The sequence below is a fragment of the Cannabis sativa genome, chromosome 7, assembly GCF_029168945.1.
Source record: "Cannabis sativa cultivar Pink pepper isolate KNU-18-1 chromosome 7, ASM2916894v1, whole genome shotgun sequence".
NCBI classification, from domain to species: domain Eukaryota; kingdom Viridiplantae; phylum Streptophyta; class Magnoliopsida; order Rosales; family Cannabaceae; genus Cannabis; species Cannabis sativa.
Genome location: NC_083607.1, coordinates 220,671 through 282,655, shown reverse-complemented (window position 1 = coordinate 282,655; position 61,985 = coordinate 220,671). Strand labels below are relative to the sequence as shown.

Below are 61,985 nucleotides of genomic sequence, written 5' to 3'. Positions count from 1 at the left end.
AGTTTCCTATTTTATAAGTGTTAATCTCAACTTGTGTATTTTTGTAAAAAGATTAAATGTACATTTTGAACTTGTCTCATGGTTCAAAATATGGAGTAACTATCATCAAAGTGGAATGAGCTCACAAAGTCCAAATAAATTGATATTCATTATTGGGCCTTTGTTTCAATATTGGAAAAAAAAAACAAAACAAAAAAAATGAAAAGAAAGCTACAAATGGGCCTTGTGATTGAATTTGCATTTCATCATATATATATATATATATATATATATAATGCTCTGTTTAATCAAGAAACGGTTACTGCTATTTTAAAAGGGGGTCATCCCTCTGGTCAAGGTAGGGATAGGTGGGTTTGGACTCTGGAACGGAATGGCAAGTTCTCCTGCAAGTCCGCTTACCTAACCCAGGCTTTGGAGAGAGCGCCTCCGTGTGAGGTTGCTCCTTCTCTCTGGAACAAACTCTGGAATAGTAAGGTTCTTGAGAGACATAAGATGCTTTGGTGGTGTAATTTGTCCAAAGCCCTTCCTATTCGGGCTGAGATTAATAAAAGATTCTCTATTGACGATTCTAGTTGTCCTCTATGTGGGAGGGGGGAAGAAACTTTTGAACACTTATTCCTCTCTTGTGAGGTGGCTTTCCACCTTTGGCGATCTTCCCCCTGGGGTATTTATTTAGTCTGTAATACTGGTATTCAACCTTGGGATTGGGTAAAATTTATTTGGGACCTCAAGCATAAGGGGGTAAATGCGGATGATGTTTTTCTCTATGCTTTGATCATTGTTGACACCATCTGGAGGATACGTAATGATAAGGTTCACAATAATAGTCCAGTTGATGTTAGCAGATGTATTGATTCTATTTGTCACTCTTTTGAAGATATGCATGCTACCATTTTTCCTCCTCCCAGTCCCTCCCCGTTGCTGGACTGGAGGCCCCCCCCACCGGAGTGGATCAAGCTTAATTGTGATATCAAAGTGGGGCTGGATAGCATGTGTTCGGCTGTGGTGGCCAGGGATCATCTTGGCAGGGTTCTTCGGATTACAACGACCAGGCTAGACTTCGTTGATGCGTTGTGTGGCGAAGCGGCGGCTTGCTGCTTGGCGGTTGAAACAGCTTTGGATCTTAAGGCTAATTTTATTATTGTGGAGAATGATTCGAGTGTGGTGATCAATGCTCTTACTGGGAAGGAGTCTCAATGGGCGCTTGAGAACTACATCTCCTTTTGTAATAGATCTTCTCCTTTATTTTCTAGTTGTGTTTTTTCTTATGTTAGCCGAACCTGTAATTTTGCGGCCCATAACGCGGCCAAGTGGGCGTTCACCCACAAGACATTTGGTGTTATTCCGGTTTCCTCAATACCGGTCGACCTATTATGTAATGACCGCGCGGTCTAACTGTTTTCATCATTAATATATATATTGCTTCGCTTTTCTTCAAAAAAAAAAAAAAAAGACTTGGAGAAGCAGCGTAGGTGAAAAAATTGAGAAGCAGGAGGCGGTGGAGTCCTGACGCCGAAGATAGTGAAGAAATGAAGAAAAAGAAAAAGAAGAAAAAAAGAAAAAGAGAGAGAGTTTTTTATTTAGGGTTTAATTTAGCATTTTAATTTCAAGATTGATAAAAATTAAAAGGAAGAAGAAGAGAAATTTGGAAGAGGAACTTGGAGTATTGTGACAAGCTCCAAATGAGTTTTTATTTCTATCTCTCTTTTCTTTTAAACTTTGTAATTTTTGCACAATCCATTATGAGTTAATTTTTCTTTTGCTATAATTATTTTATTGACTTGAATTGTGATTTGATATTTTATTGCTATATTTTAGTGAATTGATTTTGTTCATTCAAGCGTGTTTATTGGGCAATTGCTTACTTTTGCTTGATCGTCATTAGTAGGTACTAGCTAATCTTAATTTTGGAAAAAATAGGATTAGTGGAATTGCTTGAATGATGCATGAATATCAACTTGGAAAAGTGTGATTTGTAAATGGCATAGGAATATGTTATTTACCTTGTATGACTTGAAGGAATTATGCTTAAATTGATATTCTTAAAATTAATTAGGCATAGGAATATGTTAATTAATTAGACAATCAAACCATAAATACTTTGGAAAAATGATTATGACATTTTAAATTCCTAGTTGACATCATCAATTTACAACAATACTCATTTGCACCATTATATCGACTTTGTATTTTTAGGCCAATTTAATAATTCTAGCTTGTTTTCTTCATAATTTGTGTTGTTAATTTTTTTTACTTATTCTCATCACTTTATTTTATTTTGTTGAAACTAATTTATGAGTAATTAGTTTTATAAATTAATTTTCAATTTTCAATCCCTGTGGAGACGATACTCGATTTGTCACTTTATTATTTGTTACGATTGCGTGCAAACCAGTTATAATTAAAATAGAACCGGTTCTATAACAGTGTTATAATGAATAAAAACAAATAACACGAAAGAACTCAAACTGGTTATAACTAAAATAGAATCGGTTATATAACATAATGAATACAAACAAGTAACACGCAATAACTCAAACCGATTACAATTAAAAACAAAGAAAAAATCAGTTCCTAGAACACTGAAATATAAATTAAAGACAAACTAGTTTCATAATAAAATACTTCATAACACATAATACCTCATAAAACCGGTTATAATTTTTTTATAAAAAAAAGTAGGGATCAAATGTCTAGGATATAATAAAAATAGAACCGGTTCTATAACATAATGAATAAAAATAAATAACACAAAATAACTCAAACCGGTTATAATTAAAATATAACCGGTTTGACTTTTCTGGCGACGTTGACTTTTTCGTTGACTTTCCGGTGATTTTTTCGACAACTTTTTCGACGAATTTCCGGCGACCGTGATTTTTTCGACAAAACTTATTATTATTTTACAAATATGAGATTTCTACTTTTTTTTTACAAAAATATGACATAAAAAAACCCATATAAATATAAAAAAAAATAAAAAAAATCCATAACCCAATAGTGTTATTTATTTATGCGATAAAAAAATAAGAAAAAATTACGTACAAAGACGAAATTTTAAAATAAATATCATAATTACCGTTAATTATTTAAATGTATAATAGAGCGTTAGTTTTTTAATTTATATTGGACACGTGCATACATATGCAATCTGCATATTATTCTTTTTTTTTTTTTTGAAAGACAATTTGTATATTATTCTATTTTGCTTTAGATTTTAATTATATTGTTTTGCTTTTTTTTTCTCTGTCTTCTAATTATATATACCGGTTAGTTTTTTATTTTCTTAAACAATATATCTATTCATATATTTTTTTTTTATCTTGTATATTTTCAAGCTACAACATTTTTTATTATTATTTTAATAACAATATTCTTTTTAAAATTTTTTGGTCTTGCTATTTTTTTTTTTAAAAAAAAATGTTTGGATTAATTTTATTATTTTTGTTTTTTTTTTCTGAAAGCAATTATTTTTGTTATTTATTGTCTATCTTATAATTTGAAAAGTCTTTTCCAACTACACCAATAATTATTTGAATTTAAAAATTATATTATTGTGAGATACTAAGATGATCATTTTAACAATAGCTAAAGAGTGTTGTTGAAGATGAGGATGATTTTGATTCAGAATGTGATGAAGCACCTATTGTGTTGCCAAAAAAATTAAAGGTTAGTATATTGTTTCTATATTCTGAATAGTGTATTATTTGATTCTTGTTAATATGGATGCACATTTATATGTTTGTTATTTTTTTGTATACAGAGTTGTTTAGTATACTAAGTTGTTCACATTTTGTTTGTGTGTTGTTTAGAGATCTATGTGTAACTTTTTTAGTAAATATTTTGTATGTTAGTGTACTTTTTCGGTTTTTTTTGTTGTTAGTGTAGGTTGTTTAATAGTGTATTTTTTAGTAGTTTTTTTTGTTTACCGAGTTCTATAATTTACTGAGTAGTTTATTTTTTTGGTATATTTTCTTGTTATTCAAATGTTACAGTTTATTGTACAGTTTCTTAATGTATGGTATATATATTTAGTTTTTTTGTTTTTAATGTGTTTATGATTTAGTAGTCTTCCTTTCTATTTACTTGTGTTTTGCTTAGTTTTTTTTTGTGGACACCAACTGTTTGGAAATTTGTTTCTGAGAGTGCCCGTAAAGAAATTTTTGGTTTACTGAGTAGTTTATTTTTTAGGTATATTTTTTTGTTATTCAAATGTTATAATTTACTGTACAGTTTCTTAATGAATGGTATATATATATATATATTTAGTTTTTAGATTTTTTAGTGTGTTTTTTTGTTTTTAATGTGTTTGTGATTAATTTATGATTTAGTAGTTTTTTTTGCTTTAATTTTTGTTGCTATACTATTTAGTTTACTGGTTGGTTGCTCTTTGTTGATGTTATGGTGAATATTTGCTAGTGGATTTATCTATAATTAAGTATTTTTGATTTGATTAAGGTCATATTTCTCAGTAGAAAGTTTAGTCAATTAATTGTTTTGTATATCTTTCTTGAGAAAAGGATTTTGTTCTACTGAGTTTAATGCATGAAGAAATGAAGAAATATAAACCAGTATTCAATACTATAATTACTGTTGTCATCTTATTATATGGTTATGTGTATGTTTGTGTTTATATGCTTTTAGAATTAAAATTCAAGAGAAAATGAAGAGAATAGATTATTAGGATTAAAATTCCTCATCTTATGATTTTTAGGATCCCATAAAGCTGTTTTTTATATTTTTAGATGTGTATAAGGTTAAGAATTCTCTCGAACTAACATAGTAATTTTGGTTTACTTATTAGTTTCTTTTTAAATGATAGTTTTCTTGTATTACTGATGTATTACTTTTTATTTTTAAATTCATTATTTCAGTATATAGTTTACTTGTTAGTTTCTTTTTAAATGTTTTATGTTTGTTTCTAAATTTTCTTACAGGTTTGGGATTTTTACTTGAAACCAGATGATAGATTTTGTGGAAAAATCATATACTGGTTTAATGTGGGTGTTATTGCAGAAATCAAGGGTAGATTGACTACTAAGCAACTTACTATGTTTCAAGAATCCTGTTTTGGGCATTTTCTAGATCTTGAGGAGTGCAACATGCAATCTCAAGTTATACACACTGCTTTGTGTAGGGAGGTTCATCAGGCAAATGTTAAGGAAATTTGGTTTGATTTTGGTAATTCTAGGACTCGATTTGGGTTAGGTGAATTTGTTGATCGAAGCTTTTGTCAAGCTTTAATGGTGTTTTGTTTTTGCAGGTTCGAAAGTTGCAGAGCTTCAATGGTGTTTTGAATTTTTGAAGGTTTCTTTTTGATTTTTTTTTTGTTCTCAAATGGTTTTATACGGTTTGGCAGTACGATACGCACGGGTTGATCCAATTTTTTATGGTTCGGTAGGAATTTTTTTCCTAAATTTCGGTAGGGATATACGTATATATGGTATTTTTGTTTTTTTCGGTAAGTGTAAGATTAATATGTTAATTTGGTATATTAGTAAAAATTGCCCAAAAAATAAACATATTTATGAAAATTTCCCTTTCCTTAAGGACTTCCACCACAACAATTCGGGCTGGGCCTAAAAAATAAGGAGGGCCAATGGCCTAACGTAACAAAACAAAACGAAATAATGAAAGAAAAACCCTAGTAATCTTTAACACACTAGTGTTGTTTGGAGTTTGAGTAGTACTATACTATTACTTTACTCAAAATCAAAACACAACACTCTGTACTCTGTAGTAGTAGCAGTAGCAGTAGCAGTAGTACCTAAGTACCATTTCCACCATTAACCTTAACTCTCCACCTCAAATCAATAATATTCTCTTTGTTTTTTTAGCTCAAACCTCAAACCTCAAACCTCAAAGCCTTTTCTGTTATATTTACACTCAGAGAAGAGATAAGAGATAGATAGAGAATGAGCCATTGTACAATGAATCACTGCAATTATGTCTCTTCAAAATCATCGACCCTTTTCTCCTCTTCCCTCTATTCCTCTAAAGCCAACACCTTTCGATTGTTGTTTGGCTCCACTAAGCTCCCAGGACCAAGAAAGGCCTCTTCTTCTACTGCTGCTTTGAAGCTTCGTCCATGGGGTCCGATTACTCAATTTGCTCGACTGGAGAACAAGACTCAAAGAGTCAACTTGGTGAGGAGTGAGAAGGTGGCAACGGAGGCGCCACCTTCCAAAGTTGGGAAAAGAACGGACTTGAAGAAGATTTTGATATTGGGGGCTGGACCCATTGTGATTGGGCAAGCTTGTGAGTTCGATTACTCGGGTACTCAAGCTTGTAAGGCTTTAAAGGAAGAGGGTTACGAAGTGATTTTGATTAATTCAAATCCGGCTACCATTATGACTGATCCTGACCTTGCTGACCGGACTTACATTACTCCGATGACTCCGGAATTGGTGGAACAAGTTCTTGAAAAGGAGAGACCTGATGCATTGTTGCCCACTATGGGTGGCCAAACAGCTCTGAACTTGGCTGTGGCTTTAGCTGAGAGTGGTGCTCTTGAAAAATATGGGGTTGAGTTAATTGGAGCTAAGCTTGAAGCCATTAAGAAAGCTGAGGATAGGGAGTTGTTTAAGGAGGCAATGAAGAACATTGGCATAAAGACTCCACCTTCAGGGATTGCAACAACTCTTGATGATTGCTTTGAAATTGCTAATGAGATTGGTGAGTTTCCTTTGATCATTAGGCCTGCTTTTACATTGGGTGGTACTGGTGGTGGGATTGCTTACAATAGAGAGGAATTTGAGACTATTTGTAAGGCAGGGCTTAATGCTAGTTTGACTACTCAAGTTTTGGTTGAGAAATCTTTGTTGGGTTGGAAGGAATATGAGCTTGAGGTTATGAGAGACTTGGCTGACAATGTGGTTATCATTTGTTCTATTGAGAATATTGATCCAATGGGAGTTCATACTGGGGATTCTATTACTGTTGCTCCAGCTCAAACTTTGACTGATAAGGAGTACCAGAGGTTGAGAGACTACTCCGTAGCGATAATTCGGGAAATTGGAGTTGAATGTGGTGGTTCTAATGTGCAGTTTGCTGTTAATCCAATCGATGGCGAGGTGATGGTGATTGAGATGAACCCGCGAGTGTCTCGCTCTTCAGCTTTGGCTTCTAAGGCTACTGGTTTTCCTATTGCTAAGATGGCTGCTAAGTTATCAGTTGGTTATTCATTGGATCAAATTCCAAATGACATTACAAGGAAGACACCTGCCAGTTTTGAGCCTTCCATAGATTATGTGGTGACAAAGGCAAGTATAGTTTCTTCTTATTTTTATACATATGTGTGTGCTGTATGTACATTTTTTAATTCACATTTACTCAAATATTCAAACTCTTTTGCTGAACTAATTTTCACTTTGCTGCTAAGGTAAACAGTTTCAACTTTCAATAGGGTCTATTTGGTTGTGGTACTTTGTGGATGATAAATGTAATTATATAATGTATATATGTTTGTTCTAAATATTGAGGGTGCTTAGTGCTCTTCTGTTGAGACAACAGCAGATATTGAAATAGGTTTATGTGTAAATTGGGTATTGACTGAAACTTGTATTGTCCTGGTGCTGCAGTTGCTACTTTATTAAATTTAAATGCCTTGTGTTTTGTCTATGACAATGATTGCCTTTTTCGTTTTATAGTAGAGTGGCATAATTAAACTTGTAAGTTTGTAGGGGATGGTGATAGGTAGTTCTTATTTTTAAGTTAGACTGTTTAGTGCTGGGGTTAACCTCATTTTTTGCATTGAAACTTTGAGCAAAATTTCATTTTGTTAATGCTTTTTAAGAGAAAACAAATTCTCTGCTTTGAATGTCTGTCTAACTCTCTCTCTCTCTCTCTCTATATATATATATATATGTATATATCAGAGGTTAAAATTATTGTTGGTAATAGAGTCACTCACACATTTATTTATTTGTTGTTCAATGATATGCACAAATCTGTTTTTCTTCTTTTTTTTTTCAAGAGTAAAGGAGGTTTACCACTTCTCTAAGGCTTTTATCTTGTTTTTCTTCTTATTATCAAGTAATGTTTTCTTCTTTTTTTCAGTTGTATTTATTAATTCTTTTTAAAGCCTTCGGCGGTTCAACTTTAGTTAGCGCCCATGGTTTTAGTAGTTTTCAAAGGTGGCAATATGATTTAACATCGAATAATAAATATAGAAGAAAACACAAACAAATAACTGAATCTGATGATTTAGTTGATGTCGTGGTACTCTGGAATAGATCATAGCTTTTGATGTCTCGTAAGAAAATTGCGCATTTGTTTATAAGCTATGTGCTGTGTCTTATCAATAATTTAACAAAAAAATATGTTTTTATCAAATACCATAAATGTCAGGTTTATTTTGATTTTCATGGGCATCTATCAAATTTGAATTGGTATTTTCTGCATGGTGGGACTGAAATTGTCAATATACATATTGTTATTCTTTCTTTTACTTATTTTTCTCCAATGTTCATCATGCAGATCCCTCGATTTGCATTTGAAAAGTTTCCTGGTTCACAGCCAATACTGACGACACAAATGAAATCTGTTGGTGAATCAATGGCACTAGGCCGAACATTCCAAGAATCCTTCCAGAAAGCAGTGAGGTCTTTGGAATGTGGTCACTCTGGATGGGGCTGTGGTAAGATAAAGGAACTTGATTGGGACTTGGACCAGTTGAAGTATAGCTTACGTGTTCCTAACCCAGATCGAATTCATGCTGTATATGCTGCCATGAAGAAGGGAATGAAGATAGATGACATTCATGAACTGAGTTACATTGACAAATGGTTCCTCACCCAGCTTAAGGAGCTGGTAGATGTAGAACAGTTCCTTTTGGCTCGAAGCTTGTCAGATCTAACGCAAGATGATTTCTATGAAGTGAAAAGAAGAGGTTTCAGTGATAAACAGATTGCTTTTGCCACCAAGTCGACTGAGACAGAAGTACGACAAACTAGGCTATCTCTAGGTGTTGCTCCAGCATACAAGCGTGTGGATACTTGTGCTGCTGAGTTTGAGGCTGATACTCCTTACATGTATTCTTCATATGATTTTGAGTGTGAATCATCTCCCACCCAAAGCAAGAAGGTTTTGATTCTTGGTGGTGGACCGAATCGAATTGGTCAGGGGATTGAATTTGACTATTGCTGTTGCCACACATCCTTTGCTCTTCAGGTTTGTGCTCTTTTTTCGATTATGTTTGTTTATTCCTTATGATTTTTGGTTCTATCTGATTTTGTAAATGTTTTGCTTGTTCTTTCATCCTTTTCAGAAAGCAGGTTATGAGACAATTATGATGAATTCAAATCCCGAAACAGTATCTACAGATTATGACACGAGTGATCGTCTGTATTTTGAACCACTGACTGTTGAAGATGTGCTAAACATTATTGATTTGGAACGTCCCGATGGCATCATTGTGCAGTTTGGGGGTCAAACACCCCTAAAGCTGGCTCTACCAATTCAGAAGTACCTAGATGAGCATAAGCTTAAATGTGCTAGTGGTGATGGGAATGTACGCATTTGGGGTACCACACCGGATTCAATAGATGCAGCAGAGGACAGAGAAAGGTTTAATGCAATTCTCAAGGAATTAAAAGTTGAACAGCCGAAAGGAGGAATTGCCAAAAGCGAAGCTGATGCTCTTGCTATTGCAGCGGAGATTGGGTATCCAGTTGTTGTCCGTCCTTCATATGTTTTGGGTGGTCGGGCTATGGAAATTGTCTATAATGACGAAAAACTTGCGACCTACCTTGAAAATGCTGTAAAGGTTGACCCCGAACTTCCCGTGCTTATTGACAAGTATTTGTCAGATGCCATTGAGATTGATGTTGATGCACTTGCTGACTCTTATGGAAATGTTGTCATTGGCGGAATAATGGAGCACATTGAGCAGGCTGGGGTTCATTCTGGTGACTCCGCATGCTCACTTCCGACAAAAACCATCCCATCTTCTTGCTTGGAGACAATCAGGACATGGACTATACAATTGGCTAAGAGACTTAATGTGTGTGGCCTCATGAACTGTCAATATGCCATTACAGTGTCTGGAGATGTGTTCTTACTTGAGGCGAATCCTCGTGCTTCTCGTACAGTTCCTTTTGTGTCCAAGGCGATTGGACATCCGTTGGCTAAATATGCTTCACTTGTTATGTCTGGAAAGTCTCTTTACGACTTAAATTTCACTGAAGAGGTAATCCCTGCTCACATGTCGGTAAAGGAAGCCGTTCTTCCATTCGAGAAGTTTCAAGGTTGTGATGTATTACTAGGGCCCGAGATGCGTAGCACTGGTGAGGTGATGGGTATTGATTACGAGTTTCCCATTGCATTTGCCAAGGCTCAAATTGCAGCTGGACAGAAGCCACCGCTATCTGGCACAGTTTTCCTGAGCTTAAATGACTTGACCAAACCTCATCTTGAAAAGATTGCAAAGGCCTTCCAAGGGCTTGGATTTAAGATTGTTTCAACTTCAGGAACAGCTCATGTCCTTGAATTATCAGGCATCCCAGTGGAACGAGTTCTGAAGTTGCACGAGGGTCGACCACATGCTGGCGATATGGTATCCAATGGGCAAATCCAGTTAATGGTGATCACAAGCTCAGGTGATGCACTAGATCAGATCGATGGACGACAGCTGAGGAGAATGGCTCTAGCTTACAAGGTTCCCGTAATAACAACCATCGCTGGAGCTTTGGCAACTGCAGAGGCGATCAAGAGCTTGAAGACCAACACCATTAAGATGATTGCTCTTCAGGACTTCTTCAATGTCGAGTCCAAAACTCCCAACACTAGTAGTAAGACCTTCTCTACTGTACAGACACAGAGTGCCCAGTACTAGTAGTAACACCTTCCTACATTGGTTTGGTTAAAAAGACATTTACTTTATTTTGTTGTCTGAATCTTTTCTTTTAGTGACTAAGTGAATGGTTTTCATCTTCATTGTATAATCAGTTAATCACTTTTGAGTTGAATCTCATCTATTCTGTATTGGGTCTTTGTTCTTAATTCTTACATTTCCCTTAATAGATAAAATAAAAAAGTATTTTAAGTAGCAATTATGCTCTAATAATTTGTTTTAGGATAATGTCAAGTCTAACCAAAAGACCATCTATATATATATATATATAATTCTCCTGATGACATGGCATGTTGAATTATTATGCTCTAATAATTTGTTTTAGGTATGAAGTCTTGTTGAATTATATTTAGTACGAAACCATATTATTTTTGTCATTTTACATGTTGGTTAGAGATGGCCTAAGATGACCACTAATGAAACTTCTAAAGCTTATTTAGAAGTAATCATACCACTATCAGAAGTAGGATCACTTTCTTTTTCTTACTCATCATCTTCTTCTTCTTTGGAGCCCTCTGGAATTTCCACCTTGCTATTTTTGATTTGAAGCAGATATGAAGATCATCATGACATGGATTAGTCTTTATATCGTGTTTTGGTATACTTGGAAGATTGTTAGTTCAGACTAAGCAACACCAAATTTATTCATTACATATATATAATTTCATTTCAACAAATGATATATTCAGAATATATATTTTTTTTTCAGACTAGCTGTTGGAATAATATCTTATAGAATCAGCTGCTTAAAGAGAAGTTGTTGAATAGTTTTATCTTTGTCTAATTGTTTTTTTAGTATTGGTATGCAAAATTGGCATGTACCCAATGAATATGAAATGATGATCTTCAAATAAGGCCATTCTTTTAATATAAATATATTATGCATGTTGAATCTTTCGACTACCTAATAAAGTGTACAACTTCCATCAGTCCATGTTACATGTTATTGTAGAATTTCTTGTACTTTTGCTGTGGTTGAAGTCTATTCTTTAACAGAAACAATGTTTCTTGACAAAACAAGAACCGAAATCTTGTTTTATGAAACTACATTGTGCTCTCCATTTATATTAAAAGTAAATGCTAAACATAGATTGATGAATAAATACTATTTTGAATCCTCTATTTTACAAAAAGTACTAATCAGATATTTTATTTGTTAAATGGACAAATAAAACTGTGTATTTTCAAAATAGTACAAAATTGAGCTCAGGGTGTTATTTTGTATAATTTTGAAAAACACAATGTCTTGATAGGTAATGTTTTCAAAATACAGGATTCAAAATTCTATTTACCCTAAATATATTGATAGATTTCATAGACAATAGATTTTGGATATTGGAAACACAATGCTTTTGTATGAATATTGTTTGTTTTTTAGAAATCGTGAAAATGTTAACACTTTGTGCCAAAAATTTCATTAATGTTGATGCTCAGATTAACATAGTAGCATTCATTCCTTGTGTTATTCTAATTAAAAGTTTTGTAATCTTTGTTGAAGCTAAGCAAAATCTAAACTACATCTTCTGAATCTATGCAAGATGCTATTAGGTGTTGAAATATGCAAGCATGAGAATAGTATTCAAAAGTTTGGTTTTTTACCGGCTAAATCATCATTAATGTTTTCTTGTTTGGTCTCAAACATCATTAACATATCTTGCTAACATAGTCAAGATACTAGGTCTTATAAAATTTGGATGATCATTTTGAAGATCTTCCTTTTTCTGGATAATCTTCATTTCACAATAAGTATGACCAAGAATTAAGAAAAGTTACCAACTTTAAATTAAACTAAATCTTCCCCTTTTTGTGCAAATTGTCAAAAGTTTATCCTTTAACAATTGCTCAAATCATGTTTGTGGCCATGTGCTTCCTTTTGTTTTTGCTAAGTTAGAATTCTAGGATGTAGATCAGTCAAATTCGAATATTCACTTTGGTTTCTGAGGAATTATACAAAAAAGACTATTTTTCTTTCAAAACTTATAAATTTGATTCCTATGTTTTACATTGTTTCTTAGCATTCATCACGCCAATATTCAATGTCTTGATTCTTTTCACGACTCTCAACTTTACCTTATCTTGACCAAAACAGAAGATAATTTTGGTCGGGTAATTAATTTTCTGCTTATTGGGAACTTGGTGATTTACTCTTACCATAAAATTCAAATATTAATGCAAAAGTATAAATAAACACCATTAGATAATGTTCATGCTATTAACTAAATGGCATTATAAATAAACACCATCAAATATGTGTTCATGCTGCCCACTACTTATTCACAATCCACCTATTAATGATTGGTATAGATGAGAAACACTTCAATTGGCGTTTCCATTTGCTGGTCAAGACAAAATAATTTTATTATTATTTTTGCAATTTTTCTTGGGTTCTTTTCAAATCAAAATGATATATGTTGTTGAATGACAAAACCACACATCAAAGCAGTGATTGAAGGTGAATGGTGATCAAAACCCCATTGTCTCGATATTCAACTCTGAAAAAGTTATACAACAAAATAAAAGTATATCTATACATAAGTATATTCGGTATTATCTCAAAGCAATGGCAAAGTTGAAATTCACTTTGGAAACTGATTATTTTATTAGACTTTATGAAGTAAAAAGTATTAGTTATACTCATTTTATGCCTAGATTAAGTCATGAGATAAGAGGAACTTAGATCCAAAAAAAAAAAAAAAAAAAGGAAAAGATAGAGAAGAGCAGTTCAATAGTTTGGTACTGCTAAATATTGTAAGTAGCAAGATTCCTCACTCATGTGAAGGTTTCATTTTCACTGTAGCAGCAATCAAATTCAGCTTTTCCTATTGTTTTATTCTAATTGAACTCATATTTCCCCATGTATTTGTTCCCTTCCTTGTCTTCTCTCATTATCACAAAAATGGTATAGGAATATATTCCATGGTTGTCCTTCAAAATTATGCAGGAGATAAAAAAAAAAAAAATAAGAATAAGAACATTTAGAAACTACATAGACAACCTTATTCCATTACTACTGCTACTACAAGGATATTAAAATATTTATCTTGTGGAATGTTTTAGAACTATTTTTGGTAGAAAAAAAGTTTATATTTTTTTCTTGTGATAAAATGAACTGAAGCACATGTTGTCTTTTCGGTAGGCATAATGAGGATAGTAAAGTAGGTTTGAAAGCAAAACAATGATAATGGACTAGGGAGACCTAACCACCAAGTGAGTGGTCTAATAAAAAGTATTTACTCCCAAGCAGTTTTTGAAATTGGAGGTCATGGATTTGAATCGTAATGACTCTTTAGAAGTCTTAAATGAGTAATGTGACGAATCCAATTTCATAGCTACTTTTGTAGGATTAGCTGGTGATTGAAGTATAAGGATTTTTAACACCCAATTCAGTGAGGCAGCTTGTTAATAACGACTCATTTCTGATTTTGTTATGTGGGTAACTTTTTTTTTTTCTTTTTCTCTCTTAACAGGTAATTGTACACTCAATTGGTTTGAGCCGGTCTTATTGGGGCACATGTCAACCTATGGGAAGTCAGACTCTGACGTGTCAATATCTTGGAAGAGTTCATAAATAAAGTAATATATGTTGTGATAATAAAATTAGTGGATATGATGTGGTCCAAATCCTAAAACAAAAAGAGTGAGTTGAATATCTTGAGGCTCCACGCTAATCATATTGTCCAATCACCCATTCCAACAATGTACTTATCCCTTAAAAAAAATAAAAACAAGAACAAAAATTAGTTATAATTAAAAAATAGAAAAAAACCACCTTCCCCCAAGTGCATGAATGACCCATTCTTTTCTTACTACCACTAATCATGTTGAGGAAAGATGAGGCAAAAAGTAGGCTATAAAGTAGAGGGTGGCTTGAGTGAAAGTGATGAGATAAATAAGGGTGAGACAAGATTTAGTACATGTTTTTGTTTTTTCAGTAGAAGTTGATTGTGGTTGATCATCTCAATTCTTAAGTCAACACTTGCCTTCCTTGCTTGCCTTATTTCAAAGAAACAGAGATGCTGTTTTTTTGGCATAGTTGAGCCTGAGAGTGATGATCAAGAATCAACATCATATCTTCATTCATATATGAGGTATTGGCCACATGAAAAGTTGACTCCTAAATTTTTAAGGTCGATAAGATTCTGATCTTGCATTTTCCCTACAATTATGTTGGTTTCAGTATTTAACAACTTCCTAAGGATCCCTTAAAATAAATAAAGAAAGCTTACTAAGTTGAAGCTTCAATTCTTGTTGTCGTTTCAGCAGAGTTGTGTTGAGTAAAAGTTTAGTAAGCTTGATATGCAATGAACTTTGTTTTCTTAGTGAAAAAAGTTATCACTTAGAGTTTGCCTTAAGTTAAAGAGAGTAACAAAGTAAAGGGGTTGGAGAAGAACTGCTATTACAATGAGTTTTCATTAGTCTATAAATGGTATGAGTTGACAAGTTCAATACATTTACAATTACTAACTCTATTGTTATAACTTAAACATATCTCTAATAATGAGTTAATTTCCAGAAGAAAAACACAGTAGTGACTTTGTTAATTGTTTCTCCTTTACATTTTGACACTGAACATTTGGTATGACAAATCACAAATGGTCTCAAAAGAAGGCATAACAAATAGAAATCCCTTCAATTACCCCTTAAAAGATCAGGTCTGCTAAATTGTCCCAAAAAAGAATGCATAAAGAAAGAGAATGGATAATGACTTTTGTTTTCCCCTTAATTAATGACACTATGCTTCTTCCTTTTTTACCCTAGCCCACATTTTAGAACACTAGGTCTGCAAGCAAATGGTCCCAGAAGAATGAAATAATATTAAAAGTTACTGTGTCGTTTGTATTGTCACATATAATTAATAAGCAAGGGGATGAATTGATGAAAAGTCTGAAAGAAGTAGGCAATCACTGTCAGAATTAAATAAGCTTTTCTAGTTTATTTCTCATTTAAATAAAACTAAAAAAGAGTATTTCCCTCCTGCTTTGACTTCCAACCATATTCACTAGCAGATTAAAAAAATAATAAATAACAAAATAAAAATATAAGGGAATTTCCCTTTGTGTTTGACAGATAGTCAATGTGTATTCATAAAAAGGTCATTTGAAATACCCTAAACAAAATCTTCTAAAAATTATACTCTCCCATAATCATATTTATTTACACACACACACACATACACCCAAACCAAACCCAATAGTTTGCAAAACTCCAAATAAACTCTTCCTTCACTCTGGTGTGGTGTGGTGTGGCTTTCCCATTTCTATTAAGGCAACCCAGACCCTTCACTTTTTCCCCACCTTTGAAAGCTATATTTATTTGGACCTTCCTTAGTAGGGGCTGTACACAAAGAACCTTGGGAACTAAAACCAAGCACCTTCTCTCCCTCTCTCTGAAAAAACTACAGCTTTTTTGCTGATATACCTTCAAGCTGCAACAAAAAACAATATTCTTCTCTCTGTTTTTTTTTATTTATTAATTTTTAAAAAGAGACCTTTTCTTATCTTCCTCTTTCATGGAAGAGACAGAGGACTCTAATGGTAACAAGAAATACAAAGACAAAGCGAGAAGCTTAAAGGGTAGAAGAACCAGCCCTCAAAATAGTCATCAGTATCAGTATCAATATCAGTATCATCAGTACCAGTACCAGTATCAACAACAGCTACTTCAGTACTCAAATCAGTTTGGAATCTGTAACCAAAACCAATACAATACTCATAGATACTACCCAGCTCTTCTTCCTCTACCACCTCCAATACCGATACCTTTGCAACTGGCTTTAACACCACAAAATAGCTCAAATTCAATTTCATATATCTAACTTTTTTCCCACATAGTGATTCGATTCAATTTCGTGTTTTGGACGATTCTATAGTGCACCCACTAAAAAAAGTGTATAAATTTTTTAGTAACTTTTTTTTATAATCATATATAAATAACTTATTTCACACTTATATAAAATAAGAAAAATTATGCGTGTAACGTGTTGTTTGAACTTTATTTATTTTTAACATATTAAATTTTTTTAAATTTGATGTGATGTCTTAAATAACAACAAAAGAATCAAATTAAAAAAATTCACTTATATACCCGTACATATAGAAGTATATCAAAGGGTTGGATTATAGAATTTTCTTAAATTTTTTTTCTTTAAAAAATAAAAGTTGTAGAGAAGCCCATTTATGAAGGTCTTTACTCTCATAAGTCAAGTCAACACATCCAACGGTGCTGAATGCACCAACTCATCAACCTTAGATAAGTAAATTACGGATATACCCTCAACATCGCTTGCTTGTTCCAATTTCATCCCTCTTTTTATATTCTTCTCCAGCTGAACAAAATATACCTCTCATATCCTCGCCTGCAAACGCTTTATTATTTCTCTTCTTTATTTTTTTTCTTCAACAATTACAAATTCATCAATTATATATATATATACATATATTCTAGCTCACGACCAGTGTCGCTCTCGAAATCTCTGGTTCCAAATAGGTAAATTTCACACAAATACTCAAGCAGTCTTGCAATTTCATAGCTCTTCCCAGTTTGATTTCAAATACACAGTTTTTATTGGGTTTCTTTCTTTTTTTTTTTTGAATAATATGCTTTAAACTTCAATATATTTGAATCTGCGATATTATTGACATTCTTATTGGGATTTGCTACTGTGTTTTGAGTTGGATTGGAGATATTTTATTTAATGGGCTTTATTGATAATAATCGGTAGATAATGAACTGGGTATTGCTTTATTGATTATTGTTTATTAGATTTTTACGGATTTTATGTCAATGGCGTTTAAATTTGTTGTTGAATCTGATTGCAAGTGTTTTGTATACATACACACATAAACACTATATGCTTTCATGTTTCGTGTTTGTGGATACTTAGTACTCGAGTACATGGTTTTGTCTTTGCTGAGTAACCTTTGTCTCTTAACATGGTTTTATTGTCATTTGATCATGAATGAAACAAAAAGAAGATATGCATTGTTCATTTTGATTTTGAATTTTTATGACTTATTGTGTTATAAACAACAAATATTTGCTACTTACTGGACTTGAACATATGTGGTAAATATTTTGTTATGATGTCATTTTTTGATCTCATTTCAATGATTTCAATAAGAAGTTGAAAGAATTTAGGCATGTGAAGATGATAGCTGAATGAATCTAACATCAAAAGTACCACGTGTAATTATTGGTGTTTTGTTTTGTGGGGGAAGTGACAAATGCTTAAGATTGATTTTCCCAAGTTTGCTTGACACACGATTTTAATTTTTAATAGTTTTCAATGTGTGACTGTAAGATAAGCAAATATCTTACCTTGTTTTTATTTAGTTTCAGGATTTCGAGATGGGAACTGTGAAGAATAACAGTATTTATAACGAGAATGAGCCTGGGACAAGTACACAAGATTATGATTCTTTGGACCAGAATGATTCTTTAACTGATATAAACATTGTCAGTGAAAGGAAGGATGCAAAAATATGAGGACTGATCTAACTGATCTAAACATTGTCAGTGAAATTTGGAATCTGCAACCAAAAACAATATTCTTCTCTCTGTTTTTTTTATTTATTATTTTTTAAAAAGAGACTTTTTCTTATCTTCCTCTTTCATGGAAGAGACAGAGGACTCTAATGGTAACAAGAAATACAAAGACAAAGCGAGAAGCTTAAAGGGTAGAAGAACCAGCCCTCAAAATAGTCATCAGTATCAGTATCAATATCAGTATCATCAGTACCAGTACCAGTATCAACAACAGCTACTTCAGTACTCAAATCAGTTTGGAATCTGTAACCAAAACCAATACAATACTCATAGATACTACCCAGCTCTTCTTCCTCTACCACCTCCAATACCGATACCTTTGCAACTGGCTTTAACACCACCTCTTCCTTTGAACCATCATCATGGCTTCAGATCAAAAACCCGCCTCCACAAACCTCCATGCAAGCAGAAAGACAATCCTCCTTTTGCTGCTTCTTCGGACACCCAAGTCTCCAATGTCACAATTTCACCAGGTAATAATTGGAAAAGCTTTCGTCCTTTTTGTTTGTTTTGTTTCTTTTTCTTAGTTATTATCTTTCTTTCTACCCTTTAAATTGTTTGTTCTTGGGAATGCAACAAAAATAAAATTTCGTCTTTAGTTAGTTTTTTCTTTTTTGGAGGGGTACGTTCGTTTCATTGAGCTTTTATGAATAAGATGATTCGTAGAAAAAGCATATATTTATATATATTTCTCTCTTTGTTTGTTCTTTTTGTACTCTCTCTCTCTCTCTCTCTCTCTCTCTCTTATAATTATCCATCGGTTCATATTCTAAATATATAGTTTTCTGTAATGAGAGTAAAACTCATTCCAAGATGTTTAAGGCTTAAATGTTTCTAAATATATGCAGTAGTAGTGGTGTAGAACCGTTGTAACTCACTTTGCTCTTTATATGTTCATCTCAGAGGGGCTCCAAAAGCAAAGTAGTTTGCCTCTCAAACAAGAAGATGTATGGAAGTTCCAAAAGCATACGTTCACAAGTGGAAAACCAGGTCAAGCCCTGGTAGCAGCAAGGAGACCAGATTCTGGTGGTGTAGAAGGGTCAGTTATATCCCTTTTGGCAAACCACTTTCTAGTCCAATTTGATTCCTGTCAAAGGATTTTCCACTACAATGTTGAAATATCTCCTTATCCCTCCAAGGAAATAGCCAGAATGATCAAAAAGAAACTGGTAGAGGACAACTCTGCTGTTCTATGTGGTGCTATTCCTGCCTATGATGGCCGGAAGAATCTTTACAGCCCAGTTGAATTCCAAAAAGATAAACTTGAACTCTTTATAAGCCTTCCAATACCCACAAACAAACCAAGCCTTCCATATGGAGAACTCAATGGATTTCAAGAGAATCATCAACAGCTTAAACTGTTTCGGTTAAACATCAAACTTGTGTCCAAGCTTGATGGGAAAGAGCTGAGTAATTACTTGAACAAGGAAGGAGGTGATTGGATTCCACTTCCTCAGGACTATCTCCAAGCCTTGGATGTTGTATTGAGGGAGGGTTCCATTGAGAAGTGCATACCTGTGGGGAGATCACTCTATTCCAGCTCAATGGGAGGGAGTCAAGAAATTGGAGGAGGAGCTGTTGGGTTGAGAGGGTTCTTTCAGAGCCTTAGACCAACTCAACAAGGACTAGCTCTTAATGTGGATTTCTCAGTGACTGCTTTCCATGAAAGCATTGGAGTAATCTCGTACTTGCAGAAGCGCCTCGAGTTTCTTCGAGACCTTCCTCAAAGGAAGACAAGGGGTTTGATTGGTCCGGAAAGGAAGGAAGTGGAGAGAGCATTGAAGAACATCAGAATCTTTGTTTGCCACAGGGAAACTGTTCAGAGGTACCGTGTCTATGGCTTAACTGAGGAAGCCACTGAGAATCTGTGGTTTGCAGATAGGGATGGGAATAATCTAAGGCTGATCAGTTATTTCAAGGATCACTATAACTATGACATACAATACAGGAATTTGCCATGCTTGCAGATTAGTAGGAGCAAACCATGTTATCTTCCAATGGAGCTATGCATGGTATGTGAAGGCCAGAAATTTCTTGGAAAGCTCTCAGATGATCAGACCGCACGAATTCTTAAGATGGGTTGCCAACGGCCTAAAGAGAGAAAAGCTATTATTGATGGTGTCATGCAAGGGCCTGTTGGGCCAACAAGGTAACCTCAATCTGGAAGAAAATAATATATTGTGTTAAATTGCCAACAATATTTCTTTGTTAAATTTTCATTTCTTGTGTTTTGGCAGTGGCGTCCAGGGAAGAGAATTCAAACTCCACATCTCCAGAGAAATGACAAGATTAAATGGAAGACTTCTTCAACCTCCAAAGCTAAAATTTGGTGACGGAGGGCACATTAGAGACCTAGTTCCCTCTCGCCGTGATCGACAATGGAACCTTCTGGACAGCCATGTATTTGAAGGGACTCAAATTGAAAGGTGGGCGTTGATAAGTTTTGGCGGCAACGCTGAACAGAAATCAAGCATTCCAACGTTCATAAACCAGCTCACTCAGAGGTGTGAACAGTTGGGCATATTTCTTAACAAAAACACAATCATTAGCCCCCAGTTTGAACCAACACAAGTCCTGAACAATGTTTCCCTTTTGGAATCTAAACTCAAAAGAATTCAAAGAGTTGCATCAAACAATCTCCAACTGCTAGTATGTGTTATGGAAAGAAAACACAAAGGGTATGCAGATTTGAAGCGAATAGCAGAGACTAGTGTTGGGTTTGTAAGTCAGTGTTGCTTGTACCAGAATCTCTCTAAGCCGAATTCACAGTTCTTGGCAAATTTGGCTCTTAAAATCAATGCCAAAATAGGTGGTTGCACAACTGCTCTATACAATTCATTGTCATCTCAGATCCCACGACTGCTTCAATCCGATGAGCCTGTGATCTTCATGGGTGCAGATGTTACTCATCCTCATCCACTCGATGATGTCAGCCCATCTGTTGCTGCTGTTGTTGGCAGCATGAATTGGCCAGCAGCAAACAAGTATGTTTCAAGAATGAGGTCCCAAAAGCACAGGCAAGAAATCATTGAGGATCTTGGTGCCATGGTAGGAGAATTGCTGGATGATTTCCACCAGGCAGTTGGCAAACTCCCCAAGAGAATCGTTTTCTTCAGAGACGGAGTAAGTGAAACCCAATTCTACAAAGTTCTTCAAGAGGAACTGCAGGCCATTAAAGCAGCTTGTTCTTCTAGATATCCTGATTCAAAACCTCCCATAACTTTTGCAGTAGTCCAGAAAAGGCACCACACTAGATTGTTTCCTTTCAAACTAGACCCTTCAATTGTACAGAACCAGTTTTCTGATGAAAATATTGCCCCAGGAACTGTGGTGGACACAGTGATTACTCATCCAAGAGAATTTGATTTCTATCTTTGCAGCCATTGGGGTATGAAAGGAACAAGCCGACCAACACATTATCATATTCTGTGGGATGAAAGCCAATTCACTTCCGATGAACTACAGAAACTGGTGTACAATCTTTGTTATACATACGTAAGGTGTACTAAACCAGTTTCTTTGGTTCCCCCAGTTTATTATGCTCACTTGGCTGCATACAGAGGCAGACTTTACCTGGAGCGATCGGACTCCAAAAGTACTATTTCCTCACTTTCTCGAGCTGCTTCTCCAAAGACTATGCCACTACCCAAACTTAGTGAGAATATCAAGAAGCTCATGTTTTATTGCTGAAGTAATTAGGTGCTGCTGCTAATCCCAATCCCCCTTTGCTTATCAAAGAACAAAGTTCACTCCAGTATAACAAAGTTAACCCAACTATGCCTCCTAAGTTAGAACTCAACTGATGATCACTTGTGAGTTGTGATTGATTAACTAGCAACCTAATTAACGATATCGTGAAACTGCTGTAATCTTCTAATATTTATTTAATAGGAGAACTTAATTGTTAAACACCTTCTATCGTAATTGGCCTTTCAGTTAAAAACATTTTTTTTCCTTTAATGAGAACAAACCTTCGAACTTGAACAAGCAAAGTATATTCTCACTCACTGTAATACTGTATGACCTTTTTTTGATAACCCCAAGTACTTATTTTTAATTGTATCTCTACGTTCCATTTCCCACCTTTTCCAGCTTTGATTGCATCATTTTGGACTGAAATATGTGTGTGAGAGAGAGATACTTCTTTGAATGATTGAAAGAGAAAAGAAAAGCTAATGGTATTGTTAGCAACTGTTATGTACATAGGGGAAGAAGACTGAATGTGAATGTGTAATTTTCACTGCCTTCAATCTTCTCCTTTTGCAGGGATAAGGTGTTTGAGCAACAAAAAGTTTTGTATCCTTTTCAATTTTCTTTCTTTTGGAAACTTGTACAATATATGGCTTATTTATCTTTATTCTCCTGTAAGTAGCTTTACCATTTTAATTCATGAACGACTTGACTTGAATGAATCTAAGCTCAGATTTACGGAAGAATATAGAAACAATGGAGGAAAATAGTGTAACCAGTCTTAGGACACAGGTTAATCTTGGCTCTGAAGTATACATGCAAGCTGATGTGTAAGTCTTCTGTATTAGTGTCTTTGTGCTGGTGCTTCCTGTGGACTGGCATCTTGCATCTTGAATGTTTGTTTGTTTATTTTCATGGTTATGTGGTGAAAAATTAACTACTACCATAAAGTACTTTTGCTTAGTAAGCGTTCATATGCAATATGCGTTACCATTCAGAACCTGAAGAAAATGTAGTATAACATTAGATTCATTGGTCAATATGTACATTTTGAAAAATAAGGAAAGCTCTCAGCTTTTAGATTTACCTTTTTCACCTGGTAGTATTAGTGGTGCTTTACACACTGTATTTACTGACAATATTGGGTCCTGTCCTGGGGGATACTTTTTCTGCTTGCTTACAGGCCAGACACTACACGCATATTTGTAGATATTGGACTAGGATTTCATGCAGAGTTCACGTGGTCCGAAGCCTTAAATTATATAACTTTAAGGGAGGAAAGATTATCCAAGTGAGTATTTTTTCTCTGATTATTATTTTTTCTTAATTAAATTACACATCTAACATGAATATTGGGTGTTTTTACATATAATGGTGGATGCAACTTGTATCGTATGGGATGCTTTACTAACATTTCTAGTCTATGTCTGTTAGTTATTCACACCAAGCTTCTCTTTACTTCTTTTGGGTTCAGTATACTGATCCCATATTACACATTGACAGGCAAGTTGAAGAGTATACTCACCTTATTGCATCAATTAAAGCCCAGATAAAATTGGTAAGTTCATTTGCAAATTGTAATCATAAATTGTGGGCTCTTTTTCTTCTATATATGCTCAAGAATCTGAGCATTGCTTAAAACTTTCTTCTTACTCCTTCCATTCATGCATGGCTGCTTCCTTTCTTACCTTTTTCTAATACATACCTATAACATTATTCATTGTTTCTTTGTACAAGTGTAAATATTTTGTTTGGATTTGTATAAATATGCATGTTTATTTTTTGGTTCAGTTAAATGAGTAAATTATTTTTCTACTTCAGGCATGCCAAGGAATAAGGGAGTTGCTCCAACTTCCAGCAGAGAAACCCTTACCCCAGCGTATCCTAACTTTTGATTGTAAAGTTAAGGTTATGACAAGTTTTATACAGTTCACATAATGCACTCAAAAATCCATATGGTACATAATTACAGAAGCTTTGTTACCAGGTTCTGATATATGTATATTTCTTTATGAAATCAGTTTCAAAATAATGAGGAAAACCAGTTTTAATCAATGACTTAAAAAGATTAAACATTCCTCTATACAACTTAGCATTTTTATTTATAATAAAATACAGTACAACACAGTTCCTTTACTTTACATGTAGAGAGTTATTAAAACATAAAAAACTATCTCGTGCCTGCAATTAAACCATAGGAAGAGATGAAGGTCACATGTCCACGAGTGACCTCCTCCCAAGTTTATTCATAGCCCTCACCTAATTATGGTCGAGGAAAATCGTGGTTACATACCCACCAGTGACCTAACTATTCATAGCCCTAAACATCATAAATTATAAAGAAAACCAGATAATATAAGTACACAAAATACCCACAAGGACACAAATACCAAAACAACCAAATTATAATCCAACATGAACATTACTTGTTTCAGGTTGTGAAATCTCCTCTATCATCTGCAATACTAGTCTCTGCATTAGAGGAAAATTGAAGGTAAAAGATATGCATATGATTAAGTGGTGAAAGAATTGTGAAGCTATTGATCGAAATAAACAAATTATTAAACAGTAAAGCCAAACAAAATAAACTCCCTTGAAGTAAAAATGCAATTGTTGTATGGATAATAGATAAAATTATAAACCATAATGTATATATTTTATTGTGGAAAAGAACTTCTGCATATTTTGGATATCCCAGAAGTAATTTTCAAGAAAATGTTACATAAAGAAAAAATGTAAACTGTTTGTAAACTCACCTGATAATTTATAACATCTTTCATTGATTGAATAACAGACGAAAAACAAGAGTCTTCGGTAAACCCTAGGCCATGCTCTATACAATTACACGGTGGTTGTTGATTAGAAAATACATACCAAACTGGACATTGGGTATGTGACTAATGTTGGCCCAATACTCTTCATTCCCACTCTCCTCTGGGTCATATTTTTTCTTCACCAGAGGACAATCATCTATCTCTAAAGAGGTGAGGGAGGTTGGGAACCCTTCTCCTGACAATGTCTCCAACTCAGGGCAGTCCAAGATCTCAAGTGTTTTCAAGGAGGTGAGTTGTCTAAGTCCATTTTTGTCCAGGCTTCTAAGTTTCGCAAATGACATAATACTAAGAGAGGTAATAGTGGTTGGCAGCAGCCCTTCCTCCGAAAATGGTTCCATATCTTCTTTATTACCAAAATATGAAGAATGGTAAGATGGGGTAGTGTTTGCCAATTCCATTTCATCCTCAATAATACATCATAGGATATTCGAAGTCTTGACAAACTAACAGGAAGACTACCTTCATCTTCAGGAAAAGGCTCCATCAACGGACAATCTATGACTTCAAAATCATTCAAAGCTGAGAGGGAAGTCATCTTTTAAGGCAACCACTTCAATTTAAGGCAATAATTAATGACAAACTCAATCAGCTTCGGAGCAATAAGTCCACCATTTGGGAATGATACAAAACTACCACAATGCTCGATATGTAAATATGTTAGTTCCTCAAGAGATTTCCCATCAGACATTGAAAGAGCTTCAAAATAGTGGTTGTTACCAATTGAAAGAGTTTTGAGATTGGGGAATAAATCCATATTGAGGGATCTAAACGATGATCCACAAGACAACAATTGAAGCTTCTGAAGAGGAGGGTAGAGTGGAGGGAGAGTGGAAGAAACATCCATTACCAAATTCGCTAGGTGATGACTACTCATTTTCCTGATACATGATCTTGGGAGACTTAATAATTCACATTTCTTGTCTCCTTCAATTCTAATATCCGCTAATGAAGGAAAGAAGCGAGGCAAATCTCCAACAAGCTTCGGACAATTGAAAATTTCAAGTGTTTTGAGCTTCTTATATGTCGTTGCCTCTTCAGTTTGCATTGAATGCCATTGCTCCCATGATGGCATGTTCTCAAATCTCAATGTTTCCAATGATGAAAATGGCTTCTTGACAGAACTATTCCCATAAAACTCAGCTCCCACCATCACTACTTAATTGAATCTTGAAATGTAAAGATCTTTTAGCAAAGAAAGTTGCCCAAAGGGTGGTAAAATGGAACAACGCTCACAACCATCAACCCTTACTTCAACAATGTTGCTAAACAAATCATTCCCAACCCAATTCGGAAATTTTGAGCCTGGGTAATTAAGAATTTTGAGTTGCTTCAACATTGTGTTTGGTGAAAGGATTTTGAGCACACCCTCTCCATGTTTTGGATCAACAACAACATCATTAAAACTCCATGCCAAACACGATTTCTCAAGTTGCTTCTTATCCAATACATTAACTTGATCTGATGCTTTTGTAATAATGACCACATTTTCTAACTTCATGATGGAAAGCTCCCCATGTAGACTTTGAAGTTCTACTAACTCTTCTATTTTAGCACCACTATTCTTTCCCACAACAAAAGTTGTCAACATTTGGAGATTTCTTAATTTACATATTTGGCTTGGCATCTCAACTAGGCTACCTCCACTAACAACGAGATGTCTTAAATTAATGAGATGATGCATATCTTTATGCAAAGTTTCAAGTTGATCACAATCTTCTAATTTCAACGTTTGCAAATTGTACAATTTAGTTACAGATTTGGGCAACCTCACAATCTTGGTGCCAGAAATATCTAAATAGCGAAGATGTTTTAGTTCACCGATTAAATCAGATAACTCAGTTATATGAAGGCCACGAAAAGATAATACTCTCAAATATTTCAACATCGATAGCAGATTCTGCACTACTTCCTTAGAAAAATTGATTTCAGAATATCTTGAATCAAATGTTAAAAAGGTTCGCAAACGAGTAGTTTCAAAATCATAATTAGATATTTTGTTATCAATATAAATTTTCATGTCACATCCAAGGTGACGTGTCTTCTTCTCAAGCCTATCAATGTCATCATTTTCCTCTAACAAACAATTATATTTTTCAGAAATAGTTCTAGCCAAATCAACCATAAGATCATGCATGACAAAAATGAATTTACCTGTCTTGGTGAAGAGAATAGTAAATTAAAGTATAGCAACATGACACTAAACAAGTACCATTTCAACTTAAGAGAATAGTAAATTAAAGAGGCATAGAAAATTTAAAAGTTGAACTTTTTCTCAACTCTGATTCCATGCTCCGAAATACCAAGATTCCATACTTGGTTTAGACTCGAAATGTAATTGATCTAATTCAATCCAATTCAATCGACTATACAAAACCAAAGAGAATTACACCATCAAACATCTCAAAAGATTTTGTAACAGTAACTAATTGTTCAGAAAATTAAATAGGATTTTTGTAAACAATCCATGCACAAATCTTCCTCTTCATTATAGAGTCGACCATAGGAAGAGATGAAGGTCACATGACATGTCCACCGAGTGACCTATTTCCCAAGTTTATTCATAGCCCTCACTGCCGAGGAAAATCGTGGTTACAAGCTAAAATATGTAGGAAAAACGAAACAAGTCTAAACCCACAAATACAAAAACAACAAAATTACATTCTAACACAAACATTGCTTGTTTCATGTTGTGGAAGCCATCTCTTTGCATAAGGTTTCAACCAACAATGAAAAATTTACCATTGAAAGAGTTAAAAGTAGTGAATACTATGCAAACATACTGAGATACTAAAACACACATATCTGTGTAATCATATCTATTTTCAAAAAGTAAGAGACCAAAAACAGGGGACTTATGAGCTATTTCACTAGTCATTCCATTCTCATCAAAAGCTTGTCAAAACAAATTGGAGCAATATAATTATATATACCTATATATATTATAATTTCTCATATCTAGTACTTTTAAAAATTAGGTTGTACATTAAGTAACATGACAGCAACATGGGTTTTTAGAGCAAAGCATTTCGAAGACCTATCCTTTCTAGACCTGAGCAGAGAATGGAGAGTCTTGTTGTAACCTTGCTTCTGCATTGTAATTCCTTGTATTTTTCTGTATTTCGTTTTGATTTTGTTTTGTTTGTTTTATTCTTTTCTGCTTTTTGTACTTTCTCTGTCTCTTGTTTAAGCGGCTTTCCTCCGCCTTAAGTGAGGGCATTAATCTATAGAAGAGGGTGATCAGTCTAAGACAATGATCTCTCCTCTTTTTTTTTTTTAAAAATGTAATATATATATATAAATAGGCTATGTTTGCCAAATATTGAATGTATTTTTAAGAAACTTATGAGCAAGTTATTTGTTGAATCATTTATCCATTTTACCATTCATTTTTAGCACCAATGCCATGCCCATCTTAGTATGACTTTCATGTTTATTAGTTCCAATCTAAACCTTTTGACTTTTGAAAGCAGTTTTAATCAATGACTCTATCCACTAATCAGACCAAATAAATTAACACTTAAAAATTAATCTATACAATCAATTAAGCTTTGTATAACAACCAAAATCACTTTCTAACTCAAGTGTTTGCAAGGAGGTGAGTTGTGTCAGCCCATTTTTATCCAGTCCTCTAAGTCTTGCAAAATCATGGATTTCAAGAGATGTAATAGAGGTAGGCAGTAGCCCTTCCTTCAGAAATGATTCCATATTTCCTTCATTTCCGAATCCATCAATAATAAGAGTGGTAAGATGGGGTAATGCTTGCCAATTCCATTTCATCTTCAAAAACACATCATAGGATATAGCAAGACCAGACAAACTAACAGACAGACCACCTCAGGCAAACTCTTTATCAACAGACAACCTTTGATTGTCAAGGACTTCAAAGCAGAGAGGGAAGTCATCTTCTTTGGCAACCACTTCAATTTAATTAAGACAATTCAAAATGCTAAAGTCACTCAGCTTGGGAGCAATAAGTCCACCATTTGGGAAAGATACAAAACTACCACAATCTATAATAGATAAAGATGTTAGTTCCACGAGAGATTTCCCATCTGACACTAAGATAGCTTCAAAGTAGTGGCTGGAGTAAATCTAAAGAGTTTTGAGATTAAGAAATAAATCCATATGGAGGGATCTAAACGATGATCCACAATACCACAAAGTAAGTTGTTGAAGAGGAGGGTAATGGTAGAGTTGAGTGAGAGTGGAACAAGGATTCCTTGGCTTTATTGCCTCATACAATGACTCTCAATTCTCCAACTTCTGAAATCTCATTTCTGTGACACATGGTAATACTGGGAGACTTAATAATGGACCTTGAAGACTGGCGGTAAGCTTTCCGGGAGTGAACCTCCGGATTAATAACAAGCTATGCAGGAGAGACAGTCCATACACGGTACAAGCTTATTTGGAAACACCTTCCAGATTCTTAAAAATCTTCCACGCAAGCTTTTCGGATCCATACAAGCTTCCGATATCTACTCTTCGGATTACAGCTACTTTCCCGAAAGACAAAACTTGAAACCATAATCAACACCCATGTAATCTAATTCTCAAGCTTAATGAAGATAAGGAGTGCCATGAAAGGCTGAATCATTTCTCTACAATTCGATCTCCCTCTCATCTAAGTTATCTTTGCTGAATTTATTTTTATTCAATTATGTTTTACTATTTCTTTAAGATGATTGTTTATGTTCTTGATTTCTGTTTTTGGTCCTCCATTGTGTCATTGTTGTATCACAACATCCTGCCATAAATATGAGTATTAAAACATAATTTTACATTGTGGATGGATAGTATCAAATCTTTCAGCCTTTTTGCCTATGCCTTATGATTAGAGTTTGGCTCTTGCCCCGATCAAAAGTTTGTTCCTTTATAGTACTTTGTTTTGTGAAAACTTCAATTGTTTGGTCAAATGTTACCTAACCTCTCTTGATGCCTTTTTCAATTTTCCTCAGAAATAAGCTCATGATCAAAGCAAAATTTTGATTGTTGTAAGTATTTTGTTGTGTGATCTTCCAAGTGTGTGGGATAAAATGCGTTTTACAGGATGTTCTATGGTCCCAGAAGGTAGTAGAGCTTTGGCTCTCCTTTCTTTCAAGTCTCAAGACATGAATGACAGTCTTGATAATTTGGGTCCTCATCAGTTTAATGGAAATGATTTGATTTTGTTGTGTAATTGTAATTAACATGTTTCTTTTAGGCTATGTTTGCCAAATATTGAATGTATTTAAAGAAACTTATGAGCAAGTTATTTGTTGAGCCATTAATCCATTTTACCATTCACTTTCAGCAACAATGCACTGCCTATCTTAGAATCAACAGTGATGACTTACATATAAATATTAATTAATTATCTTCTTGATATAAGTTATACAATCTGTATTCATTTGTCTTTTCTGTTATTATTATTTTTATGTTGAAAAAAATACTTATTTTTTATATTTTTGGCCTAATATTGTACATAGTCGCAACAAGTACATAAAAAAACCATCATACATGGTACAAACCACCGTATATGGCCTCAAAACCAGAAGACCATATATCTATAGTATAATATTAGGCCACTATCAGAATTTATATATCTTATATGTAATGGTTGGAATATTATATTGAAATTGTCATAAACTTTAGAATTCCAAGTGTATTATTGATTTGAGCAAAGCAAGACTTGACCTTAAACTAGATATACATAAAAGCTTTAGATATATAATCCATTTAAGAAATCCATATATATCGTACAGTACTATGTTTGTTTCCATGTTCTGATATATAAATCAATCAAAATTATTAGGAAAAACAGAGCAAAATAAAAAATATTTGAAGATAGGCAAAATGGGGTAATGTTTGCCAATTTCATTTCATCCTCAAAAATACATCATACCATGTAATAAGTCTAAGCAAACTAACAGGGAAATTCTTTATCAACTGACAAGGTTTGACTGTCAACCCTTTCAAGGCTGAGAGAGAAGTCATCTTCTCTCGCAACCACTTCAATTTAGGATATTTACTAATAAGAAATGCTAAAAGGCACCAGTGGGGCCAAGCACCCTCATACTTATGAATATCGCTATTGGTCTAAGTAAGTCCCATATAGTTTAATATAATAGTTTTTAGGGAGTATCGCTAGCCAATTGCAAAGCGACACGTCTTAAGGGTGCTAGGCACCACTGGTGTCCAATAGCAAACCTCTTTACTAACCTCCAACTTACTCAGCTTGGGAGCAATAAGTCCACCATTTGAGAAAGATAAAAAAACTATCACAATTTTGGATAGATAAAGATAGATGTTAGTTCCTCCAGAGATTTCCCTTTTGACATTGAGATAGCTTCAATGTAGTGGCTAGATTTTTTTGAAAAAGAGAAGAGATCCTCTTGTCCTAGACAGGATCCTCCCCGTTATATATTAAAAAGCCTTGCTTGTGGCGGGGGAAAACCATGGTTACAGTTAAAAACAGAGCAATAAGACAATTTTTTTCGATTCTCTATATAAATCTAGAAAAGATAGATCCTCAAAATTTTTGGTTCTAAAGACCCAAGTAGCTGTCCAAAATTTAACTTTCTCCCCCACATTTGCTTCTGATTTAACAGCCCCTTCAAAAATTCTGGCATTTCTTTCTAGCCACACGGCCTAAATTGTTGCTAAGATCACTGTTTTCCATACTTTGTTCTGCGTTTATTGCTGATTAACATGGATGCTATCATTTGTGATACGGACCTTGGCATAACCCAAGACAATTCAAACTCTACAAGCACATTTCTCCATAAGAGCTGAATATATTTGCATTCCAAAAACATATATCCAACATCTTCTCCGCTGCCTAATGTAGTGGCTAGATTTAATATGAAGAGTTTTGAGATTGGGAAATAAATCCATATCGAGGATCTAAAGGAAGATCCACAATACCACAAACGAAGCTCTTGAAGAGGAGGGTAATGATAGAGTGGAGTGAGAGTACTAGAAGGCAAACATCCACTGAAAGTAGTACAAGTGGAACGAGGATTCCTTGGCTTTATTGCCTCATACAATGATCAATTCCTCTGAGAACCTCCTAAACACTTCCATTGATTCTTCTTCACTACGTCCCAATTTGATTGGTACATAGCCATTGAAAATCAATCTGGTCAAGGGGCTTTCTCCCCATCTCACTCAAAAACTACATTTGTAATCTCTTTTTCTTTTGCTCATTTGCATCTTCTTCAATAGCAATTCTCTTCCATTCTATTTTAAGCCATCTTCTTTCTTCCATTAAATGTGTATCCCACTCCCCTCGTTCCTCCATTCTGTTCACATAAACAGTCGTCCATCCAGTGATTGTTCTTTAGTTTTTTTACTTCCCACCTCTTTCTAATTACGTTCTTTTATTTTTCCTTTCACTTCTCGTAGTTTCTCCATGAATCTAAAACCTAACCACCCTTGAACTCACACACTATTCCACCATAGTACAAACTCATTCTCACATGTTGTCAAACCAGAAGGGAGAGGGTCCCCACGATGGTGGATTCGAATCAAGAACAACCATTCTCACATGAACATCTTTTCTTTTTTTGAAAAAGAGAGAGAGGCCAAAGTCCTAGACTAGGCCCCACCCGAAAAGAATAAAAAACCATCACTCATGGGGGAGGAAACCCGTGGTTACAAAACTAGCGGCAAAAAACGAAGGACTAACAACATCCTACCGCATATAACAGACAAAGAAAACAAAGCCGCTACAAAAGGGATTTCCACTCCTGACATAAATCTAAAAAGGACAAATCCTCAAAATATTTAGTTTTAAACACCCAAGTAGCTGTCCAAAACTTCACTTTCTCCCAAATAACTAACGAATCATTTTCAACCCCTTCGAAGATCTTGGCATTTCTCTCCAACCAAACAGCCCAAATAGTTGCTAGCAACGCTGTTCTCCACAGTTTCGTACTCCTTTTACTACCATTCAGTTTGCTAACTATCATTAGCGCCATAGATCCTAGCATAGCCCAACTTACGTCAAACTCCACCAACAGTTTTGACCATATCTGTCTAACATAGCATATTCCAAAAATAGATATCTCATATTCTCATCACTGCATTTACAACAGACGCACCATCCTGGTGAGATATAGAGAAAAGGTGGTTTCCTTTTCTGTAGCTTATCATGAACATTTACTTTGCCATATGAAACAAGCCACCCAAATACTTTGATCTTTGACGGAACACAACTCTTCCAAAGGATCCTTGACTAGAACAATTCTCCAGTAAATGGATTTTAAGTAAACCACAAAAAAGCCAACTTGCAAGAGAAATCCCCCAATAGATCAAGCTTCCAAACTCGATAATTATCCGCAATATTGATTACTCTTACATGCTCCAGTTTCTTCATAAGCATAGTGATACTTGGAACTTCTCCCTCCAACAAATTCCTCTTAAAATTCAGATACCTGCTTTCAACCCAACCACCTGGCAGTCCTTCATCCACTATATGCTCCCTAATACTTCCATTTCTTGCCTGGAGATCATTGCTAGATTAGTGAACTCACTACTCAAGGGAGCGTCACCCATCCACACATCCTCCCAAAATCGAATTTTGTCTCCCCTGCCAACCTTGAAATGCACCAGCCCAAGATACTATTCATACAAATCTGAAATGTCTTTCCAAGGGCTTTTGGGAGAACTTTGGGGTCAAGTTTTTGTATCCCAGGGGTTTTCAGCCATACTTACTCCCCACTATTTTATGCCACAACGCCTTTGGTTCCAAAGGGAATCTCCACAGCCATTTCATGAACATGGCTTTGTTTCTCAATGCCAAACTTCCAATACCCAAACCTCCCTCTTACATGCCTTTGTTTCTCAATGCCAAACTTCCAATACCCAAGCCTCCCTCTTCCCGTTTCCTACATACATTCCCATGAGACTAAGTGTTCTCCACCCGAAGACTTGCTACCTTCCCAGAAAAAATCTCTCATCGTCTTCTTTAGTAATTTTATTACGCCCTTTGGAGCTTTGAATAAAGATAAGAGATAAATTGGGAGAGAGGATAACACATACTAAATAAATGTCAACATACCTCCACCCATCTAATCTTGTAGCACACTTATCCAAGATTGGTCCCCAAAAGCACCACTTCCTAGGCGATCTACCCAATGGCATCCCTAGATATTTCATAGTCAACTCCCAGCCTCACAGCCAATCGGTAATGCGTGATGTAACACAACCCTCTCATCCATACATATTCCCAACAACTGAATTTTCTTCAGATTTACTTTCAAGCCAGAAATATCACAAAAAGCTTCCACTAAGCTTTCCATTTTCAACAATGAGTCCTCAATGTTAACAAACAAGAGAGTGTCGTCTGCATATTGAAAATGATTGACTTGTATCTTGTCTTTTCCAACCACAAAGCCTGAAAAATTACCTAATGCTACCGCTTTTTCTATCATTCTCCCGAGGACATCAACGACCAATGAAAACAGGAAAGGGAATAGTGGATCTCCTTGTTTGAGGCCCCGAGAACAAATAAATTTCCCCCTTGGTCTTCCATTGATGTAAACTGAGAAGGATGTTGACGAGATGCAACCTTTAATCCATTTCCTCAATGTAACTCCAAACCCTTTATTGAAAAAGAATAGAGATCCACTTGTCCAGGATCCTCCTTGTTATTTATTAGAAAGCCTCGCTTATGGCGGAGAAAAACCATGGTTACAATTGACATCACACAAAAAGTCCTAAGACAAAATCACTCTCCAAAGCTTATAAAATTGTTTTCCATTCTCTGCATAAACTTAAAAAAGACAAATCCTCAAAATGTTTGGTTCTAAAGACCCAAGTAGCTGTCCAAAATTTAACTTTCTCCCACACATCCGCTTCTGATTTAGCATCCCCTTCAAAAATTCTAGCATTTCTTTCCAGCCACACAACCCAAAGTGTTGCTAAGATAACTGTTTTCCATAGCTTTGTTCTGCGTTTACTGCCAGTTAACTTGGAAGCTATCATTTGTGGTACGAACCTTGGCATAACCCAAGCCAATTCAAACTCCTCTAGCACATGTCTCCATAAGCACCGAATAAAATTACATTCCAGAAACAAATGTCCAACGTCTTCTCCGCTGCCTTTGCAGCAGACACACCAGCCGGGGGAAATATAAAGGCAAGGCTTCCTTTTTTGCACCTTGTCATGGACATTCACTTTGTCTAAAGCGACAAGCCAACCAAATACTTTAACTTTTGATGGAACACAGCTTTTCCATAGGCTCTTCGTCCAAACCCTTTATTGCACAGAACTATATCTAAAAAAAAACCCACTGCACCCTATCATAGGCTTTTAAAAATCAATTTTGAATACCATACCACTCTTGCCTTTGCTTCTATAATCCTCCACAATCTAGTTTGCTATCAGCACCGAGTCCAAGATTTGCCGCCCTTCCATAAAAGTTAATTGTGATTCCATGATCATCTCCTCCAGCACTCCCCTTAATCTAAGAGAAAACACCTTTGATATTATCTTATACACACTTGTTACCAAGCTGATTGGTCTGTAATCCCTGACTTTGCAACTATTGAGTTTCTTAGGGATCAGACAAATAAATGTCTGATTAATGCTTCCTTGAATGATACCTTCCTTTTCAAAAGCTCTGAAGATATCCATCAAATCTTCCTTAATAACTTTCCATTGAGACTGGAAATTGCCAAGCTGAATCCATTTGGCCCCAAAGCCTTGCTGCCTTCGCAACTAAAAATTTGCATCCTTGACTTCATCTTCTTCTAACAAGATAGCTAGCCAATCGATGCCTTCTATGCACTTACCTCTTCTCCTCTCTGAAGTGTACAACTTTGAGAAGAAGGAGATGGTTTCTTTCACTATATCTTCCTCATTTTCCAGAATCGCCCCATCTTCTCTTTCAATTCTTGAGATTGTGTTCTTAGCTTTTCTTGCATTTAACATATTGTGGAAAAACCTCGAGTTTGCATCTCCTTAATTAGCCCACTTGCACTTTGATTTCAGCCACACACTTCATTCCTCTTCGAATGTAAGTCTTTGCTTGTTTTTAACCTTTTTCCTCTCCTCCACTAAAGAGGGATTCCACTCATTTTTTGCTTCCAACTAATCCAAAGTCAGCAGTCTTTTTTCCAGTGCACTCTTGAGGTTTCAATCCTTTTTTTTTCCTTTTGAGGTTTCAATGATTTTTTCACCAAGTTTGTGAATCCTCCTTCCTTTTTCAACCTGATTTTCGCATTGTATTTTTTAATCCACTAATCCAAACAAACAGTTAGCAAAACTATTCCATCCTTTTGAGTCTCTTTATTCAGGTATACTAATCGTTGTCATTTTGTTTATTTTACGAACTACGTATACTCCCATTCTTCCCAAGCTGCGCCATGTTCTGCTGAAATTCTTTCATTGTTCCATATAACCAAGTTGTTGCATCAATGGTTATGGTGATCTCGTAGCCGATCAATCTAGTACTTTTGCATATTGTGATCAATCATCCATGCTTTGTTAAGGTGAGCATGAACACCTTATGTTGTGCTCAACAGCTATCAACACCTAAACAAATTTTATATCCAAAACCAGTGGGTGTTAAGGATAGGTTTCTTCTACTAGCTAGTAGGGCCACCGAATTCATAGAGAACCTTCCATGTCTAATTGGACAATGAAAGCTCCTCAGTGCATACTTATGCACATTCTGATCAATCCTCCATACTTCCGTGTCCATTCCATTGTTCCATATAACCAAGTTGTTGCATCAATGGTTATGGTGATCTCGTAGCCGATCAATCTAGTACTCTCGCATATTGTGATCAATTATCCATGCTTTGTTAAGGTTAGCATGAACACCTTATATTGTGCTCAACAACTATCAACACCTAAACGATTTTTATATCAAAAACAAGTGGGTATTAAGGATAGGTTTCTTCGACTAGCTAGTAGGGCCAACGAATTCTTAGAGAACCTTCCATGTCCATTCGGACAATGAAAGCCCCTACAGTGCATACTTTTCCATATTCTGATCAATCGTCCATACTTCCGTGTTCATTCCATTGTTCCATATAACAAAGTTGTTGCATCAATGGTTATGGTGATCTAGTAGCCGATCAATCTAGTACTCTCGCATATTGTGATCAATCATCCATGCTTTATTAAGGTTATCATGAACACCTTATGTTATGCTCAACTACTATCAACACCTAAATGAATTTTATATCCAAAACCACTGGGTGTTAAGGATAGGTTTCTTCCACTAGCTAGTAGGGCCAACGAATTCTTGAAGAACCTTCCATGTCCATTCTGACAATGAAAGACCCTACATTGCATACTTTTCCATATTCTGATCAATCCTCCATACTTTTGTGTCCATTCCATTGTTTCATGTAACCAAGTTGTTGCATCAATGGTTATGGTGATCTAGTAGCCGATCAATCTAGTACTCTCGCATGTTGTGATCAATCATCCATGCTTTGTTAAGGTTAGCATGAACACCTTATGTTGTGCTCAGCAACTATCAACACCTAAACGATTTTCATAAATCCCTGAAAACCACCAAGGGTCTTTGCCATCAACTTGAATCAAAGTTGAAATTGAAAAATCACCTACAATCGAGTCTAAAATTGTGATGCTTCTAGTGTCCCACACTATCAAAGTACCACTCGAGCTCCCTATAGATGGGATAAGAATCCATGCTTTGAAACGAGATCTCCAAATACTCCCAATAAAGCTTGTGTCCGCTGCTTCTCTTTTTACTTGTAAAATAATTAAATCCGGCTCTTCGTTTCTCTCTATCCCCACTGCCACTAATATCCATGTAAGAATCTTAATTGTAATCTTTTTTGGAACCCTGGACTTCTTCTGACTTTTATCATAGTTTATGTTAAAATTCAAATTTTTAATTCCATGCTTTTCTTTTTCACTTCCTTCTCATTACCGTCCTCCACTACCTCTGCTTCCTCATTAGATACTATTGTCATTCCCATGTTCGTCAAAGTTGCCACTATTATGCCAAGAGAACTTGCTCAATTTAGATTCCCCTTATCAACTCCATCATTTCTGCTATCTATCTTTATAGGCAGTTTATGTTACTTTTCTGCCTCACTAACACATTCTTTTCCTCTTTCTTCAAGCCACAATTCATCCCCTCGATTCACCATGACGTTATCCTCATGCCACAAAACTATTATTTCACATAAAATATCTTCCATTCCTTCAATGACTTCTTTCTCTTCGACCCCTCCCAACTCTTCTATATCATCACTGTGATAACTTTAATTGCAATCCTTTTTTTTCCTTTTCTGGTTTCAAAGATTTTTTCACTAAGTTTGTGAATCCTCCTTCCTTTTGCAATCTGATTTTCGCATTGTAATTTCTAATCCACTAATCAAAACAAACAGTTAACAAAACTCTTCCATCCCTTTGAGTCTCTATCTTCAGGTATAATAATTGTTGTCATTTTTTTTATTTTACGAGCTACGAACACTCCCTTTCTTCCCAAGCTACTCCATGTTCTCCTGAAATTCTTCCATTGTTCCATATAACCAAGTTGTTGCATCAATGGTTATGCTTATCTCGTAGCGGATCAATCTAGTAATTTCGCATATTGTGATCAATCATCCATGCTTTGTTAAGGTGAGCATGAACACCTTATGTTGCGCTAAACAACTATCAACACCTAAACGATTTTTATATCCAAAATCAGTGGGTGTTAAGGATAGGTTTCTTCCACTAGCTAGTAGGGCTAGCGAATTCTTCCAGAACCTTCCATGCCCATTCGGATAATGAAAGCCCCTACAGTGCATAGTTTTGCATATTCTGATCAATCCTCCAAACTTCCGTGTCCATTCCATTGTTCCATATAACCAAGTTGTTGCATCAATGGTTATGGTGATCTCATAACTGATCAATCAAGTACTTTCGCATATAGAGATCAATCATCCATGCTTTGTTAAGGTGAGCATGAACACCTTATGTTGCGCTGAACAACTATCAACACCTAAACGATTTTTATATGCAAAACCAGTGGGTGTTAAGGATAGCTTTCTTCCACTAGCTAGTAGTGCCAGCGAATTCTTAGAGAAGTTTCCATGTCCACTCGAACAATGAAAGCCCCTACAGTGCATACTTTTGCATATTCTGATCAATTCTCCTTACTTCCGTCTCCATTCCATTGTTCCATATAACCAAGTTGTTGCATCAATGGTTATGCTGATCTCGTAGACGATCAATCTAGTACTTTCGCATAATGTGATCAATCATCCATGGTTTTTTAAGGTGAGCATGAACACCTTATAATGCGCTCAACAACTATAAACACCTAAACAATTTTTATATCCAAAACAAGTGGGTGCTAAGGATAGGTTTCTTCCACTAGCTTGTAGGGCCGGCGAATTCTTAGTGAACCATCCATGTCCATTCAGACAATGAAAGCCCCTACAGTGCATACTTTCGCATATTCTGATCCATTCTGTATACTTCCGTGTCCATTCCATTCTTCCATATAACCAAGTTGTTGCATCAATGGTTATGCTGATCTCGTAGCGGATCAATCTAGTACTTTCACATATTATGATCAATACCTTATGTTGCGCTCAACAACTATCAAAACCTAAACTATTTTTATATCAAAAACTAGTGGGTGTTAAGGATAGGTTTCTTCCACTAGCTAGTAGGACCAGCGAATTCTTAGAGAACCTTCATGTCCATTCAGACAATTAAAGCCCCTATAGTGCATACTTTTCCATATTCTGATGAATCTTCCATACTCCTGTGTCCACTTCATAGTTCCATATCACCGAGTTGTTTCATCAATGGTTATGGTGATCTCGTCGCCGATCAATCTAGTACTTTTGCATATTGTGATCAATCATCCATGCTTTGTTAAGGTGAGCAAGAACACCTTATGTTGTGCTCAACAACTATCAATACCTAAACGTTTTTTATATCCAAAACTAGTGAGTGTTATGGACAGGTTTCGTACACTAGCTAGTAGGGCAAGTGAATTCTTAGAGAACCTTCCATGTCCGTTCGGACAATGCAAGCTATTAGAGTGCATACTTTTGCATATTCTGATCAATCCTCCTTACGTCCGTGTCCATTCCAATGTTCCATATAACCAAGTTGTTGCATCATTGATTATGGTGATCTCGTCGCCGATCAATCTAGTAATTTCGCATATTGTGATCAATCATCCATGTTTTGTTAAGGTGAGCATGAACACCTTATGTTGCGTTCAACAACTATAAACACCTAAACAATTTTTATATCCAAAACCAGTGGGTGCTAAGGATAGGTTTCTTCCACTAGCTTGTAGGGTCTGCGAATTCTTAGAGAACCTTCCATGTCCATTCAGACAATGAAAGCCCCTACAGTGCATACTTTCGCATATTCTGATCAATCCTGCATACTTCCTGTCCATTCAATTCTTCCATATAACCAAGTAGTTGCATCAATGGTTATGCTGATCTCGTAGCGGATCAATCTAGTACTTTCAAATATTATGATCAACACCCTATGTTGCGCTCAACAACTATCAAAACCTAAACTATTTTTACATCAAAAACTAGTGGGTGTTAAGGATAGGTTTCTTCCACTAGCTAGTAGGAGCAGCGAATTCTTAGAGAACCTTCATGTCCATTCGGACAATTAAAGCCCCTATAGTGCATACTTTTGCATATTCTGATCAATTCTCCATACTTCCGTGTCCATTCCATTGTTCCATACAACCAAGTTGTTGCATCAAGGGTTATGCTGATCTCGTAGAGGATCAATCTAGTACTTTCGCATATTGTGATCAATCATCCATGCTTTGTTAAGGTGAACATGAACACCTTATGTTGCCCTCAACAAATATCAACACCTAAACAGTTTTTATATCCAAAACCAGTGTGTGTTAAGGATAGGTTTCTTCCACTAGCTAGTAGGGCCGACGAATTCTTAGAGAACCTTCCATGTCCATTCGGACAATGAAAGCCCCTACAGTGCATACTTTTGCATATTCTGATCCATCCTCCATACTTCCGTGTCCATTCCATTGTTCCATATAACCAAGTTGTTGCATCCATGGTTATGGTGATCCCGTAGCCGATCAATCTAGCACTTTCCCATATTGGGATCGATTATCCATGCTTTGTTAAGGTGAGCTTGAACACCTTATGTTGCGCTCAACAACTATCAACACCTAAACGATTTTGATATCCAAAACTAGTGGGTGTTAAGGATAGCTTTCTTCCACTAGATAGTAGGGCCAGCGATTTCTTAGTGAACCTTTTATGTCCATTCGGAGCCGATCATTCTAGTACTGTCGCATATTGTGATCAATCATCCATGCTTCATTAAGGTTACCATGAACACCTTATGTTATGCTCAACAACTATCAACACCTAAACGATTTTTATATCCAAAACAACTTGGTTTTAAGGATAGGTTTCTTCCACTAGCTAGTAGGGCCGGCGAATTCTTAGAGAACCTTCCATGTCCATTCGGACAATGAAAGCCCCTACAGTGCATACTTTTGCATATTCTGATCCATCCTCCATACTTCCGTGTCTATTCCACTGTTCCCTATAACCAAGTTGTTGCATCCATGGTTATGGTGATCTCGTAGCCGATCAATCTAGCAGTTTCCCATATTGGGATCGATCATCCATGCTTTGTTAATGTGAGCTGGAACACCTTATGTTGCGCTCAACAACTATCAACACCTAAACGATTTTTAAATCCAAAACAACTTGGTTTTAAGGATAGGTTTCTTCCACTAGCTAGTAGGGCGGCGAATTCTTAGAGAACGTTCCATGTCCATTCGGACAATGAAAGCCGCTACAGTGCATACTCTTGCATATTCTGATCCATCCTCCATACTTCCGTGTCCATTCCACTGTTCCCTATAACCAAGTTGTTGCATCCATGGTTATGGTGATCTCGTAGCCGATCAATCTAGCACTTTCCCATATTGGGATCGATCATCCATGCTTTGTTAAGGTGAGCTGGAACACCTTATGTTGCGCTCAACATCTATTAACACCTAAACGATTTTTATATTCAAAACCAGTGGGTGTTAAGGATAGCTTTCTTCCACTAGATAGTAGGGCCAGCGAATTCTTAGTGAACCTTTTATGTCCATTCGGACAATGAAAGCCCCTACAGTGCATACTTTTGCATATTCTGATCAGTCCTCCATACTTCCGTGTTCATTCCATTGTTCTATATAACCAAGTTGTTGCATCAATGGTTATGGTGATCTCGTAGCCGATCATTCTAGTACTGTCGCATATTGTGATCAATCATCCATGCTTTATTAAGCTTACCATGAACACCTTATGTTATGCTCAACAACTACCAACACCTAAACGATTTTTATATCTTAAAAAACTTGGTTTTAAGGATAGGTTTCTTCCACTAGCTAGTAGCGCCAGCGTATCCTTTGAGAACCTTCCATATCCATTCGGACAATTAAAGCCCCTATAGTGCATACTTTTCCATATTCTGATGAATCCTCCATACTCCAGTTTCCACTTCATAGTTCCATATTACTGAGTTGTTTCATCAATGCTTATGGTGATCTCGTCGCCAATCAATCTAGTACTTTCGCATATTGTGATCAATCATCCATGCTTTGTTAAGGTGAGCAAGAACACCTTATGTTGTGCTCAACAACTATCAATACCTGAACGATTTTTATATCCAAAACTAGTGAGTGTTATGGACAGGTTTCGTACACTAGCAAGTAGGTCAAGTGAATTCTTAAAGAACCTTCCATGTCCGTTCGGACAATGCAAGCCATTACAGTGCATACTTTTGCATATTCTGATCAATCCTCCATACGTCCGTGTCCATTCCATTGTTCCATATAACCAAGTTGTTGCATCATTGATTATGGTGATCTCGTCGCCGATCAATCTAGTAATTTTGCATATTGTGATCAATCATCCATGTTTTGTTAAGGTGAGCATGAACACCTTATGTTGCGTTCAACAACTATAAACACCTAAACAATTTTTATATCCAAAACCAGTGGGTGCTAAGGATAGGTTTCTTCCACTAGCTTGTAGGGTCTGCGAATTCTTAGAGAACCTTCCATGTCCATTCAGACAATGAAAGCCCCTACAGTGCATACTTTCGCATATTCTGATCAATCCTGCATACTTCCTGTCCATTCAATTCTTCCATATAACCAAGTTGTTGCATCAATGGTTATGCTGATCTCGTAGCGGATCAATCTAGTACTTTCCCATATTATGATCAACACCCTATGTTGCGCTCAACAACTATCAAAACCTAAACTATTTTTATATCAAAAACTAGTGGGTGTTAAGGATAGGTTTCTTCCACTAGCTAGTAGGGCCGGCGAATTCTTAGAAAACCTTCCATGTCCATTCGGACAATAAAAGCCCCTACAGTGCATACTTTTGCATATTCAGATCCATCCTCCATACTTCCGTGTCCATTCCATTGTTCCGTATAACCAAGTTGTTGCATCCATGGTTATGGTGATCTCGTAGCCGATCAATCTAGCACTTTCCCATATTGGGATCGATCATCCATGCTTTGTTAAGGTGAGCTTGAACACCTTATGTTGCGCTCAACAACTATCAACACCTAAACGATTTTGATATCCAAAACCAGTGGGTGTTAAGGATAGCTTTCTTCCACTAGATAGTAGGGCCAGCGAATTCTTAGTGAACCTTTTATGTCCATTCGGACAACGAAAGCCCCTGCAGTGCATACTTTTGCATATTCTGATCAGTCCTCCATACTTCCGTGTTCATTCAATTGTTCCATATAACCAAGTTGTTGCATCAATGGTTATGGTGATCTCGTAGCTGATCATTCTAGTACTGTCGCATATTGTGATCAATCATCCATGCTTTATTAAGCTTACCATGAACACCTTATGTTATGCTCAACAACTACCAACACCTAAACGATTTTTATATCTTAAAAAACTTGGTTTTAAGGATAGGTTTCTTCCACTAGCTAGTAGCGCCAGCGTATCCTTTGAGAACCTTCCATATCCATTCGGACAATGAAAGCCCCTATAGTGCATACTTTTCCATATTGTGATGAATCCTCCATACTCCCGTGTCCACTTCATAGTTCCATATCACCGAGTTGTTTCATCAATGGTTATGGTGATCTCGTCGCCGATCAATCTAGTACTTTCGCATATTGTGATCAATCATCCATGCTTTGTTAAGGTGAGCAAGAACACCTTATGTTGTGCTCAACAACTATCAATACCTAAACGGTTTTTATATCCAAAACGAGTGAGTGTTATGGACAGGTTTCGTACACTAGCAAGTAGGTCAAGTGAATTCTTAAAGAACCTTCCATGTCCGTTCGGACAATGCAAGCCATTACAGTGCATACTTTTGCATATTCTGATCAATCCTCCATACGTCCGTGTCCATTCCATTGTTCCATATAACCAAGTTGTTGCATCATTGATTATGGTGATCTCGTCGCCGATCAATCTAGTAATTTTGCATATTGTGATCAATCATCCATGTTTTGTTAAGGTGAGCATGAACACCTTATGTTGCGTTCAACAACTATAAACACCTAAACAATTTTTATATCCAAAACCAGTGGGTGCTAAGGATAGGTTTCTTCCACTAGCTTGTAGGGTCTGCGAATTCTTAGAGAACCTTCCATGTCCATTCAGACAATGAAAGCCCCTACAGTGCATACTTTCGCATATTCTGATCAATCCTGCATACTTCCTGTCCATTCAATTCTTCCATATAACCAAGTTGTTGCATCAATGGTTATGCTGATCTCGTAGCGGATCAATCTAGTACTTTCCCATATTATGATCAACACCCTATGTTGCGCTCAACAACTATCAAAACCTAAACTATTTTTATATCAAAAACTAGTGGGTGTTAAGGATAGGTTTCTTCCACTAGCTAGTAGGGCCGGCGAATTCTTAGAAAACCTTCCATGTCCATTCGGACAATAAAAGCCCCTACAGTGCATACTTTTGCATATTCAGATCCATCCTCCATACTTCCGTGTCCATTCCATTGTTCCGTATAACCAAGTTGTTGCATCCATGGTTATGGTGATCTCGTAGCCGATCAATCTAGCACTTTCCCATATTGGGATCGATCATCCATGCTTTGTTAAGGTGAGCTTGAACACCTTATGTTGCGCTCAACAACTATCAACACCTAAACGATTTTGATATCCAAAACCAGTGGGTGTTAAGGATAGCTTTCTTCCACTAGATAGTAGGGCCAGCGAATTCTTAGTGAACCTTTTATGTCCATTCGGACAACGAAAGCCCCTGCAGTGCATACTTTTGCATATTCTGATCAGTCCTCCATACTTCCGTGTTCATTCAATTGTTCCATATAACCAAGTTGTTGCATCAATGGTTATGGTGATCTCGTAGCTGATCATTCTAGTACTGTCGCATATTGTGATCAATCATCCATGCTTTATTAAGCTTACCATGAACACCTTATGTTATGCTCAACAACTACCAACACCTAAACGATTTTTATATCTTAAAAAACTTGGTTTTAAGGATAGGTTTCTTCCACTAGCTAGTAGCGCCAGCGTATCCTTTGAGAACCTTCCATATCCATTCGGACAATGAAAGCCCCTATAGTGCATACTTTTCCATATTGTGATGAATCCTCCATACTCCCGTGTCCACTTCATAGTTCCATATCACCGAGTTGTTTCATCAATGGTTATGGTGATCTCGTCGCCGATCAATCTAGTACTTTCGCATATTGTGATCAATCATCCATGCTTTGTTAAGGTGAGCAAGAACACCTTATGTTGTGCTCAACAACTATCAATACCTAAACGGTTTTTATATCCAAAACGAGTGAGTGTTATGGACAGGTTTTGTACACTAGCAAGTAGGTCAAGTGAATTCTTAAAGAACCTTCCATGTCCGTTCGGACAATGCAAGCCATTACAGTGCATACTTTTGCATATTCTGATCAATCCTCCATACGTCCGTGTCCATTCCATTGTTCCATATAACCAAGTTGTTGCATCATTGATTATGGTGATCTCGTCGCTGATCAATCTAGTAATTTCGCATATTGTGATTAATCATCCATGTTTTGTTAAGGTGAGCATGAACACCTTATGTTGCGTTCAACAACTATAAACACCTAAACAATTTTTATATCCAAAACAAGTGGGTGCTAAGGATAGGTTTCTTCCACCAGCTTGTAGGGTTTGCGAATTCTTAGAGAACCTTCCATGTCCATTCAAACAATGAAAGCCCCTACAGTGCATACTTTCGCATATTCTGATCAATCCTGCATACTTCCTGTCCATTCCATTCTTCCATATAACCAAGTTGTTGCATCAATGGTTATTCTGATCTCGTAGCGGATCAATCTAGTACTTTTGCATATTATGATCAACACCTTATGTTGCGCTCAACAACTATCAACACCTAAACGATTTTTATATCAAAAACTAGTGGGTGTTAAGGATAGAATTCTTCCACTAGCTAGTAGGACCAGCGAATTCTTAGAGTACCTTCCATGTCCATTCAGACAAATGAAAGCCCCTACAGTGCATACTTTTCCATATTCTGATCAATCCTCCATACTTGCGTGTCCATTCCATTGTTCCATATAACCAAGTTGTTGCATCAATGGTTATGGTGATCTACTAGCCGATCAATCTAGTACTCTCGCATATTGTGATCAATCATCCATGCTTTGTTAAGGTTAGCATGAACACCTTATGTTGTGCTCAACAACTATCAACACCTAAACGATTTTTATATCCAAAACCAGTGGGTGTTAAGGATAGGTTTTTCTTACACTAGCTAGTAGCGCCAGCGAATTCTTAGAGAACCTTCCATGTCCATTCGGACAATGAAAGCCCATACAGTGCATACTTTTGCATATTATGATCAATCCTCCATGCTTCCGTGTCCATTCTATTGTTCCATATAACCAAGTTGTTGCATCAATGATTATGGTGATCTCGTAGCCGATCAATCAAGTACTCTCGCATATTGTGATCAATCATCCATGCTTTGTTAAACTGAGCATGAACACCTTATGTTATGCTCAACCACTATCAACACCTAAACGATTTTCATAAACCCATGAAAACCACCAAGGGTCTTTGCCATCAACTTGAATCAAAGTTGAAATCGAAAAATCACCTACCATCGAGTCTAAAATCGTGATGCTTCTAGTGTCCCACACTATCAAAGTACCACTTGAGCTCCCTATAGATTGGATAAGAATCCATGCTTTGAAACGAGACCTCCAAATACTCCCAATAAAGCTTCTGTCCGCTGCTTCTCTTTTTACTTGTAAAATAATTAAATCCGGCTCTTCGTTTCTCTCTATCACCACTGCCACTAATATCCATGTAAGAATCTTAATTGTAATCTTTTTTTTGGAACCCTGGACTTCTTCTGACTTTTATCATAGTTTATGTTAAAATTCAAATTTTTAATTCCCTGCTTTTCTTTTTCACTTCCTTCTCATTACCGTCCTCCACTACCTCTGCTTCCTCATTAGATACTATTGTCCTTCCCATGTTCGTCAAAGTTGCCACTATTATGCCAAGAGAACTTGCTCCATTTAGATTCCCCTTATCAACTCCATCATTTCTGCTATCTATCTTTATAGGCAGTTTATGTTACTTTTCTGCCTCACTAACACATTCTATTCCTTTTTCTTCAAGCCACAATTCATCCCCTCGATTCACCATGACGTTATCCTCATGCCACAAAACTTTTATTTCACATAAAATATCTTCCATTCCTTCAATGACTTCTTTCTCTTCGACCCCTCCCAACTCTTCTATATCATCACTGTGATAACTTTAATTGCAATCCTTTTTTTTCCTTTTCTGGTTTCAATGATTTTTTCACCAAGTTTGTGAATCCTCCTTCCTTTTGCAATCTCATTTTCGCATTGTAATTTCTAATCCACTAATCAAAACAAACAGTTAACAAAACTCTTCCATCCCTTTGAGTCTCTATCTTCAGGTATAATAATTGTTGTCATTTTGTTTATTTTACGAGCTACGAACACTCCCTTTCTTCCCAAGCTACTCCATGTTCTCGTGAAATTCTTCCATTGTTCCATATAACAAAGTTGTTGCATCAATGGTTATGCTGATCTCGTAGCGGATCAATCTAGTAATTTCGCATATTGTGATCAATCATCCATGCTTTGTTAAGGTGAGCATGAACACCTTATGTTGCGCTAAACAACTATCAACACCTAAACGATTTTTATATTCAAAATCAGTGGGTGTTAAGGATAGGTTTCTTCCACTTGGTAGTAGGGCTAGCGAATTCTTACAGAACCTTCCATGCCCATTCGGATAATGAAAGCCCCTACAGTGCATACTTTTGCATATTCTGATCAATCCTCCAAACTTCCGTGTCCATTCAATTGTTCCATATAACCAAGTTGTTGCATCAATGGTTATGGTGATCTCATAACTGATCAATCAAGTACTTTCGCATATAGAGATCAATCATCCATGCTTTGTTAAGGTGAGCATGAACACCTTATGTTGCGATGAACAACTATCAACACCTAAACGATTTTTATATGCAAAACCAGTGGCTGTAAAGGATAGCTTTCTTCCACTAGCTAGTAGTGCCAGCAAATTCTTAGAGAAGCTTCCATGTCCATTCGAACAATGAAAGCCCCTACAGTGCATACTTTTGCATATTCTGATCAATCCTCCTTACTTGCGTCTCCATTCCATTGTTCCATATAACCAAGTTGTTGCATCAATGGTTATGCTGATCTCGTAGCCGATCAATCTAGTACTTTTGCATAAAGTGATCAATCATCCATGCTTTGTTAAGGTGAGCATGAACACCTTATGTTGCGTTCAACAACTATAAACACCTAAACAATTTTTATATCCAAAACAAGTGGGTGCTAAGTATAGGTTTCTTCCACTAGCTTGTAGGGCCGGCGAATTCTTAGTGAACCTTCCATGTCCATTAAGACAATGAAAGCCCCTACAGTGCCCCTACAGTGCATACTTTCTCATATTCTGATCAATTCTGTATACTTCCGTGTCCATTCCATTGTTCCATATAACCAAGTTGTTGCATCACTGGTTATGCTGATCTCGTAGCGGATCAATCTAGTACTTTCCCATATTATGATCAATACCTTATGTTGCGCTCAACAACTATCAAAACCTAAACTATTTTTACATCAAAAACTAGTGGGTGTTAAGGACAGATTTCTTCCACTAGCTAGTAGGACCAGCGAATTCTTAGAGAACCTTCATGTCCATTCGGACAATTAAAGCACCTACAGTGCATACTTTTGCATATTCTGATCAATCCTCCATACTTCCGTGTCCATTCCATTGTCCCATATAACCAAGTTGTTGCATCAAGGTTTACGCTGATCTCGTAGACGATCAATTTAGTACTTTCGCATATTGTGATCAATCATCCATGCTTTGTTAAGGTGAGCAAGAACACCTTATGTTGTGCTCAACAACTATCAACACCTAAACGATTTTTATATCCAAAACCAGTGAGTGATATGGATAGGTTTCAAACACTAGCTAGTAGGGCAAGTGAATTCTTAGAGAACCTTCCATGTCCATTCGGACAATGCAAGCCCTTACAGTGCATACTTTTGCATATTCTGATCAATCCTCCATACTTCCGTGCCCATTCCATTGTTGCATATCACCAAGTTGTTGCAGCATTGATTAAGGTCATCTCGTATACGATCAATCTAGTAATTACGCATATTGTGATCAATCATTCATGTTTTGTTAAGGTGAGCATGAACACCTTATGTTGCTCTCAACAACTATAAACACCTAAACAATTTTTATATCCAAACCAGTGGTTGCTAAGGATAGGTTTCTTCCACTAGCTTGTAGGGTCTGCGAATTCTTAGAGAACCTTCCATGTCCATTCGACTTTTGCATATTTTGATCAGTCCTCCATACTTTCGTGTCCATTCCATTGTTCCATAAAACCAAGTTGTTGCATCAATGGTTATGCTGATCTCCTAGCCGATCAATCTAGTACTTTCGTATATTGTGATCAACAATCCAAGCTTTGTTAAGGTGAGCATGAACACCTTATGTTGCGCTCAACAACTATCAACACCTGAATGATTTTTATATCCAAAACGAGTGAGTATTAAGGATAGGTTTCTTCCACTAGCTAGTAGGGCCAGCGAATTCTTAGAGAACCTTCCATGTCCATGAGGACAATGAAGGCCCCTACAATGCATGCTTTTGCATATTCTGAACAATCCTTCATACTTCCGTGTCCATTCCATTGTTCCATATAACCAAGTTGTTGCATCGATGGTTATGCTGATCTCGTAGCGGATCAATCTAGTACTTTCGCATATTATGATCAACACCTTATGTTGCGCTCAACAACTATCAACACCTGAACAATTTTTATATCAAAAACCAGTGGGTATTAAGGATAGCTTTCTTCCACTAGCTAGTAGGGCCCGCGAATTCTTATAGAAGCTTCCATGTCCATTCCGACAATGAAAGCCCCTACAGTGCATACTTTGGCATATTCTGATCCATCCTCCATACTTCCGTGTCCATTCCATTGTTCCATATAACCAAGTTGTTGCATCAATGGTTATGGTGATCTCGTAGCCGATCAATCTAGAACTTTCCCATATTGGGATCGATCATCCATGCTTTGTTAAGGTGAGCATGAACACGTTATGTTGCGCTCGAAAACAATCAACATCTAAACGATTTTTACATCCAAAACCAGTGGGTGTTAACGATTTTTATCATCTGATTGTTAACGAAAGTCGACTTACTCCACGACTTGACATTTTCTTGCCTTTCTCGAATTCAACATGTTATGAAAAAAACTCGAGTTAGCATCACCCTCTTTGCCAACTTGCATTTAGCTTTCAGCCATGCACTTCTTTCTTCAGCAAAAGCTAAATTTTGCCATTCCTTTTTTTGTCTTTCTTCTTTCCTCCATTAAAGCTTAATTCTCGCCAACACTTCCTTCCAATTTAACATATCCGACCAACCTTCTTTCCAAAACATTTTTTATCATCTGATTGTTAACGAAAGACGACTTACTCCAAAACTTTATGTTTTCTTGCCTTTCTCGAATTCAACATGTTATGAAAAAATCTCAAGTTAGCATCACCCTCTTTGCCAACTTGTATTTAGCTTTCAACAATGCACTTCTTTCTTTAGCAAAAGCTAAATTTTGCCATTCCTTTTTTTGTCTTTTTTCTTTCCTCCATTAAAGCTTGATTCCCGCCAACACCGCCAATTTGTCCAATTCGACCAGCCTTCTCTCCAAAGCACTTTTTATCATCTTATTGTTACAGATTGTCGACTTACTCCACGACTTGATGTTTTCTTGCCTTTCACGAATTTAATATATTATGAAAAAATCTCGAGTTAGCGTCACCTTCTTTGGCCCACTTGCATTTAGCTTTCAACCATGCACTTCTTTCTTCAGCAAAAGCTAAATTTTGCCATTCCTTTTTTGTCTTTCATCTTTCCTCCATTAAAGTTTGATTCCCGTTAACACTTCCTTCCAATTTATCCAATTCGACTAACCTTCTTTCCAAAGCATTTTTTATAATCTGATTGTTAATGAAAGTCGACTTACTCTACGACTTGATGTTCTCTTGCCTTTCTCAAATTCAATATGTTATGAAAAAATCTCGAGATAGCATCACCCTCTTTGCCAACTGGCATTTAGCTTTCAACCATGCACTTCTTTCTTCAGCAAAAGCTAAATTTTGCCATTCCTTTTTCTGTCTTTCTTCTTTCCTTCATTAAAGCGTGATTCCCGCCAACACTGCCAATTTGTGCAATTCGACCAGCCTTCTCTCCGAAGCATTTTTGATCATCTTCTTGTTAAAGAAAGTCGACTTACTGCACGACCAAATACTATTGTCATTCCCATGTTCGTCAAAGTTGCCACTATTATGGCAAGAGAAATTGCTTAATTATAGTGATCTCGTAGCCGATCAATCTAGTACTTTCGCATATTGTGATCAATCATCCATGCCTTGTTAAGGTGAGCATGAACACCTTATGTTGCGCTCAACAACTATCAACACCTAAAGGGTTTTATATACAAAACCAGTGGGTGTTAAGGATAGGTTTCTTCAACTAGCTAGTAGGGCCTGCGAATTATTAGAGAACCTCCCATGTCCATTCGGATAGTGAAAGCCACTACAGTGCATACTTTTGCATATTCTGATCAATCCTCCATACTTCCGTGTCCATTCCATTGTTCCATATAACCAAGTTGTTGCATCAATGGTTATGCTGATCTCGTATCCGATCAATATAGTACTTTCGCATATTGTGATCAATCATTCATGCTTTGTTAAGTGAGCATGAACACCTTATGTTGCGCTCAACAACTATCAACACGTAAACAATTTTTATATCCAAAACCAGTGGGTGTTAAGGATTGATTTCTTCCACTAGCTAGTAGGGCCAGCGAATTCTTAGAGAACCTTCATGTCCATTCGGACAATGAAAGCCCCCACAGTGCATAGTTTTGCATATTCTGATAGATGGTTATGGTGATCTCGTAGTCGATCAATCTAGTGTACTTTCGCATATTGTGATTAATCATCCATGCTTTGTTAAGGTGGGCATGAACACCTTATGTTATGCTTAACAACTATCAACATCTAAACGATTTTTATAACCAAAACCAGTGGGTGTTAAGGATAGGTTTCTTCCCCTACAGTGCATACTTTTTCATATTTTGAATAATCCTCCATAATTCTGTATCCATTCCGTTGTTCCATATAACCAAGTTGTTGCATCAATGGTTATGGTGAATCGTTCTATTTTCCTCAAAAGATTTGAAGACATCTATCAAATCTTCTTTAATAACTTCCCAGCTAGCTTGAAAGACTGCAATACTAAAACCATCAGGACCTAGAGCCTTACTACCTTCACAACTAAAGACCGTACTTTTAACTTCATCTTCTTCAAAAGGCCATTCTGGTTGTCCCGCCAAGAAATCCAAAATTTTTTACCACTCAATTCCTTCAACACTTCTCTCTCTTGTCTTCTCAGAAGTGTATAATCTCTTAAAAAAATCTCTTCAACCACACCTTCTTCTTCATCGATAAACGAACCATCCGCCCTTTCAATTCATGAAATTGTGTTTCTTGCCTTTCTCGCATTAAACATATCATGAAAAAATTTCGAGTTAGCATTACCCTCTTTGGCCTTCTTGCATTTGGCTTTCAACCATGCACTTCTTTCTTCAGCAAAAGCTAAATTTTGCCATTCTTTTTTTGTCTTTCATCTTTCCTCCATTAAAGCTTGACTTTCGCCAACACTTCCTTCCAATTTATCCAATTCGACCAACCTTCTTTCCAAAGCATTTTTTATCATCTGATTGTTACCGTAAGTCGACATACTCCACGACTTGATGTTTTCTTGCCTTTCTCGAATTCAACATGTTATGAAAAAATCTCGAGTCAGCATCACCCACTATGCTAACTTGCATTTAGCATTCAACCATGCACTTCTTTCTTCAGCAAAAGCTAAATTTTGTCATTCCTTTTTTTGCCTTTCTTCTTTCCTCCATTAAAGCTTGATTGCCGCCAACACTTCCAATTTGTCCAATTCGACCAGCGTTCTCTCCACATAATTTTTCATCATCTTATTGTTACAGAAATCGACTTACTCCACGAGTTGATGTTTTCTTGCCTTTCTCGATTCAACATGTTATCAAAAAATCTCGAGTTAGCATCACCCCCTTTCCTAACCTGCATTTAGCTTTCAACCATGCACTTCTTTCTTTAGCAAAAGCAAAATTTTGCCATTCCTTTTTTTGTCTTTCTTCTTTCCTCCATTAAAGCTTGATTCCCGCCAACACTGCCAATTTGTCTAATTCGACCAGCCTTCTCTCCAAATCATTTTTTATCATCTTATGGTTACAGAAAGTCGACTTACTCCACGACTTGATGTTTTCTTGCCTTTCTCGAATTCAACATCTTATGAAAAAATCTCGAGTTAGCATCACCCTCTATGCTAACTTGCATTTAGCTTTCAACCATGCACTTCTTTCTTCAGCAAAAACTTAATTTGGCCATTCCTTTTTTTGTCTTTCTTCTTTCCTCCATTAAAGCTTGATTCCCGCCAACACTGCCAATTTTTCCAATTCGACCAGCCTTCTCTCCAAATCATTTTTTATCATCTTATGGTTACAGAAAGTCGACTTACTCCACGACTTGATATCTTCTTTCCTTTCTCAAATTCAACATGTTATGGAAAAATCTCGAGTTAGCATCACCCTATATGCTAACTTGCATTTAGCTTTCAACCATGCACTTCCTTCTTCAGCAATAACTAAATTTGGCCATTCCTTTTTTTGTCTCTCTTCTTTCCTCCATTGAAGCTTGATTCTCGCCAATACTTCCAATTTGTCCAATTCAACCAGCCTTCTCTCCAAATCATTTTTTATCATCTTATTGTTACAGAAAGTCGACTTACTCCACGACTTAATGTTTTCTTACCTTTCTCGAATTCAACATGTTATGAAAAAATCTCGAGTTAGCATCACCCTCTATGCTAACTTGCATTTAGATTTCAACCATGCACTTCTTTCTTCAGCAAAAACTAAATTTGGCCATTCCTTTTTTTGTCTCTCTTCTTTCCTCCATTGAAGCTTGATTCTCGCCAACACTGCCAATTTGTCCAATTCGGCCAGCCTTCTCTTCAAATCATTTTTTATCATCTTATTGTTAAAGAAAGTCCACTTACTCCACGACTTGATGTTTTCTTGCCTTTCTCGAATTCAATATGTTATGAAAAAATCTCGAGTTAGCATCACCCTCTATGCTAACTTGCATTTAGCTTTCAACTATGCACTTCTTTCTTCAGCAAAAGCTAAATTTTGCCATTCATTTTTTTGTCTTTCTTCATTCCTCCATTAAAGCTTGATTCCCGCCAACACTGCCAATTTTTCCAATTCGACCAGCCTTCTCTCCAAAGCATTTTTTATTATCTTATTGTTACACAAAGTCGACTTACTCCACGACTTGATGTTTTCTTGCCTTTCTCGAGAATTCAACATGTTATGAAAAAATCTCGAGTTAGCATCACCCTCTATCCTAACTTGTATTTAGCTTTCAACCATGCACTTCTTTCTTCAGCAAAAGCTAAATTTTTCCATTCCTTTTTTTTGCCTTTCTTCTTTCCTCCATTAAAGCTTGATTGCCGCCAACACTTCCAATTTGTCCAATTCGACCAGCATTCTCTCCAAATAATTTTTTATCATCTTATTGTTACAGAAATCGACTTACTCCACGACTTGATGTTTTCTTGCCTTTCTCGATTCAACATGTTATGAAAAAATCTCGAGTAAACATCACCCTCTATGCTAACTTGCATTTAGCTATCAACCATGCACTTCTTTCTTCAGCAAAAACTAAATTTGGCCATTCCTTTTTTGGTCTTTCTTCTTTCCTCCATTAAAGCTTGATTCCCGCCAACACTGCCAATTTGTCCAATTCGAACAGCCTTCTCTCCAAAGCATTTTTTATCATCTTCTTGTTACAGAAAGTCGACTTACTCCACGACTTGATGTTTTCTTGCCTTTCTCGAATTCAACATGTTATGAAAAAATCTCGAGATAGCATCACCCTCTATGCTAACTTGCATTTAGCTTTCAACCATGCACTTCTTTCTTCAGCAAAAGCTAAATTTTGCCATTCCTTTTTTTGTCTTTCTTCTTTCCACCATTAAAGCTTTATTCCCGCCAACACTGCCAATTTGTCCAATTCGACCAGCCTTCTCTCCAAAGCATTTTTTATCATCTTCTTGTTACAGAAAGTCGACTTACTACACGACTTGATGTTTTCTTGCCTTTCTCGAATTCAAGATGTTATGAAAAAATATCGAGTTAGCATCACCCTCTATGCTAACTTGCATTTAGATTTCAACCATGCACTTCTTTTTTCAGCAAAAGCTAAATTTTGCCATTCCTTTTTTTGTATTTCTTCTTTCCTCCATTGAAGCTTGATTCCCGCCAACACTGCCAATTTGTCCAATTCGACCACCCTTCTCTCCAAATCATTTTTTATCATCTTATTGTTACAGAAAGTCGACTTACTCCACGACTTGATGTTTTCTAGCCTTCCTCGAATTCAACATATTATGAAAAAATCTCGAGTTTGCATCACCCTATATGCTAACTTGGATTTAGCTTTCAACCATGCACTTTTTTCTTCAGCAAATGCTGAATTTTGCCATTCTTTTTTTTGTCTTTCTTCTTTCCTCCATTAAAGCTTGATTCCCGCCAACACTGCCAATTTTTCCAATTCGACCAGCCTTCTCTCCAAATCATTTTTTATCATCTTATTGTTACCGAAAGTCGACTTACTCCACGACTTGATGTTTTCTTGCCTTTCTCGAATTCAACATGTTATGAAAAAATCTCAAGTTAGCATCACCCTCTATGGTAACTTGCATTTAGATTTCAACCATGCACTTCTTTCTTCAGCAAAGGCTAAATTTTGTCATTCCTTTTTTTGTCTTTCTTATTTCCTCCATTGAAGCTTGATTCCCGCCAACACTGCCAATTTGTCCAATTCAACCAGCCTTCTCTCCAAATAAGTTTTTATCATCTTATTGTTACAGAAAGTCGACTTACTCCACGACTTGAGGTTTTCTAGCCTTTCTCGAATTCAACATGTTATGAAAAAATCTCGAGTTAGCATCACCCTATATGCTAACTTGCATTTAGCTTTCAACCATGCACTTTTTTCTTCAGCAAATGCTAAATTTTGCCATTCCTTTTTTTGTCTTTCTTCTTTCCTGCATTAAAGCTTGATTTTCGCCAACACTGCCAATTTGTCCAATTCAACCAGCCTTCTCTCCAAAACATTTTTTATCATCTTATTGTTACCGAAAGTCGACTTACTCCATGACTTGATGTTTTCTTGCCTTTCTCGAATTCAACATGTTATGAAAAAATCTCAAGTTAGCATCACCCTCTTTGGCCCACTTGCATTTAGCCTTCAACCATGCACTTCCTTCTTAAGCAAAAGCAAAATTTTGCCATTCCTTTTTTTGTCTTTCTTCTTTCCTTCATTAAAGCTTGATTCTCGCCAACACTACCAATTTGTCCAATTCGACTAGCCTTCTCTCCAAAGCATTTTTTTATCATCTGATTGTTATTGAATGTTGACTTACTCCACAACTTGATGATTTCTTTAACCATCTTCAACTTACACATGAGCTTGGTCCCCGACAATCCCAACGCCACTGCATTTTTCCCCGAAACCTCAAAAAAATTGGAGGAGGTGTGATCAAACCACTAGTTATCAAACCGAAAAGGCGCAGGGCTCCATTTAGGTAAATTGGAGTCCAGGATTATTGGGCTGTGATCAGAGACTAATCTCACCATCATTTCTTGTCTGACAAAAGGAAACATGATCTTCCATTTATTACTGAATAAGAATCGATCCAATCTCCAAATGGGTACCGATTTGATGTTCGACCAAGTGAACCTTTCGTTGTTTACTTTTGGATCTATAAGCTTCAACTCTTGAACTAACTCATCAAACATTCTCATACTTTTAGTACTAGAGGTACTATTCATTTTTTCTTCAACTCTTCTGACCACAGTAAACGCCCCCCCCCTAAACACCATGATTCGCCACATATTGAACTCAATCCCGCCAATTCGTCCCAAAAATCAGCTCTAATCTTATAAGAACAAGGCCCATAGACCCCTCAAAACCACCAAGGGTCTTTGCCATCAACTTGAATCAAAGTTGAAATCAAAAAAATCACCTACCATCGAGTCTTAAATCGTGATGCTTCTAGTGTCCCACACTATCAAAGTACCACTCGAGCTCCCTATAGCTGGGATAAGAATCCAAGCTTTGAAACGAGACCTCCAAATACTCCCAATAAAGCTTCTGTCCAGTGCTTCTCTTTTTACTTGTAAAATAATTAAATCCGGCTCTTCGTTTCTCTCTATCCTCACTGCCACTAATATCCATGTAAGAATCTTAATTGTAATCTTTTTTTGGAACCCTGCACTTCTTCTGACTTTTATCATAGTTTATGTTAAAATTCCAAGTTTTAATTCCCTGCTTTTCTTTTTCACTTCCTTCTCATTACCCTTCTCCACTACCTCCGCTTCCTCATTAGATACTATTGTCATTCCCATGTTCATCAAAGGTTCCACTATTATGCCAAGAGAACTTGCTTAATTTAGAATCCCCTTATCAACTCCATCATTTCTTCTATCTATCTTTATAGGCAATATATGTTGTTGTTCTATCTCTCTAACACAATCTTTTCCTCTTTCTTCATGCCACAATTCTTCCCCTCGACTTACCATGATGTTATCCTCATGCCACAAAACTTTTATTTCACATAGAATATCTTCCATTTCGTCACTGACTTCTTTCTCTTCGACCCCTCCCAACTCTTCCATATCATCACTGTCTGAGCTACTTACTGACATTTCTTCCCCGTAATAACTTTAATTGCAATCCTTTTTTTTCCCTTTTGTGGTTTCAATGAATTTTTTAAAAAGTTTGCCCAAGTTTGTTAATCCTCCTTCCTTCTTTAACCTGATTTTTGCATTGTAATTTTAATCAACTAATCCAAACAAACAGTTAACAAAACTCTTCCATCCCTTTGAGTCTCTTTCTTCAGGCATAATAATCGTCGTCAATTTGTTTATTTTACGAACTACGAACACTCCCTTTCTTCCCAAGCTGCTCCCTTTCAATGAAAGCCCCAACAGTGAATACTTTTGCATATTCTGATCAATCCTCCATACTTCCGTGTCAATTCCATTGTTCCATATAACCAAGATGTTTCATCAATAATTATGGTGACCTCGTAGCCGATCAATCTAGTACTTTCGTATATTGTGATCAATCATCTATGCTTTATTAAGGTGAGCATGAACACCTTATGTCGCGCTCAACAACTATCAACACCTAAACGATTTGATATCCAAAACAAGTGGGTGTTAAGGATAGGTTTCTTCCACTAGCTAGTAGGGCCAGCAAATTCTTAGAGAACCTTCCATGTCCTTTCAGACAGTGAAAGCCACTACAGTGCATACTTTTGCATATCCTGATCAATTCTCCATACTTCCGTGTCCATTCCATTGTTCCATATAACCAAGTTGTTGCGTCAATGGTTATGGTGATCTCGTAGTCGATCAATCTAGTGCACTTTCGCATATTGTGATCAATCATCCACGCTTTGTTTAGGTGAGCATGAACACCTTATGTTATGCTCAACAACTATCAACACCTAAACGATTTTTATATCCAAAACTAGTGGGTGTTAAGGATAGGTTTCTTCCACTAGCTAGTAGGGCCAGCAAATTCTTAGAGAACCTTCCATGTCCATTCGAACAATGGAAGCCCCTACAGTGCATACTTTTGCATATTCTGATCAATCCTCCATACTTTCGTGTCCATTCCATTGTTCCATATAACCAAGTTGTTGCATCAAGGGTTATGCTGATATCGTAGCAGATCAATCTAGTACTTTCGCATATTGTGATCAATCATCCATGCTTTGTTAAGGTGAGCATGAACACCTTATGTTGCGCTCAACAACAATCAACACATAAACGATTTTTATTTCCAAAACCAGTGGAGGTTAAGGATAGGTTTCTTCCACTAGCTAGTTGGGCCAGGAAAATCTTAGAGTACCTTCCATGTCCATTTGGACAATAAAAGCCCCTACAGTGCATTCTTTTGCACATTCTGATCAATCCTCCATACTTCCGTGTTTATTCCATTGTTCCATATAACCAAGTTGTTCCATCAATGGTTATGCTGATCTCGTAGCCGATCAATCTAGTACTATCGCATATTGTGATCAATCATCCATGCTTTGTTAAGGTGAGCAAGAACACCTTATGTTGTGCTCAACAACTATCAACACCTAAACGATTTTTATATCCAAAGCCAGTGTGTGTTAAGGATAGGTTATTCTTACACTAGCTAGTAGGGCCAGCGAATTCTTAGAGAACCTTCCATGTCCATTCGGACAATGAAAGCCCCTACAATGCATGCTTTTGCATATTCTGATCAATCCTCCATACTTCCGTGTCCATTCCATTGTTCCATATAACCAAGTTGTTGCATCAATGGTTATGGTGATCTCGTAGTCGATCAATCTAGTGTACTTTCGCATATTGTGATTAATCATCCATGCTTTGTTAACGTGGGCATGAACACCTTATGTTATGGTCAACAACTATCAACACCTAAACGATTTTTATATCCAAAACCAGTGGGTGTTAAGGATAGGTTTCTTCTACTAGCTATTAGGGCAAGCGAATTCTTAGAGAACCTTCCTTGTCCATTGTCCATTCGGACAATGAAAGCCTTTAGAGTGCATACTTTTGCATATTCTGAATAATCCTCCATACTTCCGTGTCCATTCCATTGTTCCATATAACCAAGCTGTTGCATCAATGGTTATGGTGAATCGTTCCATTTTCCTCAAAAGATTTGAAGACATCCATCAAATCCTCTTTAATAACTTCCCAGATAGCTTGAAAGACTGAAATACTAAAACCATCAGGACCTAGAGCCTTACTACCTTGACAACTAAAGACCGTACTTTTAACTTCATCTTCTTAAAAAGGCCTTTCTAGTTATCCCGACAAGAAATCCAAAATTTTTTAGCACTCAATTGCTTCAATACTTCTCTCTCTTGTCTTCTCAGAAGTATATAATCTCTTAAAAAAATCTCTTCAACCACATCTTCTTCTTCATCGATAAACGAACCATCCGCCCTTTCAATCCATGAAATTGTGTTTCCTGCCTTTCTCGCATTCAACATATCATGAAAAAATTTCGAGTTAGCATCACCCTCTTTGGCTAACTTGCATTTGCCTTTCAGCCATGCAATTCTTTCTTCAGCAAAAGCTAAATTTTGCCATTCCTTTTTTGTCTTTCATCTTTCCTCCATTAAAGCTTGACTCCCGCCAACACTTCCTTCCAATTTATCCACTTCGACCAACCTTCTTTCCAAAGCATTTTTTATCATCTGATTATTACCGAAAGTCGACATACTCCACGACTTGATGTTTTCTTGCCTTTCTCGAATTCAACATGCTATGAAAAAATCTCGAGTTAGCATCACCCTCTATGCTAACTTGCATTTAGCTTTCAACCATGCACTACTTTCTTCAGCAAAAGCTAAATTTTGCCATTCCTTTTTTTGTCTTTCTTCTTTCCTCCATTAAAGCTTTATTCCCGCCAACACTGCCAATTTGTCCAATTCGACAAGCCTTCTCTCCAAAGCATTTTTTATCATCTTCTTGTTACAGAAAGTCGACTTACTCCACGACTTGATGTTTTCTTGCCTTTCTCGAATTCAACATGTTATGAAAAAATCTCGAGTTAGCATCACCCTCTATGCTAACTTGCATTTAGCTTTCAACCATGCACTTCTTTCTTCAGCAAAAGCTAGATTTTGCCATTCATTTTTTTGTCTTTCTTCTTTCATCCATTAAAGCTTGATTCCCGCCAACACTGCCAATTTGTCCAATTCGACTAGCCTTCTCTCCAAATCATTTTTTATCATCTTATTGTTACAGAAAGTAGACTTACTCCACGACTTGATCTTTTCTTGCCTTTCTCGAATTCAACATTTTATGAAAAAATCTCGAGTTAGCATCACCCTCTATGCTAACTTGCATTTAGCTTTCAATCATGCACTTCTTTCTTCAACAAAAGCTAAATTTTGCCATTCCTTTTTTTGGTCTTTCTTCTTTCCTCCATTAAAGCTTGATTCCCGCCAACATTGCCAATTTGTCCAATTCGACCAGCCTTCTCTCCAAAGCATTTTTTATCATCTCATTGTTACAGAAAGTCGACTTACTCCACGAATTGATGTTTTCTTGCCTTTCTCGAATTCAACATGTTATGAAAAATCTCGAGTTAGCATCACCCTATATGCTAACTTGCATTTAGCTTTCAACCATGCACTTCTTTTTTAAGGAAAAGCTAGATTTTGCCATTCCACTTTTTGTCTTTCTTCTTTCCTCCATTAAAGCTTGATTCCCGCCAACACTGCCAATTTGTCCAATTCGGCCAGCCTTCTCTCCAAAGCATTTTTTATCA

The 61,985-nt window shown here is 36.3% G+C and overlaps 4 protein-coding genes across 5 annotated transcripts; 3 read left to right on the top strand and 1 right to left on the bottom strand.

Annotated features, from left to right (window-relative positions):
- The first annotated feature begins 5,616 nt into the window (after positions 1-5,616).
- On the top strand, positions 5,617-11,051 carry LOC115697110 (carbamoyl-phosphate synthase large chain, chloroplastic). Its single transcript, XM_030624014.2, has 3 exons — positions 5,617-7,262; positions 8,479-9,171; positions 9,269-11,051. Exons 1-3 carry the CDS (start codon positions 5,916-5,918, stop codon positions 10,832-10,834), a joined length of 3,606 nt encoding a protein of 1,201 aa, XP_030479874.2. The 5' UTR covers positions 5,617-5,915; the 3' UTR covers positions 10,835-11,051.
- Positions 11,052-15,881: 4,830 nt separating this feature from the next.
- On the top strand, positions 15,882-22,308 carry LOC115697111 (protein argonaute 7). Of its 2 annotated transcripts, none has more exons than XM_030624015.2 (4): positions 15,882-17,338; positions 18,185-18,870; positions 19,301-20,546; positions 20,635-22,308. In XM_030624015.2, exons 2-4 carry the CDS (start codon positions 18,465-18,467, stop codon positions 22,085-22,087), a joined length of 3,105 nt encoding a protein of 1,034 aa, XP_030479875.2. In that variant the 5' UTR covers positions 15,882-17,338; positions 18,185-18,464; the 3' UTR covers positions 22,088-22,308. The 2 variants fall into 2 exon arrangements, with proteins under 2 accessions (XP_030479875.2, XP_030479876.2); XM_030624016.2 differs by having other exon boundaries at positions 17,007-17,338; positions 18,191-18,870.
- A 25-nt stretch (positions 22,309-22,333) lies between these two features.
- LOC115697621 (uncharacterized) lies at positions 22,334-28,190 on the top strand. The gene is made up of 5 exons (XM_061119100.1): positions 22,334-22,693; positions 22,816-22,917; positions 23,271-23,378; positions 23,591-23,645; positions 23,909-28,190. Exons 2-5 carry the CDS (start codon positions 22,844-22,846, stop codon positions 24,023-24,025), a joined length of 354 nt encoding a protein of 117 aa, XP_060975083.1. The 5' UTR covers positions 22,334-22,693; positions 22,816-22,843; the 3' UTR covers positions 24,026-28,190.
- LOC115697619 (putative disease resistance protein At3g14460) lies at positions 26,078-27,055 on the bottom strand. Its single transcript, XM_030624698.2, has one exon. The coding sequence runs from the start codon at positions 27,053-27,055 to the stop codon at positions 26,078-26,080; it is 978 nt and encodes a 325-aa protein (XP_030480558.2).
- Positions 28,191-61,985: the final 33,795 nt, after the last annotated feature.

Coding starts and splice junctions, on each gene's coding strand:
- LOC115697111 (XM_030624015.2), top strand. CDS start 18,465: ATGGAAGAGACAGAGGACTCTAATGGTAACAAGAAATACAAAGACAAA. Junction 18,871..19,300: donor CAATGTCACAATTTCACCAG/GTAATAATTGGA, acceptor TGTTCATCTCAG/AGGGGCTCCAAAAGCAAAGT. Junction 20,547..20,634: donor GGGCCTGTTGGGCCAACAAG/GTAACCTCAATC, acceptor GTGTTTTGGCAG/TGGCGTCCAGGGAAGAGAAT.
- LOC115697621 (XM_061119100.1), top strand. CDS start 22,844: ATGGAGGAAAATAGTGTAACCAGTCTTAGGACACAGGTTAATCTTGGC. Junction 22,918..23,270: donor GTATACATGCAAGCTGATGT/GTAAGTCTTCTG, acceptor GCTTGCTTACAG/GCCAGACACTACACGCATAT. Junction 23,379..23,590: donor AGGGAGGAAAGATTATCCAA/GTGAGTATTTTT, acceptor ACACATTGACAG/GCAAGTTGAAGAGTATACTC.
- LOC115697619 (XM_030624698.2), bottom strand. CDS start 27,055: ATGCATGATCTTATGGTTGATTTGGCTAGAACTATTTCTGAAAAATAT.
- LOC115697110 (XM_030624014.2), top strand. CDS start 5,916: ATGAGCCATTGTACAATGAATCACTGCAATTATGTCTCTTCAAAATCA. Junction 7,263..8,478: donor TAGATTATGTGGTGACAAAG/GCAAGTATAGTT, acceptor TTCATCATGCAG/ATCCCTCGATTTGCATTTGA. Junction 9,172..9,268: donor ACACATCCTTTGCTCTTCAG/GTTTGTGCTCTT, acceptor CATCCTTTTCAG/AAAGCAGGTTATGAGACAAT.